The following is a 72,089-nucleotide window of genomic DNA, read 5'->3' on the forward strand; positions in this document are numbered from 1 at the left end:
CTTTTACAAAAGGGATGAATCCCTTGAACGAGGTCCCGTAACTCTTGAAGGTTGCAGAGTTATATTCCAGGGAGAGGAAGGATGTGGATGAACCTGAGCTTTCAGCAATTGAGGGGAGAGCCTAGTCTTGAGTAACGTCTACTATCCTGCCCGACGGCCTTAGCCCGAAGACTTGAGCCATATCGAGAATAGTCGGAGACATGGAACCCATGCGAAAGTAAAAAGTATTTGTGCTCGAATTCCAGAAAAGAAGAGAGGAAGCAAGCAGTTTGGGCTTGGGAATAATGGTGGTTTTTGAGAGCATTATCAACTCATAAATGCCATTATTCATCCATTTCTTCTTAAATGTTGGCTCTAGTTCATCAATCCACTGGCCCAAGCCAGATCATTCATCAATGGAAAACCTTGGCGATATGACGACCACTTAGATGATGAAATGCCTGACTTAGCCAAATAGGGATTTGGAGAAAACCAGTTATCCTTGGGCATATATCCTCTATCACTGCAGGGACCCAAGAAATCCATGCAGGACCCAACGATTGTACTCCATGTACTTCAAAGAAAAGCTCAGAAAACAAACCTGCTCGAGGGCGATGCAGGTCGTTGAGTAAACAGCGCAAGGTGGCGATACCTTCGCCAGATTCGTATGATAGGTGGATTTGGCTGAATCCTGAAGCCATTTGATGAAGTTTGGAAATGAAACGACAAGGAAGAAACGACTGAAGGGTTAGGAAGTTTTCGATTATGGAAATAAGAAGAATGCAGGAGATTCGGAAGTGATGGGATTAACCGAAGAAAAGCGGTGATTGCTGTTGAAAAGTGTGCAAATCCCGAGGATGAAAGACGTGGGTATTAATAGAGACCAATTCAATCCATATTGGCGCCTGGAATTCCAAGTCTGAATATTGATTGAAGGGGGCACTGTTTGGGTTGAAACTTAAGCTTTGGGCTTAGAAAGGAGTTGGCCCAAAAAGAGAAGGAAAATCCCGAAGCTCAGCCCAGACCTAGAAAGCAGAAAGGGCATTTCCCGACTAGGTGCAGATCATTTGCACCACTTGCTCACCTACCCAAGGGCCAAGTGGTATAGACCAGCCAGCTAATCAGCCCAAAAGTACTTTATGATGGCAGTACAAGTAAATAGCTGATGAGTCACTATCCTTCAAACTGCATTCGGGCAAGATTATTGCTACAGGAGGCCAAGCCAAGGTGGCTATAAAAGGAGAAAGAGAAGTCAGAATCAAGGACACTCAAACAAACAAACAAAAGCACAAACTCTGCTCAAAGCCAGATTTGCCTTCAAAACGAAGCTGTAGTCAGCCCAAGCCATCATCCCTTTTGGGACAAACCCTTTGTAATAGCTCTACCTATTCAACGCCTGCTGTAATATCGATTTTCTTTCTACAAACTCACCTCCCAACCCCTTTTCTAAGCTTTCAAACCTTCTGTTAACCCACAAAGATAGGAAGTTGCAAGACGATCAGCCTTGCCCGACCTTATTTGTTTTTTGTCTTTTCATTCATTAGCCTAGCAATATGTTGTATACTTCAAGTTGTATCCAAGTTATTTTTAGTCAAGGAAGAAAATATCGGTAATATCGGAAATATCGGTAGTCCGAAAACACGGAAATATCGATGGAAATATCGGGATAATATCGATATCGATAAAAATTACATGGAAACCACGGAAATTGTAAGAAAAACTTGGAAATTTTTATTAAAACTTTGCAGGATGTTTATTTAGTCAATTATCTATTAGTTTATCACAAAAAATTGGAAGGAAATGCATTGCATGATGGATTTAACATTATCAAGTTGATTATATAGCGAGCTGACAAATATTGTGAGTGTAGAAAACATGTAGTAATTAATGAAAGAAGTCTAAACACACCATAATCATTTATATATAATGAATTAGTACAATATTTTACAGCTTTATACATTGCATGGTAAGATACATGAGTGACTTAGTACCACATAGAGTTCCTATGAGGTTCAAAATTTTCACTATCTTCATCATCTCTATGTGTAGAGTGAGTGTATTGTGAAGAGTATTTATCAAATGATAAATCCCCAAAATAGTTTTGCATGTAATTGTTAACATGCCACCCATATGGATCCGAGATTGGTTGACGTTGTCCATAAGCAAAATCATTTGAAGATTGAGTCTCGGATTGTTTCCATGAGTCACTCGATTCCATCCCAACAGGAATGGGATATGAAGGGTAGGGAAATGGTTGGTTATGAGTATTACCATAGTTACTACTTCCCACTCCAACAGAGTCTGAAGTTCTAGATAACGAGTCATCTTCTTGACTTGACAAAATCCCCTTGCCTCTTTCTCTGCGAGTATAGTCCTTCCTTATGGCACCAATTCCTGGTCCTGCCCGCCTACTGCCATGGTCATCATCCTGTGTTGCATGCGTGAAGTTTGCCTCACCAGTGAAGGGGCTCATAAATCCAGGAGGTGGTCCATAATAGTTTCCATATCCACCACCACTACCTCCAGCTCCATTATGTCCTTCATCATTCCCACTTCTGGTGGTAGGTGAGTCTCCTGATCTTATACTAGAGCTATCATTAGTATCAGCACGATGTTGTGGTTATGTAGGATTGGAAGAAGGTGGAATTCCAGTGTTTCTTGGTCTTGGGCGCAAAAGTTCTTTCAAAGAGTCAGCGCTGCTAAATCCCACCTCCTCCTCTAATACTTTTTCTACATTTATCCCTTCATTACGTGCTTCTTCAGCAACTCTGGGAGCTGGGTTGCCTTCATCATCATCTAAATGAAGAGGTCTAATCCATTGAAAAAGTTGGTTACCCTCTGTATCATCATCTTCACCAACAATATCAAACACATCTAGTGGGTCACCACGGTCGACATGATCTATTTCTGCTTCCTTATCTCGAATTTGAAGCTTCATGTTGTAGTAGCAATAAACTAATTTTTCCAAGCTACTATGAGCCAACTTATTTCTTTGCTTTGTGTGTATGAGTGCAAATGTGCTCCAATTTCTTTCACAAGTAGATGAGGAAGCTGTTTGTGATAATACTTTGATTGCTAACTTTCTCACAGTTGGTGCATCGGTCCCATACATGATCCACCATTCAGCTACAATGAAAAACAATGTTGATAAGCCAAATAACTCCAACAAATTCTATTATAAACTTATAGTGAAATATGTTTATACTCACTAGGAGACATATTTGTTCGAGTAGCAACTGATGTTGGTTCTCCAAAAGTTCTTCTTGCATCTTTAAACCATGTTAGCTGAATTCAATAAATCGTGTTAGTTTAATCCAACAAAGTAATTATTATAATTTAAGTAATTGTGTACCTCATTTCCAAATTGGCCAACTGCTGGTGATGCAGGGTCTAATTTAGAGTATACATTATGTACAGCACGTATAAGGTTACCATCATCTCCAACATCGGGTCTGTATTGGTATCGGGGATTCAAATAATATGTTGTTCAAAGAAACACATACTTTAATAAGAGAAATAATACTTCTGCAACTAAAGAAATGAATTGCAAATTATGACATAATTTATACCTGCTGCATGCAAATCGTGGTATAATGTTTTATACCATAGGTTTTCAATTATCTTTATGACCCACCTTGCACCATGTTTTCTTTCCAATTCATCCTTCACTACACGCATCAACTCATATACTGCCCCCATAGTAAGATACACTTCTATGTCAACGATCCGTAAAACTTTGTAAAGAGGTTCAAACACTTGGCACACATGTTCTGATTGAGTCCAAAAAGCATGATTAAGCACTATACTTTCCACCATACGACCTGCATTTGAGCGGCTCAAATTGTGGTTGGCCCAATCGTCACTAGTGAATAGTTGCTTCAACCCTGCTTTCTTCCTAAGTAGGTTGTCTAATGCAATATAGTTGGTGGCGAATCGAGTGGTAGCTGGACGAATAATTTCTCCTTTGCAAAATTCACGCATCTTTGCCAACAACCAACCGTGATTGTAAATATAATTTGTGATCGTTCTAGCTCTTTTGACCACAGTAGCAACATTCTCTCTCTTCCCCATTGCCTCAAACATGAGTTCAATACAATGTGCTGCACATGATGTCCAAAACACATTATGATGCTTCATTAACTTTTTTCCAGCTTTGACAAATGCAGAACCGTTGTCGGTCACGACTTGGACAACATTATGCTCTCCCACCTCCATGATTACATCCCTCAATAATTTGTAAATATACTTGTAGTTCTTTATATGGTCTGAAGCATCAACAGACTTCAAAAAAATTGTCTTTCCCATGGAGTATACCATGAAGTTTATGATAGACAATCTGGTCGGGCCGGTCCATCCGTCACACATGATTGTGCAACCATTAGTTTCCCACTTTGACCTCAATTTGTTAACATACTCGCCAATGTCTTTATACTCCATATCCAAATATTTGTTTCTTATCTCATAGGGAGTGGGAGGTTGTACTCCAACACCGACCTATTAACATCCCACTACCAAATTTTTGAAATGATGTGATGATGCCTTTGCAGCAGGGACATTTTCATAGATAAAGAACTTGCTAATTAGACGCCCCATTCCCTCCTTCACATTACCTCCAGTGAAATAACTCCAAACACTCTTTTGACGTGCTTTGGATGACTTATATAAACTTGGGCTATTGGTGGTGTTGGTTGTGATTCTCTAAGACTGCCTCCCCGTCTCATTTGTGCACCACCACTTGTCCCGGAACCTTGTGCTTTATTAGGAATTTTATGAAGGTGTTCTCTTTCCCATGTTGACTGTTTGGAGGCACGTAATGCTTGTTTCAAACTGCGTCGTTCTTCAGGTCCTATGTCATCATCACATTCGTCCTCATCGTCATCATCATCACTGTCAATCGCTTGGCCATAGACTTCTCCCCGTAACCCAGCTCGAATATTTTCCATTCCCTATGTTATCTTTTCCTTCTGCTGTTTTTTATTTTTTAATAATGTGCTGATGAATACCTTCACTTATGGGGGGACATTATCGCATCGTTGGATATTTTTTGCTGGATCTAATCCACTAAGATGGTACTTAAGTCGTGTCACTCCGCCACTCTTCATTACCCGACCACAATATTTGCAAATTGTGCCATGTTTGTTTTCGTCTATTGGGTCTCCATGTTCCCAAGCTGGATCACGTTTAGTAGCTCCACTGGACATCGTAAACGTACCTACATTTATTTTTCATGAAAATTAGACAAATATTTTTTAGCCAAAAAATATAGTAGTGATGACGGTTATATAAGAGAACCTAAATAATAAAGTTATTCTACAGAAGAATTAAATACGAAGTAAAGAAAATGATTGTAAAAATTTAAGTAATTGAAAAAATAATATGGAATAATAAAACCTAATATTAATGAATAATAATCCAATTTGGTAAAAAAATAATCCTAATATAAAACATAGTGATGAATAATAATCCAATTTGATAATAATCCAATTTAATAATAATCCAATTTAATAATAATCCAATTTAATGAATAATCCAGTTTGATAATAAAAAAAAAACCTAATATTAATGAATAATAATCCAATTTGATAAAAAAATAATCCTAATATAAACCATAGTGATGAATAATAATCCAATTTGATAATAATCCAATTTAATAATAATCCAATTTAATGAATAGTCCAATTTGATAATAAGCCAATTTAATGAATAGTCCAATTTGATAATAAGCCAATTTAATGAACAATCCAATTTAATGAATAATAATCCAATTTGATAATAATCTAATTTAATGAATAATAATCCAATTTGATAATAAAAAAACCTAATATTAATGAATAATAATCCAATTTGATAATAAAACCTAATATTAATAAAATAATAAATAACATTAAACATATTAAAATTATCCTAGGGAATAATTATACAACATTACTTAATTACTTAAAAAAATTAACATGTAATTGTTAACATTACTTAATTACTTACAAAAATTAACATGCAAGTATTAATTACTTAAAAAAAATTAACATACGAGTCCACACAAATTTATTTGTTGTTGTATAAATTACAATAATATAAATATAAGTTTGTAAACTTACCTTAAATATGGAACCCTTTGTGTTCAAGCTTTGAAATGGATCTGGAATGACTTTGAAAATGGTAAGGGAAATAAAATAATAAATAACATTAAACATATTAAAATTATCCTAGGGAATAATTATACAACATTACTTAATTACTTAAAAAAATTAACATGTAATTGTTAACATTACTTAATTACTTACAAAAACTAACATGCAAGTATTAATTACTTAAAAAAATTAACATACGAGTCCACACAAATTTTTTTGTTGTTATATAAATTACAATAATATAAATATAAGTTTGTAAACTTACTTTAAATATGGAACCCTTTATGTTCAAGCTCTGGAATGGATCTGGAATGACTTTGAAAGGCGTAAGGGAAGAAGAAGAAACGAAAATGCTCTGAATGGCTCTGATACTCCACCTCTTGAAAGAATATCACAGTGGCAGCTTTGAAAGGGGTAAGGGAAGAAGAAGAAACGAAAATGCTCTGAATGGCTCTGATACTCCACCTCTTGAAAGAATATCGGCACACGGTTTTGAATGAAACCACCATCCATGGTCTGAAATTGTAAGTTATAATTGTAAAAGTGGTCTGAAATTGTCAAAATAATTGTAAAAGTTGTCGGGAATATTGAGTGAGTCATGTGTCCTCCTGACAGGAGGAACCCCACACACACACACAACGCATGCAACCACACACGCACACAACGCACGCACACAAACATCACACACGCAGACACGACCTCTGTCTCTCTCTCTCTCGATCCTTCTCGATCTTTCTTCTCCTTTCTCCCACACACACACACACAGATCTCTCGATCTCTCTTCTCCCTTCTCCCACACACACACACACACACAGATCCCTCGATCTCTCTTCTCCCTTCTCCCACACACACACCACAGCCTTCTGCTCCTCCCTCTCCTTTCTCTCTGCACCGAGACCCACATACACCTCTCATTTCTCTCTGCACCGAGACCCACATGCACCTCTCATTTCTCTCTGCACCGAGACCCACACGCACACTATGGCACCTGCTCCGGTGAGTTCCTTAAATTTCTCCGGTTAGGTAAGCTTCGGGTTTTTCTTTTTATGTTCTAGATCGAAGCTTAGATGTGAAATTGAAGTTCTATCTCGTCTTTTTGCAAGGTTTTTGGGATGAAATCGACTTGGGAATAGGCACACCCATCTCCGGTGAGGCCGTGGGTGTCGACGAACTTTCCGAACACCTCCGGCCGTTTCACAGAAAACAGACGTTATAAAAACGTTCCTCTCGTCTTCTATTTCATGTTCATACCTAGATCGAAGTCTAGGGGGTTGTTTTATAGTCGGCTGGAGCTGTAGAAGCTCCGGCGTTCGTCTTTGACTTGCACAGTTCCGAAATTTCGCGATAATATCGCGAAATTTTGACGAAAACCCTTTGGATACCACTTAAAATATCGGTTTAGGGAAAAACCGATAATATCGCGAAATTTTGACGAAAACCCTGGGATACCACTTAAAATATCGGTTTGGGGAAAAACCGATAATATTAGCGATATATCGCCGATATTATCGATATTTTCTTCCTTGTTTCTAGTAATATGGCTATTAAAAGACTCTCTCAGTGCTTGAATCCGATTTGAATATGTCTTCACAGTTCAAGCCGGATCTAAGCTCTAAGCCCTCGGGCATATAAGATTTGATCACCCTAAAAAGTCCTTGGCCTCAAGGCATAAAAAAGAACCTGATGTGGACTTAACCTATCCACGACAAGCTTTGATAAACAAGAAGTCCGAAGTTACTTGGGGCGCAAGTAATCGACCTGCCACTTAGTTTTATTTCTGTTATATTATGATGACCATATAACGTTCGAGTACGGGATGAATTCTGATGGGAAGCCTCAAGGCCTATTCAAGGCCCCACAAAGGCACCTATTTGGATTCATTCTGCTCTTTGAGCTCAGGTAATCAGAAGTATGATGGTTATAAGACCCATATAACCAACAAAAAGAACCTTATGTGTTTGAGTACTAAGTTAGTTATTTATGGGAAGCCTCAAGGCCTACACCTAAGGCCCCACAAAGGCACCTGTCAATAACTAACATAGTCTCTCGAATATATATAATTAAAACTCAAACATCCGTTCTACATCTGCCATGCTGAAGTGGTAGTGGCACGCCTGAGCAATTCAAAGTTAATCTTGATCGTGAGCCTCAAGGCCTACACCTAAGGCCTCACAAAGGCACCTTTCAAAGTTAACTCTGTCCTTCTCTTTCAGCCTTGCCCGACAAGCCCGCCAGTAAAGCAGAAGCCCGACAGAAAGCATCAACCAGCGCCAACCTCTCGGGGAGCTGTGTGCTCGTCGGCCAGGAAGCATTCCCCACGGAAATTCCCGCCACGAACAGATCCATTTGCTACCAATTATGTCTTTGGATGAGGGACAAGGTATGAAACATCGGTATGAGTGAACCGATTAAGTTCTTCTTGCATGGTAATTATTTAATCATTATCCACAACTGCTTCCTTGACATTTTTAGGTTCAAGTAAAGACACATAGCACATAAAATTGATCTCTTCGACCACTTGTCGCCTAGTCTTCATCTTGTCATCTAAAGAACAAATGATATCAGTGGACTTGTGATCCCTTTGAACTTGTTTTGCATCAGTTTGGAGTGATTGAGATGAAGTGTCTCGAACATCATTAAGAGCTGCACCAAGTGCTTCCCTTGTATGACTTGAATCATGATTAGGCCCATCATCCTCATCAATTTGCAAAACATCATCCAACTTTTTATCCTGCACACTAAAGTCATCAATCACAACATTTATGGATTCCATAACACCCTTTGTACGTGAATTGTAAACTTTATATGCCTTACTTGTCATAAAATAACCAAGGAAAATTCCAATATCACTTTGTGCATCAAATTTTTCCAATTCCTCCCTATCCTTATAGATGTAACAAGTGCTACCAAACACACGTAAGTTACTCACATTTGGTTTCTTACCTTTCCAAAGCTCATATGGTGTACATTTAGTTCCAGGCCAAAGAAAAACTCTATTGGTTGTATAGCATGTTGTGCAGATTGCCTCAGCCCAGAAATAATTAGCCATATTTGATGTGTTAATCATAACTCGTGCCATGTCTAATAACACTCTATTCTTCCTTTTAACCACCCTTTTTTTTGGGGGGGGGGGGGGGGGGGATGGGGGTGGGGAAGGGTGATAGGGGTAGAGTATTCATGCTGAATGCCATGTTTTTCACAAAAATTAGAGAATGATGCATTGTCAAATTCAGTTCCGTGGTCTATTCTTATTTTAATGACAACAACATTTTTTTTTTTTCAGTTTCAATCTTAATGCACAAAATATTGAATGATTTGAATGCTTCAGACTTATCATGCAAAAATGCAACACAGGTGTAAAAGAGAGAAATCATCGACTAAAACAAGTATGTACTTTTTACCTCCCAAACTCTTTGTCTGTACATGACCTACCAAATCCATGTGCATCAATTGCAGTGGCTGTGAAGTGGAAATGAAATTCTTTGGGTTATGTGCACTTTTGGTTAGCTTCCCAGTTTGACATGCGCAACAAATAGCTTCTTGTTTGCCTTCTAGAGATGGTCCTCGTACATATTCCTTTTTGGATATTCTTAACAAATCTCTGTAATTCATGTCCTAGCCGTTCATGCCACAAATCCAAGGGATTGTTGCTTGCCCTGAAACACACATTAACTTAATTAGCATTAGCACAATAACAATTGTTTTCAAATCTAGGTCTACACAACACTTTTTCACTAGTTTCTTTGCTAACAACACATTTAGCTGAATCACAGCTTACATTCCCAATGTCATCACACAGTTGACTAATGCTCATCAAGTTAGCAGTAAGCTTATCAACCAATAACACATTATGCAATTCAGATAGTCCAATGGTTTTGACAGTACCCCTACCCTAATCATAATCTTCCTTCACCGCATGTAAAGCAATGTTTTTGCTTTTTTTGGGTTGAGGTGGCAATCCCATTTCATAAGTCTTTAAAGCACCAACCAATTCAGAAAGCTTCAAAGTTTTTAGATTCCTTACCTTTGTGATGGCAATTTTCTTTGGTTGAAATCTATGAGGTAAGGATCTTAATACCTTTTTGACTATTTGAGACTCAGGAATTGTCTCACCAAGACTGTTACAACTATTGACAATGTCACACAGCTTTGCATAGAACTCAGGAAAGGTCTCATCTTCTTCCATCTTGATTCTCTCAAATTGTGAAGTGAACAGTTCAAGCTTTGCCTCTTTCTCTGTTTCTGTTCCTTCATATGTATCTTGCAGAATGTCCCATGCTTCCCTGGAAGTTTCACAGTTACGTATGAAAATAAATTGATCAGGAGAAACAACAGTAAATAAAACATTCAACTTTTATTATTATTAGTGAAGTGTGTGACCTCAGCAGTAGTCCAATCTTCCCTAAGTGTAGGAACAACAACTTTATTAACATCATCTACTACATCTTTGCTATCAGAAGACTTAATTTTGTTATTATTTTTAAGGGTAAATCGCCAAAATGGTCATTAAGATTTGCATAACTCATCACTTTGGTCCCTGAGATTCCAAATCGATAAAAGTTGTCCCTGAGATTGTCCACTATCCATCATTTTGGTCCTTCGGTTAAAAACTCCGTTAAGTGTCCCAGAGCTCTTGGCCAGAAGTTTGGGCAATTTTCAAAGCTTCATAACTCAATCATTTCTTAACCAAATTCGACTCATAATATATCAAAATGAAGATAGGAAAGTGTAGAATAAGATTATACCTATTTCAAAGCCCAATGGTGTTGGTATATGGTCCAGCCCATGATCAATGTTCTAGATTATTCTAGTAAGCAAGTGAGGTGGTTGGAGCATGCTAGACAATTCTAGCATACTATTAAGTTGAAGGAAGAAGCTAGAGAGTACTAGCTTCCTTGGTTGCAAATGGAAAGATCTAGAAGCTACAATTTTGTGGCTAGTATAGAATTATCTATAATAGAGGTTTGAAGAATACACTAGAAACTAGTTGGATGCCAAACCCTCACCTATAAATATGGGTGTGATGTTGTAGTGAAGTAACCAATTAAGAACCAAGTGGAAGAAGATGAATCGCAAGAGTGAGAGTGAGAGTGAGAGTGAGAGTGAGGATTCCGACCCTCTGCTCGTCTGAAATCTCCACTGAAAGTGAGGATTCCGACCCTCTGGTCTTCTGAATCTGCGAGAATTTGGATTTGATTTGGTTCTGGTTGTATTGCAGCGTTGCGTTGTTGCCTGAGCGCTGCAACATATTATAATTTTTTTTTTCAAACACTCAAGCCAAATGATGTCGTTTGGACCTGAGATTTAAAACAAATAATAAACAAATGGTGCGGCTAATGGGAGCGGGAAGGGGATCATCTCTGGATCACTTCCACCTAATCCTCCTCATCAAACAATCCAGGTCCTTGAAATTTGTTCCAACGGCTAAAAACACAGGCCCACTTTAAAAGTTATAATAACTTTAGCCGTTGGATCAAATTTCAAGGGTCCATATTGTTTGATGAGGAGGATTAGGTGAAAGGGATCTGGAGAGGATCCATTTCCATGGGAGTGGTGCCAATCAGATTGGATTATAGCCATGTAGGGACCACCTGATGAAATTCCATGGGGAAAAACTATATTGGTTTTGGCATAAACGTAAGGCTTAACACAATTTGTGTTGTGCATGATATAATTGTTACAGTCCTATTCGATTAGGAATGTGATTGTGTAAATCCTAGTATATCTTGGACTATCTCTTATATTCCTATTAGGAGTAGATTACCCATTAAATGTTGTTATCCTAAAGGGAAAGGTTTTTACCTATCTTACTACTATAAATAAAGGCACAATGGGGTGAAATAGAACACATCCATAATTACACATCTATCTCTTTCTCTCTATCTATGCCGCACCCCTCTCTCTCTCTGGCCTCCATAATTGTTCAGTAAATTATGCTTACAACACATTGGAGATGCAATTCCGGCTTTCTGCTAAGGATCTTCTACAAATTCAAAGGCTTTTATTGTTTTCTGCCAATCAGGTACGCTTAAAATAAAGGAAGATATTTGAAACAACCATGAAGCATGAAAACATTCCCCCCCCCTATGTTTATATTTTCCATCCGATATATATATATATATTGTATATGTTCATATATATATATTTGTTTCATGCATCGCACAATTAAATTTTTATGTAGAATATGTGAGTCAAAGTATCAAATTAAATTAGAAGCAAATATGGGTTTCCTAAATCCTAAGGGATTTTCGAAAAAAAAGGGAATTGAGCATGGTGCGGCACATCCACCGTACCATCACTGTGCAAATAGAAACCAGGCTTCGGCCTGGGGTCAATTTGATGGGTCTGAAGCCCTCAGCTTATTTGTACCTTGACCCATAGCCTGCTGCTTTTTCTCGAACGAACCAAGCCTCGGCTCGGGTTCCATGCAGCCCAAGCTTACATCATTCTGAAGGAAAATTTTTGTCCTAGCTAAGAACATGTGAGAACATTTGAACACATATGCAAACTAATAACACATTAAAGTAGGCATGCATTCAAAACCAATTCAAAAACCATGACTTTCAAAGCCTAGTGAATGGTGAACCACAAGACTCTTTAACAATATTAAAGAGAAGGAAGGATTTAGAGATTCATTACCCTTGAAGCTCATCCTTGTTTACATAAGGGATTCACCCAAGTGGAGGGCCTTCAAGTCACCTCCTAGCTCCTTGGATCTTCCTTGTGTTTTTCTTCCTTTTGATGCTCCTTTGCTCCTTGAGGATGTGAGGAAAGGATCTCCAAGAACATCAAAGATTTGGTGTCTCTAAGTCTCCACACCAAGGATGAGGCGTGAAGATGAAATGGATGACTTAGAGAAGAAAAGATTGCTAGCTAATTCTTCCCTAAGTGGCCGGCCTCCTTTTAGAGAAAAAGAGAGAAAGTGTTTTTCTTCTTTGCGTTAAGAAAACCCTAATGAGAAAAAGCTATAAAGTTGACTTTATACTACATCACATGTGAGTGGCAAACTTGTAATTAATTCAAGTTTGCATCCACTCACCCTTATGGCCGGCCTTATCTTTGTTATTGGGCTAATTGCCCATTTTGTTTTAGTTGTCATACAACTTAAACATAATGGGCCTTGTGGACCAAAACACTTTTGGGCCCCGAAACCCAAAATCAACTTAAAAGCCCAATGCGAACCTTTCGTAAAATTAATTAACTAATTAATTAATCTTGACCATTCTCAATTAAACCATTTAATCGCTTATCCATCTCATTTATATTTCTTCACTTTCATCCTTACTCGGTGTACGATCCATTAGGTTCCAATTAGCGAGGTAGTGGGCGATTGTTACTCTTAACGATCGATTGTGAATTGAAACAACATTTCAATTCTCCCTTTGTTGAAGATTAGTGCTTGCTAATCTTTAGGGCTTCCACAAACCATGAGTGACACCTATCAGTATGTCATGGCTACCCAAGCTAAGTAGAAGTGATTGGAGAACCTATCCAGTTACAATTACAATGCAATACGGTCCTTCTCTAATACAATACTCTTAATCACATTGTTTGAGTGATAGTTTGTTTCATGTCTACTATCCAATGTGATACTTCTTTATATGATTCAATTGAATATGATTTGGAACAAACTTCCTAAGTCATATTCATATGCTTTGGCCAAAGACTCCCGAATCATATCTTAGAGTATTCTCCCTCCACCATGGAAGGTTAGAGATCCCTTGTTGTGCATTCATATGCCTACATGACTAGATATCTTGACCCCAACAATGCCGTGGATACTCTCGATGGAATGCCTTTGACATGATCAAAGATTAAAGACCTAACCATTAGACATCTATGATGCCTCAGGTCAAAGGACTACTTTGCATATTGCAACTAACGAGTTCTTATATGACATGTATGTTCGAACTCTCTTTTGATCGTTGTTCAGTGTACTCGATTACCCTTTCCAGCACCTGACTTGAGACTAGTCATACTCACGCTTGAGTTGACATAACACATACTAACCTTAGCGGATTGTCAATGCCCAATTGGCAATCCTATGGCTAGGAATGTTTTAGGAATGAACATAAGAGAAAGGTCTTGTTAATCTAACTTACTTAGATTACTTCTCGCAGATTAAATACTTTCCTTGGATTCCCTTATTGCTTAAACACATGATACAATAAATAGTGATTAACAATAAGCTTTGCCTTTCATTAAACATATAATAGTTTAATACAATAAGTATTCCAAAAGCTATTACATCAAATGAGTGGCTTTGTGGGCATACTTCCAACACCTTCATCCAATCCAGCCCAGTTGGCTGAGTTTTCTGCCACGGCCCGTGTACTTCATGCAGCCCACATGGTTAGGCTTGGTCCTTGCAGCCCATGCGGCTGGGATTAGCTCATGCCCTCCCAGAACCCACGGCCAGCTTGCACTGGACCTCACCCGTGCTCTCCCTTCGACCCATATTTGAAACCCAGCTATGGTTGGGATTTCACCTCACCTCCGTGAATTGAAGTTCACACCTGAGGCCCTTTTTGGGCCCTACCATTTCTACTTAAGGCACCCAACATGTGCCCCTTACTCACGATACCTAGCCTAAATTTTTTTGGGGCTATACTTTCAATCCAATAATATTATTTTAATATTATTTTTCTTCTACAATCGACCCTGTATGGCCCGATTTATTGAATTAATTAAAAGTGACATGTAGTCCATTAATCTGATGATGAATCCAAAATTATTGACCTGAAGATCACTTTTGGACATTAACAATTCAATAATTTATTTTTATACTTTGAACCATTGACATACTTTCGTTGTCTCGAAACACTCACACTTAAGTTCCTGAAGCAACCCAAATCCACTACACTTAGTTGTATATTGTATTCTGTGTTCTTGCAAGAACCTTTCTTTTATGAACTAAATGTTCATAAACTAAATTGAACCTGTAGTTTCAAATTTAGTGCCTTTGAAACCCGAAGTTTTCATAAAATACACCAATGAAAACCCGACGTTTTTCATGAAAACCATGTTTTAGAACACGAACGTTCTAACTTTGATGCTTATGGATGATTCATTCCCATGGCACCAATCACGATATTGTTCCTTCCAATTTAGTGGATTGTTGAACCGTCACAAGTTCGATTTTCCTGATTTGGACATTTCTAATAAAAACCACTTTATGTGGGGTACAAGACGTGAATCTCTACTTGACTATCAAGAAGCTGAGAAACTATTGAAGCCAACAATGGCATGGAAGAGCTGAATAAGCCTCCACCATGATTTTCATTCAAAGACTTATGCTTAAAGCATTACAAATGGAAATACCTCCCGATCAAGGATTCCATGGCTCTTTGGCTCGCTCATACGAATTGTCTAATCATGAAAGACATTGCTTGAAGCACACCATGATTACGTCCATGAATGAGTACAATTTTGAAGTTTATAAATCTGATTGAATTTTGACTGGAGAATACTTTTCTCGTCATTCCTTGTTTCTAACTTGCCCCTGAAGCAACAGTGTAGATAGCAGAAGCTTACCAAGTTCTCGGATCTGATTACTACCATAAACATATGGTAGAATCAGGGTCTGCCAAGATATGGCATCATGCCCGAAGCATGATCCTTGGTACCTAAGACCTAAAACTTCAAGAATAAGGGAAAATATTCCCGCACCTTAACCTTATATAATCTATTTCTGTCTCGATGGAATAGACCATTGCTATGCACCTGTTCGTGCCCCTACTAATGTTGTTAAGGAAGTACCATTCTAGTAGTAAATACGTGAGACTAATTTTGCTCCACCAAACACTGTTGGAAGAGCAGAATTTTGACATGGATGGCCTTATTGGCCGAATCCCCTTAAGTAAACCATTTACTTTGTGAACATTTTTCCATGTTCTTGGATTCATCTTTGGTGTATGTTTTACTTATGGATAATCTTATTGATATTGTCCTCGAATATGAGTTAATTGAATCATGTTACTTATGGATAATCTTAGGAATGTGGGAAAGTTAGTTGTCTGGATGAATGCGTACTACGCACACTAACTTTACACCTAAATCACATCTCTAACAATGACTTCAGGTTTATCCAACCTGATTAAAAGCATTGGCATGCTCCTCATTGTATGAATGGTATTGAATCACCATTTAAGGGACCTTAAATTCTCCCTGACGTTGAGTTTTTAAGGATATTCGAGATGACAATGATCATAAATGAAACCACTGAAAATAGAGTGAAATATCTTTGCACCACCTCTAAAAATGAGCCTGAAGCTTTAATTTAGGGCTAACAGGCTATCCCCCAACTGGGGCATACGCCATATATGGCTGGCCTGGAGCTGAGTGATTGAGCAGTTTACTTGCTTTGGCATGACCTTTAGGGACACTTAGGTCGAACAATGAGGCTACAACGCATCTCCTTACCTGAAGTAAGGACCTTGTGCTTACACACATACTTGCCAAGCATGCTCATTAGGGAAATTGATTTTCTATATCATTCCTCGCAAAGATATGACATGACTCTCTTTTCACAGTGGATTCAAGGGAATATATATGGACTAATCCAACCAATATGCGGACCATATAAATACTTATGGTTTTGGTTGATGAATCGACAAACTGGTCACATGTTTGTCCACACACATTGTTGCTAAACCTCTTGGCCGATTAAGGGTTCACCACCCTACTTATCCCATAAGGTCTAGGAGACTTGATAATGTTGGAGAGTTTATATCGACAGTTTTCAATAAAGTATTGCATGTCGTTTTGGGTTTATAATTGAACATTGAATTCCCATGTTCACCCCTAATAGCCTTGCCTAGTGATCATAAAGCGCAATTTAAATGATCGCCCGAATTTCGGTAAACGTACCAAGTTTTCTGTTTCTGCCTAGGGCTATGCAATCTTGTACGCAACTATGTTGGTCCGCATTGAGGCCCATTGCCACCCAACCTATACGACGTTACAGTTGGTTACTGGATACGAACCTGACGATTTTCGTATTTACACATTTGGGTGTGCATTCCATGTGCCAAGTTGCACCGCTGCAACGTACCACCATGGGTCCTCAAAGAATGATGTGTATCTTTTGTAGATCATGATTCTCCTTCACACTAGCTCTCTTTAAGCCCTTGCATGCGATCTCTTTACTGCTCATTTGTAGGTTGTCACTTTAATGAGACAGTTTTCCCATCGTTAAGGGGAGATAAGAATGTCAACGTTCCTGGATAACGGCGCGAATTTGCGTGGACGTTGCCCACTATGTCTCATCTCGATCCCCATACCGTACAAGTGTGATAAGCAAGTGCGATGACTTCTAGATTTTAGAATGTTGCTCCAGACGCATTCCTCTGATCTAGCTAAAGTGACGAGATCATTTACTAGCTGCAAACATGCATGTAAAGATAGACGTACTTAACAGATGTCGAGTCAACATCCCTGAATGGTGTGCCACCCCTGTTGGACGGTTTGGACCCCCTTGTTGGACGGTTCGGTACACCGGCGGATAGCTAATCAATCTATCTTGGCTTGGAGCACGACCGATCACTCGGTTCGTAGGATTCACTTCCCTGTAAGAGGAAGACACGGCACAACAATGAATCTAAATTTGATCGTTGTCTTAAATCATTTCCATCTTATGAGATTAATCTGGATTACCCCCGAGACTTGAAGTTCTTGGTCCAGTATACTAGTTTGGATGAGAAAATGGAATTGAAATGAGATTATCATCGATGATGTTTTCACTTAAATGGTAGCTATTGACATAAATGAAAAGCGACGATATTGAACCGTATTCCATTGATTAAGTGACAACGTAGAATTGATTGGACAACTAAAGTTTCCAGGTCAAATTCCTTACTAAAGTGTGTATTGGACCTGTTATCCCTACACTGCCTAAGATAACCCTGTTGTGTTACAAGTGGGAAAGGAAGCATATTGAGATGAATGAAATGGTGCGATATGATGCAAGCCTTACGGCATAAGGTTTCTCTTAAACATCTTGTGATTGATAACAGCATTATGAAATGTGGTTAGTGTTTCTCCATGGGGATATAGATACGGAAATTTACATGTAAGTTCTCGAAGAATTACATGGATTGTTTCAAATAGTTCCAAAACCATGGAACACCCTCTTAACTTGTTTTGAGGCGTTCACTACAATCCGACGGATGTGGTATACCCGTCTAAGTGATTATTTGATCAGTCAGGGATATGAATTATGCCTTTGCGTGTTAAACTATGAAGTCTTATTCCAAATTGCTAGAGATATAGTTTATGTCGTTAACACAAATCTCACTAAGACTCCGGAAGAGCTTGAGAAAACTGCCTTGCACCTGAAGATGGAATTTGAGATGAAGGATCTTGGGAAAACTCATTTATACTTTGACCTGAAGTTCAAGTGTTGTTCTGACGATATTTTGGTCTACCAGTCGAATTACATCCCGAATGTGTTACCTTTGAGTATACCTATGATCGTCCATACGTTATATGCAAATGAGACCCTTAAAGAGGTTATGGAATCTGAAATTCCATATCTAAGTTCAACTTTGCCTTTTATTGTACGTAGCTCATTGTATTTAGACAAGACATCTCCTTCGATGTTGATCTTGGTAAAGATGCAGCACCGCGCCAACACGCATCCACTGAATTAGTATTAAAGACTACCCTGAAGGTACTACATAGGCAAATCCCAACGCATCTTAGCGGATCCAACCCCCCTGATCCTTGAAATGATGCTTGCCTTATTGTTATGCTGACGCAGGTTACTTATCAAACCCGCACAAGGCAAAGTCCCCAAATGGTTATGACTTTACCGTTAGGGATATCTTAATATCTTGGAGGTCCATGATATGACCTTAGTTGCGAAATCTTCGAATTGTTCCAAGACTCAACTCAGTTTACTACGCCACAAGTGAGACATGGTTAGGAGTTCTTGTTGAGCATATTCGAAGTACTTACTGTGTTTTCATCTATCGTTGAGTCCCAACAACAATCCATGAAGATTATGCCGCATGTATCCACCCGACCAAGCCATGATACATCAACAAAATCAACACCAAGACATATTGCGTCTACATCAGCAAAGCATCAGGAGATTGAAGTCATGCAAGCTGATCCCAGACAACCTTACCGACCTCTACATGACGTCACCGCCGAAGTCAACCTTCCAGAAGCTTGTCCGAGGAATTGGTATGCCTAACTATTCATATGCAAATGCTTGTAATTCTCATTTGGAAGTTATGTCAAACTCAAGGGGAGTATCCAGAAGTATACTCACTTGATCTTAATGTACTCTTTTTCCCTATGATTAGGAGCATTTTTCCCACTGGGTTTTTGCTACCTATCTAGGTTTTAATGAGACACCCATCTTAGGCTAATCATACCCTTGTGAGCTATTTTACTTGCGTCCAAAAGACGTATAGTTTTGACTTAATGCAACTTCTCACTTTTCTTCTTAGTCTATGGGTTTTCTCCCACCTTGGATTTTACCATAGCGAGTTTTTGTGAATTTTACTTTTTATGCATTCTTCCGTTGATTTGAGACTCGCATTCGCTCATTGTGTCGACGACTTCATCAACTATACTTGCTTCATCACTGAAGACCTGATGCGCCATTTACTTGAGTATTTACACACTCAAGGGGGAGTGTTGCGGTCCTATTAGATTAGGAAAGTGATTGTGTAAATCCTAGTATATCTTGGAATATCTCTTATATTCCTATTAGGAGTAGATTACCTATTAAATGTTGTAATCCTAAAAGGAAAGGTTTTTACCTATCATACTACTATAAATAAAGGCACAATGGGGTGAAATAGAACACACCCACAATTACACATCTCTCTCTTTCTCTCTATCTATGCCGCACCCCTCTCTCTCTGGCCTCCATAATTGTTCAATAAATTATGCTTACAACACATTATCAGCACGCTCTTGACGCTGTGCTAAAGAGAGTTTGATTTTCAATCAGGGGAATATTACGTTTTAATCATTCTTTTTATGATTAATTATTATTTTATTGAATTGATCTACATGCTATTGATTCAATTTAATTTTTTCTATGTTGAACGTGATCAATAATCATCAAAAATCAATTTTTTGAACGTCATCAATTTTTTTTTGTGTTGAATTGTTCAGTAAGTTATGCCTACAACAATAATCAATTTTTTCTTCTAATCTCATCTAAAAACAAAATAACAAGAAAATAAATATAAAAATATTATTATAAAGTCAAATAGAAATTTTCAAGATATTTTTATTTAAACTAGGAGAAAATATAAAATTTTTTATTTCATTTTTTGTTTTTCTGTGCTAAGTGGTAAAGGTTTTCAATGAATATAAGCCTTTGGAATATATATGTATTGGGAGTTTTAATGAAACACTCTCGGTATTATTCATTTTTAACGAAAAATACATTTTTACTCTAAAAAGTCACTCCTGGTACTATTCACTTACAACACATTTTTGTCATTTTGATTAAAACTCAAAGTTTTCAAGCCCTTTCAATAGTTATGGAATTTTAATGAAACACGCTTGGTACTGTTCACACGACAAGGACATTTTCATTTTCTTGTGCTAAGTGGTAAAATTTTTATAAATATAAGTATGTGTGCAACTCCGCCGTGTAAGTTTATCTTACATTGCCGGTCCCAAGCCCGGATAAAGGAGGAGGGGGAGGGCGTCAGGTAGTCGACAGCCGGCACTCCATGATCACGTCGAATCCTTATGAAAATGAATCCAGAACGAAATCGCGCTAAAGCTAGGGCGTCACCCGTAAGTGGCGCGCTGTGTGGCCTGAGCACAGTGATAAGTGAGCAAGGGTTGCTGTATCTCCATCGGCACCCGGATACAGTGTTAAATGAGCAAAGGGGCTATAGAAACTTCTTTTCGAACGACTCCACTCAAAGTTGTTTGGGAGCATATGCTCCTATCAACTTTACACGGGACACACAAAAGAAGTACTTTGATCCTATTAGACGGGGAAGGGTGAAGAAGCTAGGACAGAAGGGTAGAGCTCAAGAGAGCAAAATGCGTTTAGGAACGTGGAATATAGGAACCTTGACGGGAAAATCTATGGAAGTAGTAGAAGTTATGGTGAGGAGAAGGATAAATATTATGTGCCTACAAGAAACTAAGTGGGTTGGTCGTAAGGCAAAGGATCTAGAAAACTCAGGGTTTAAACTATGGTATTCGGGCACAAATAGAACGAGAAACGGTGTTGGCATCATCGTGGACAAGACCTTGACACAAGATGTTGTAGATGTTAAGAGGGTAGGAGATAGAATCATGGCAATCAAGATTGTAATAGGACAAGAACTTATCAATGTGATTAGTGCGTACGCACCTCAAGTAGGGTTGGATACGAGTTCGAAGGAGAAATTTTGGGAAGACCTTGGAGACTTGGTGCAAGGAATTGCTCAGACGGAGAAGTTATTTATAGGAGGAGATTTAAATGGACACGTGGGCAGGGAGACAGGCAACTATGGAGGTTTTCATGGTGGCCATGGTTTTGGGGAGAGAAACGAGGATGGGGAAGCTATCTTGGATTTTGCAATGGCATATGATCTCTTCTTAGCCAACACCTTCTTTAAGAAGAGAGAAGAACATGTGATCACCTACAAGAGTGGGTCGTCAAAAACACAAATAGATTTTCTTCTAATGAGGAAAGGGGATCGTATAACTTGTAAGGATTGCAAAGTTATACTAGGAGAGAGCGTGACTAATCAACATCGCTTGTTGGTGATGGATGTACATATCAAAAGAGTGAGAAAAAAGAACAAGACTTGGAAGTGCCCAAGGACTAGATGGTGGAATCTAAAAGAAGAAAAACAAGCCATTTTCAAAGAGAAAGTAATCACCCAGTGTGTGTGGGATAGAGAGGGGGAAGCTAACCAAATGTGGGATTCCATGGCTAGTTGTATCCGAAAAGTAGCAAAAGAGGTATTAGGAGAGTCCAAGGGCTTTGCCCCACACCAAAAGGAATCTTGGTGGTGGAATGAGGAGGTACAAGCAAAGGTGAAGGCTAAGAAGGAATGTTGTAAAGCCTTATACAAGGATAGGACCGATGAAAATGGTGAAAGGTATAGAAAAGCGAAGCAAGAGGCAAAGAAAGCTGTGAGAGAAGCTAAGTTAGCAGCTTATGACGATATGTATAAGCGACTAGATACCAAAGAAGGAGAGTTGGATATCTATAAACTAGCTAGAGCAAGGGAAAAGAAGACAAAGGACCTAAACCAAGTGAGGTGCATCAAGGATGAGGATGGAAAGGTTCTTGCTACAGAGAACGCGGTTAAAGACAGATGGAAAGGTTATTTTCATAATCTTTTCAATGAAGGACATGAAAGGAGTGCTTCTTTAGGGGAGTTGAGTAACTCAGAAGAGTGTAGAAACTACTTTTTTTATCGTAGAATCCGGAAGGAAGAAGTGGGTGTAGCTTTGAAGAAGATGAAGCATAGAAAAGCAGTAGGCCCAGACGATATACCAATCGAAGTGTGGAAAGTTTTGGGAGAGACAGGTATAACATGGCTCACTGACCTTTTCAATAGGATTTTGAAAACGAAGAAGATGCCGAATGAGTGGCGAATGAGCACTTTGGTGCCTATCTACAAGAATAAGGGCGATGTACAAAATTGCATGAACTATAGGGGAATTAAGCTAATGAGTCATACAATGAAGCTCTGGGAGAGAGTCATTGAGCATAGATTGAGGCAAGAGACACGGGTTTCGGACAACCAATTCGGGTTCATGCCAGGGCGCTCAACCATGGAGGCAATCTATCTCTTACGAAGATTGATGGAAAGATATAGAGATGGGAAAAAGGATTTACACATGGTCTTTATAGATTTGGAAAAAGCGTATGATAGGGTCCCAAGAGACATTCTTTGGAGGATTTTAGAGAAGAAAGGAGTACGAGTAGCATATATCCAAGCTATACAGGATATGTATGAAGGAGCAAAGACTGCCGTAAGAACTCATGAAGGACAAACCGAAAGCTTTCCCATAACTGTAGGATTACATCAAGGCTCATCCTTAAGTCCTTACCTTTTTGCGTTGGTAATGGATGAGTTAACAGGACATATTCAAGGTGATATTCCTTGGTGTATGTTTTTCGCAGACGATATAGTGTTGATAGATGAAACTCAGGAAGGGGTAAATGCAAAGCTTAACCTTTGGAGAGAAGTGTTGGAATCTAAAGGTCTTCGCCTAAGCCGATCAAAGACAGAATATATGGAGTGCAAGTTCAGTGCAAATGGAGGCCAAAACGAGTTAGGGGTGAGGATCGGAGATCAAGAAATACCAAAGAGCGACCGTTTTCGTTACCTAGGATCTATCTCAACCATAGAATACAAGCTGGATGGATGAAGTGGAAGAGTGCATCCGGCGTGTTGTGTGACCGCCGTATGCCACTGAAGCTCAAGGGAAAATTTTATAGGACGGCAATAAGGGCGGCGATGCTGTATGGCACAGAATGTTGGGCGGTGAAGCATCAACACGTACACAAAATGGGTGTAGCGGAGATGAGGATGCTTCGTTGGATGTGTGGGCACACGAGAAAGGATAAGATTAGGAATGAGGATATCCGGGGTAAAGTAGGAGTAGCCGAAATTGAAGGAAAGATGAGAGAAAATCGGTTACGATGGTTTGGACATGTGCAAAGAAGGTCTACTGACGCTCCGATTAGAAGATGCGACTATGGGACAGAGGTTCAGGGCCGAAGGGGCAGAGGAAGACCTAGGAAAACTTTGGAAGAGACCCTAAGAAAAGACTTAGAGTACTTGGATCTAACGGAGGACATGACACAGGACAGAACACAATGGCGTTCTAAGATTCATATAGCCGATCCCACTCAGTGACTTGGATTTTCCAAGTCTCCAACCGAGAAGTTTTCCTCACTCGGGAAATTAAGGGAACACTACCTCAACCTATATGCTCCACTCACAAAGCTTCAACATACAAGCTTCAACAAAAGAAAATTCAAAGAACTTAGCGAAGAAGGCTTTGGTGTATTTAACACAATACGTTGAAATGAAGGAAAGCTTATTTATTGATATCCCCGATAAGTTACAAATATGTACATATACTGGAGTCAAAATAAACAAACAAGAGGGAGCCTTCACAAAGGTTGCTTAGGAGAAGTCTCAGCAGTCGGTAGAGCCCCAGAAAGAGAAGGCACCGGAGGGGGATCATTCGGAGCCTCAGTACTGGACAAAACCCTAGAAGGAGGAGGCATCAGAGATTGATCATTTGGAGCTTCATTACGCGGTACAGCCCCAGAAGACGAAGGCAATAAATGCCTTTGGAACAAACCCACAAATCTCTGATGATCAAGTAAAACCTGACCATCAGATTCCTTCATCTGGTCAAGCTTCCTCTTCATGTTTGTAGCATAGTCATGTGCGAGCCGGTGCAACTGTTTATTCTCATGCTTGAGCCCTCTAATCTCCTGTTTGAGACTCATCACTTCAGCTGCCAATGATTCAACTTGGCGGGTTCGAGCAAATAGGCGTTGGGCCATATTAGACACAGAACCTGCACACTGAACACTGAGAGCCAGAGAATCCTTAACAGACAACTCATCAGACCGTTTGGAAAGTAGTCTGTTATCTTTGGGAGTGAGAAGGTTCCTGGCCACTACCGCAGCGGTCATATCATTCTTCATCACGGAATCCCCAACGGTAAGAGGACCAGTAGGGGAGACGAAGGATGGGCGCCATATGTTGTCTGGAGAAGGCGGGGCTGCCTCTTCAACAAGGTTCAAGTCAAAACGACGGTCGGAGGGGCCAGACATTTTCAAAGGTGTTGACGAGAGAAGAGGTCGGACAAATCAAGATCTTAGAAGTGCAAGAATGGAGCTTCTACTGGTGGATATTCAAGTGTGCTTTGGAACTTAATGTCAGCCCCTATAAAAATCTGCACCCGACGAAGCTTCAGAAATCGAAGAGGCGCCTGCTCAGAAATCGAAGAGGCGTTTGCTTTCTCAAAAGCTGGGCTGCTCAGAGACCACGAGGGTCGATCTCAGAAATCGAAGAGGTGTTTGCTTTCTCAAAAGCTGGGCTGCTCAAAGACCACAAAGGCCGATCTCAGAAATCGAAGAGGCTTGCTTTCTCAAAAGCTGGGCTGCTCAGAGACCACGATGGCCGATTTCAGAAATCGAAGAGGCACCTACTTTTCCAGCCTTGTCAGCACCTGTTCAATCACCCACTTCCCACACGCAACAGTAACTCATGGGTACCACAGATAACTTTGCCAAAGTTCTCTGACAAAGTTGAGACACGTGAAGCTTGCAGCTCTCACTACATCGCTCTGACCAAGAAGGGTAAAAGAATTGCGAAGAAACAACACTAACAAAGTTTAGACACATAAATTTTGAAGGTCTAGCTACCATATTATTACCCACAAGGGTAAAGGAACAGTACCACTGCTGGATAATTGGAAAGTCCCGGTGTGTCAACCTCTGTGCTTCGTGGCAAGGTAGACTAGCAAACATGCCCAACCTTTACTCACATTCGAGAAAACACTCCTAACAAGATTGCTTGCTCCAAAATCGAAGAGGCACCGCCCTCCGAATCTCGAGAGCCAGACTCTCAACATGATTACTTTCTCAAAAATCGAAGAGAGGGTAAAGGAACAGTACCACTGCTGGATAATTAGAAAGTCCCTGTGTGTCAACCTTTGTGCTTCGTGGCAAGGTAGACTAGCAAACATGCCCAACCTTTACTCACATTCAAGAAAACACTCCCAACAAGATTGCTTGCTCCAAAATCGAAGAGGCACCGCCCTCCGAATCTCGAGAGCCAGACTCCCAACATGATTACTTTCTCAAAATCGAAGATAGGGTAAAGGAACAGTACCACTGCTGGATAATTGGAAAGTCCCTGTGTGTCAACCTCTGTGCTTCGTGGCAAGGTAGACTAGCAAACATGCCCAACCTTTACTCACATTCGAGAAAACACTCCCAACAAGATTGCTTGCTCCAAAATCGAAGAGGCACGGCCCTCCGAATCTCGAGAGCCAGACTCCCAACATGATTACTTTCTCAAAAATCGAAGAGACACCGCTCTCCGAATCTCGAGAGCCAGACCCCCAGCAGGATTGCTTTCTCAAAAATCGAAGAGGCATCGTTCTCCGAATCTCGAGAGCCAGACCCCCGACAGGTCTGTAATCTTCACACGCAACATCAGCTTTCCAGATACCACAAACCACTTTTTCAAAGTGCTCTGACAGAGTTAAAACATGTGAAGCTGGCAGCTCCCACTACCGTGCTATAACCAAGCAGGGTAAAGGAATAACATTATTACTTGATGTTAGGGAGACTCCTATATATGTCGACTTCCATCCCTAACGGACAGGCAGACCTGCAAAAATGCTCAACCCTTTCTCTTATCTGAGAGGGCACTCCCAACAAAGCCTTTCGAAATATTCAGCTTTCTTTCCCCCCGATAATACCTCTCTAAACAAGCTATACTAGAGCAAGAATATCTCATATCATCAGGGTTAAAAGCAAGAGTATCCCATATCATGTTTTTTCCCTGTCTTTTCCTTTGGCCTTGTTCTTACCTGCAAGACAAGGAGAAAGAGAGCAATCAGTCAACACTTGGAATCAAGCTTCCAGCCAGGAACTGACTGCCTGGAACCCCTTACCTGATTACTTACCTGGCATTGCTCTCGAGTACTCATCTTCAACATCTTATGCTTCCAGGGAAGATACCGCATCTGCCTGAGGAACAGATAGGGCAAGTGAGAATGATACAAGGAAGCATGTGGAGACAAGCGTAACAGCACACGTGCCGATACATCCACTACTCTATCAAAAGAAAAAGTATCCCATATCAGCAGGGTCGAATGTACTCTAGATTTGATGGACTTGTTTTGACCCTCAAATTCTTCAGTCGGCCTTATACTCTGGAGGAAACCAGAAAACCCTCCAGCCCAGTTCAAGAATAAGCCTGTGGAAAGTTACTTCTTCAAAAGCAAAAGTATCCCATATCATCTCTCCTCATTTTTCTTCTCTTTATCCTTCATGCTGCCTGCAAGATAGGGAGAATGTGAACAATCAGCCGGAGCTCTGATTGCTTACCTTGTCTGTCACCTCTTTCAGCAGATCCCCCAGCTCGGCGACTTGGGGGACTCCTACTACATGGTTTGTATCTCGCTTGAGCAAGCATGAAACTACAAGTAAGCTTCAAGTGAAATTGATACATTACCTTGTGCATCTCCACCAGTTACAGATACCACCCCTGGATGGAGGAATAGTACTTCCAGAGAAGATGCCACATCTACCTATGAGACAGATAAGGCAAGTCAAGACGATACCACACTCCGGTACTTAGAAGTTTCGTGGCTACGAGATCATTCTCCCACAATATTTCCTAATGTCATTTGTACTAAATCATTCACTTGTACTCACTAAAGGAGAGCTTGAACCTATGTACTTGTGTAAACCCTTCACAATTAATGAGAACTCCTCTATTCCGTGGACGTAGCCAATCTGGGTGAACCACGTACATCTTGTGTTTGCTTTCCTATCTCTATCCATTTATATACTTATCCACACTAATGACCGGAGCAATCTAGCGAAGATCACAAAAAGTGACCGTTTTCGCTACCTAGGATCTATCTTGCAAGAGAACGGAGAATTAGATGGAGATCTCAACCATAGAATACAAGCTGGATGGATGAAGTGTAAGAGTGCATCCGGCGTGTTGTGTGACCGTCGTAGGCCACTGAAGCTCAAGGGAAAATTTTATAGGACGGCAATAAGGCCAGCGATGTTGTATGGCACAGAATGTTGGGCGGTGAAGCATCAACGTACACAAAATGGGTGTAGCGGAGATGAGGATGCTTCGTGGGATGTATGGGCACACGAGAAAGGATAAGATTGGGAATTAGGATATCCGAGGTAAAGTAGGAGTAGCCAAAATTAAAGGAAATATGAGAGAAAATCGGTTCCGGTGGTTTGGACATGTGCAAAGAAGGCCTACTGACGCTCCGGTTCGAAAATGTGACTACGGGACAGAGGTTCGGGGCCGAAGGAGTAGAGGAAGACCTAGGAAAACTTTGGAAGAGACCCTAAGAAAAGACTTGAGTACTTTGATCTAACGGAGGACATGACACAAATGAGCGCAATGGCGTTCTAGGATTCATATAGCCGACCCCACTTAGTGGGAAAAGGCTTTGTTGTTGTTGTTGTATAAGTATGTGTGCTATTAATAAAATCTTATATTTTCTATATTAGGTTAGAGTGTCAAGTTAAAGAGAAATTCTAAGTGGAATTGTTTTGTTGAAGAAATCCAGTAGAAGCTAACAATGCATTACAAGATTGTTGCGGTATCATGCCTTAAAATATATAATCAATGACTAATCATTTGTGATTTTTTACATGGGTACTATACTATGTTTGATCTTCATGGCCTTAGACTTATGATGACCTCGGATTTTCTACATAGGTACTAAACATTGTTTTCAGGGTGATGCGTGAAATTACTTGACACACAAATTAAACCCTCTTTTTGACAATTGTAGTATAGATGTAAGTAGGGTATCGTTCTAGGCCGGGGATTAGGAGGGATTGCTAATCTATTCTAAATTAATTTAAAAATATTAAATAAGACTCAAGGACACAAAATTAGGCTAAAAACTCTAATAACTCGAAACACACTTAAAATGACTCAAAACAATGAAAACAATTAAATTAAACACTAGGAACTGAAATGGACGGAAATTAAATTAAAAGACTAACAATAAAGAAAACTAACTAAATAATATAATTTAATAATGGATGGGTGTTTGGTTTTGATGAAAAGTAAATTAAACTTAATTAAATTACAGAATTGATAAAAACATAAAATTAAGGTAAAATGATAAATGACGGATTAGCTAGAGGGTTCTTCTCCACACATGACACATATGCAACCTAAATTGATTTTCAGTTGTTCTTTCAATAAGTTGTGAATTTCAATACTCCAGATTAACCGTGAACAGCACTTTTTTAATCTTCAAGTTTTCCTTAAGTTATTGAATTGGACGGGAAAACGCATACAACAATTCAAAACATTCTTCAAAAGTCCCCTACGTGAAAAGCACAATAGAGATACAATCAAAGATCATTAAACTTTGTGAAAACTATAAGCATTGACGAGACATTCGTAACTATGAAAAGCATGATACTCTTGCCAAGAATTTACTTAACGTGATTGTGACTAGCAACCTTTACTACTTGTGAAAATAAGTTCATAACGATTAGGTGAAATTCACTTATATTCTAGCATCAAATTCATGCATGTAAATTAAGCGTGCACTCTCAACCAACATACACAAATCAGTTTTTATACGAACGGATAAGTAAATTGAAATCACAACTTATGAAATCACAACCGAAGGTAATCAATTCATATTACAAATATATTCATGGTTTTGAATTAACCTCTAGCCAAAATAAAATTTAATTACACATTATTAAAACAGAAATAAAATATAGATTTAGAAAGATTTAACCGAGAGAGAGGAGAGTGATTCAGTGCCAGTCTGCCCCTCGTTTTCTGCTGCACCGCTCTGCCTATATCACGCTGCCAAGGGCCTGCTGCGCAAGGGCTTCTCTCTCTAGCTGCAAAGGCAGCTTTGCTTCTCTGTTTTCTCCCCGAGGCTCACTGCCCTCTGGGCTGCCAAGACAGCCCACTGCTGTCCTCTCTCTTCCCGTTCTCCACGTCTGCGAGCTGCCAAAGGGCAGCTCCCCCTCTACTCTCTCTCTGTCAGCTTCTTTCGTTTCTCTTCTTATTCCCATCATTTTTCTTATTTTTCTTTTCATCTTTGCCGTTCCTCACATCTTCTACAAAAGATAACATCATCATGATTTATCATTATTATTATTATTCTTTTTTTAATTTTATTTAAAAGCTGATCTACACAGACAATTTTGACGAATTTATTACATAAAATTTCACTTGTTCTATTTTTATTTTCTTTGCATAACAAATCCTAAAAGCATAAAAATAACGTAAATAGATTAAAAATATAAGGAACTAACTAAGAAAAGACGAGTGAATTTGAAGTAAAAATATATATAAATATGATCCGATCAAATACCCCCATACTTAGCTTTTGCTAGTCCTCGAGCAAAACAAAGAAAACATGAAAAAGTACTAACATGAAAAACATTAGTTTCCCCCTATGTGACCCTCATAGAAATTCATTTGAGAACACAAATCATCAAGAACCATAGCTAGCACCAAACAAGTTAATTCAAGTTCATCTTCCTTATTCAAATATTAGCTGTAATCTTTAAATCATCCTTGAAGTGTAGTGTGTGAGATAGCCATGCTAATGCACTTTCAAGTTTTTATTTTTAAAATCATCATATGCAAACTAGCGACCTTCTCACGGGATATGCACTCAATCACACATGTGTTTAGTTTTAATGTGTTTCGCTCAAAGAATCAAATGTGAAATTTCTACCATAAGCTTGCATAAAGATCTCATCTCCACAATCATAATTGCAAAACTTAAATCAAGAGGACTTTTATTGGATGTAATGAGGTTTAGGGATAGGGTTATTGAAACGAAAGAATAGGAAAACACAAGTTCCAAGCTACATTGCAAGCAATTCTTTTCTTTAGATTTATAAGAACTCAAGCTCTCCAACGATTCTTCAGACATCTCCAACCACAACCTTAAACTGAAACTTTAAAAACTTTTATTTTCTGTGTATACAATCTTTCTTTTTCTTTTTTTTTTTTTTTTCTTTTTTTCTTTTTTTTTTGAAATACAAACATGAAATACCCCCACACTTATTCTTTTGCCAAACACCTTCACAGTACTTAACAAACGTTTCTCATAAGACAATCTCGCATTGCTCGCTTGGAAAAGGGTAAGGAAAAATGTTTCAGGTATAAGGGTAGACATATCTGGTGATAAGAAATAAAAGGCTCAACAAAGACGGCTCAAATTGGCAATCTAATGATATCATTTTTCTTTGGGAAACATGGTTATTTGGGCCATAGTGGTAAACCTAATGCCTCTATCATTTCCAAGTTCATGCAATCAATGACAAACATTTCGAAAGATCGTTACGCAAGTTCTAGAGATGTATCTCACATAAGTTCATCACACATGAAAGAATAGGAGTGTATGAAAAATGCACACACTTTCAATCGGCTCAAAAACTCACATAGGATGTATATGGTCACTAAATTCACATATGAAGCTTTAAGTCATGCTTTAGTTTCACATCAACAAGGCTATGTGCATTTGGTTTTTCAAAGATGATCAAACATGTACAAAACTAATACGAGAATTAGGAATTTCACAAAACACATGTTAACTAAGTTCTTGATGATCATGGTTCAAATTTTATCCAATTATATCATTGGGTCGGGAAACTAACAAAAATCTAATTCAAAACAATAAGGAAAACAAGACAATATTTTTGGATTTTTAAATTTTCCGATTTTTTTTTTTTTTTTTTTTTTTTTTTTTTTTATAGAGAAAACAAAACTAAAAAATAAAAAGCAACAACACAGAAACAAATGAAACCAGTTCGAAGTTGAAGGTACAAAAAAATTTCAATTTGGTCATTTTTACCCTTTACCCCCATACTTAAACTGGACATTGTCCCCAATGTCAGAAAACACTATAATGCAAAAATAAATAAAATAAACAAAATAATAAAAAAAAAAACAAAATAAAGCAATTGGACTGAAAACTTCCCTAATTTGCAGTAAAATCAAGCGATGACCCCCCAAGCTAAAATTCTGCAATCAACTGCAAGGGTGGAAATAACCAAAAGTTCCTGCAAAGAAAAGAAATAATTCAGTTAAGTAACGCAAGAAAATTAATTAAAAAAAATTGCAAACGAAAAATTGAAAATTACGATAAAAGATAATGAATAAAACTAATAAGTAATCATTGGTCGTGCTTGTTGACTTTCCACAGCTTTCCTCTTGAACGGGGTGACACTTAGCTTTTTACTATTTGATGATATTGTACGGCGGAGCTTTGCTCTTTGGGAATGTTGCAGTTCTTTGAGTTCTTCAACTCAGATTCCTTCTGCTCTCGAGTTGATTGTGCAGGCTCAATTCCTTATTTGTTCTCCAAGCAGATGTGGCAGCTTCTCTTGTTCTTCATCTCAGACTCCTTCCGCTGGGATGATTGCGCAAGCTGCATTCTTCTCTGCTTGTTTCTTCTGCACAACGGGCAGGCACGAGGGAGAGGTGTTGGTCTGTTTCTTTCTTCAATCTTTCCAAGTGCCCACCTCTTGCTCTCTTTCTCCTTGTCCTTAGTTGAGGATGAATCAGCACGTTGCCTCCACATGCTTCGAGGAATCATCTTCACTTCCCTTATACGTGAGAGACGAAGCGGAAACATAAGATGATGAGTACTCGAGAGCAGGTGCTGGCTGGAAAAAGGACAGGGAGAAAGCATGATATGAGATACTCTTGCTTTCAACCTTCATGATATGAAATACTTTTGCTTTGAATGGGTTGTTCGCAAGAGTATCCCAAGGAATGAGGAACACAGAGTAACTTAGGAGGATTCTTTGGGAATGCATTTTCGGAGATGAAGAAGTGTTGAGAGGGTGTGCTGAGAGAGTGTGCTTTTGCTGTGGAAGGCGAAGGTAGAAACTTATAGGACTTGTCTTCACAACCGGAACTGTTATCTCACTTAGTGTCGGCAGCCGGTGGATGGATGAATAGTACAAATTACGCGCTTTCTGACAAAGCTGCCCGTAATTTCCGCAAAGCAGATTCCTCATTGATATCTGGAATCGGCGCTTCGAGCTCTGAGCAACGTCGATTGTAGAGGTAGCATGTGACACGTGCGGATAAATCTGGAAAAGAAGATTTGCCCGTGGGTTGAAGCCCAGCTTTTGAGAAAGCTAGCGTGTCTTTGACTGTTGAATTTCCCTCTTCGATTTCTGAATTGGTGCTTCGACAAACTGCCCGAGAATTTCGCAAAGCAATTTACGTGTGACAAGTGACGACACGTCTGGACAAATTGATCTTTTGAAATCCGGGGTTCGGCTCGTGGTTTCTGAGCAAGCCCAGCCTTTAAGAAATGAAACGCCTCTTTTGAGAAAAGAATCCGGCTTTTGAGAAAGGAGCCCCGACTCTTCGATTTGCGAGAGGACGCTTCTCTGAGGAGCGCCTCTCCGATTTCTTCTTTTTATAGAGGCGTTAATTTTGTTCCACAACACACTTGAGCACCCTCCTGTAAACACTTCCTTCTTGCACTTGTTTAATCTTGATCATTCCGACTCTCTTCTTTCTTCACCACCTCTGAAAAATGTCTGGCCCTTCCGATCGTCGTTTTGACTTGAACATTGGTGAAGAGGCAGCTCCGCCTTCACCAGACAATATATGGCGCCCATCCTTCATATCCCCTACCGGTCCTCTTACCGTGGGGGATTCGGTGATGAAAAATGACATGACTGCTGCGGTGGTGGCCCGGAATCTTGTCACCCCCAGAGATAACAGACTGCTCGCTAGGCGGTCTGATGAATTGGCGGTTAAGGAGTCTCTGGCACTTAGCGTGCAGTGCGCCGGTTCTGTATCCAACATGGCCCAACGCCTATTTGCTCGAACCCGTCACGTTGAATCGTTGGTGGCTGAAATACAGAGTCTCAAAGAGGAGATTAGAGGACTCAAGCATGAAAATAAACAATTGCACAAGCTTGCACACAACTATGCCACAACTATGAAGAGAAAGATTGACCAGATGCAGGACACCGATGGTCAAATTTTACTTGATCATCGGAGGTTTGTGGGTTTGTTCCAACCGCATCTGCCTTCGTCTTCTGGAGCGGCACCACGTAGTGAAGCTCCAACTGATCAACCTCTGCCGCCTCCTCCTTCTGTGGCCCCGCCGACTGCTGAAGCCCCGCCTACTACTGAAGCACCACCCGACCAATGAATACTATTAGTTTACATCATTGTAAAATATTTGTACTTTTTTTTTTTTTTTATGTAATTTTTTTTTTTATGTATTTTTTATTTTTTTTATTTTTTTTTAATAATTTTTTTTTTTTCATTAATTTTAAATTTTATCCTTTTTTTTTTTTTTTTTATATGTAAATTAATGTAAAGAGACTTTGGTTAACCTTCCCCCACACTTAAACTAAATAACACAAACTCACAGAAATCAACCAAATAACACAACTAACTAAACAAAACAAAATGAAAGCAGTAAAGATAAGGGTGGAAGAATGCAAAGCTGATTGGGTTAGCAATTCCAAAGTCTCCCTTCGTTGAATGCTTGGGTTGCCTCCCAAGAAGCGCTTGATTTAACGTCTTTAGCCGGACGCATCTTTCCTTTAAATTTCCCTCGGCTCCATTTGAACCTAAAATCAAAGAAAGAAAAATAAATCAAATATCAAAAGTAAAATACACAAACACCAATATAAACATAAACAAAAACAAAAATAAAGGGATTAGCAAAGTTACTAATCCCCGGCAACGGCGCCAAAATTTGATGCGTGAAATTACTTGACACACAAATTAAACCCTCTTTTTGACAATTGTAGTATAGATGTAAGTAGGGTATCGTTCTAGGCCGGGGATTAGGAGGGATTGCTAATCTATTCTAAATTAATTTAAAAATATTAAATAAGACTCAAGGACACAAAATTAGGCTAAAAACTCTAATAACTCGAAACACACTTAAAATGACTCAAAACAATGAAAACAATTAAATTAAACACTAGGAACTGAAATGGACGGAAATTAAATTAAAAGACTAACAATAAAGAAAACTAACTAAATAATATAATTTAATAATGGATGGGTGTTTGGTTTTGATGAAAAGTAAATTAAACTTAATTAAATTACAGAATTGATAAAAACATAAAATTAAGGTAAAATGATAAATGACGGATTAGCTAGAGGGTTCTTCTCCACACATGACACATATGCAACCTAAATTGATTTTCAGTTGTTCTTTCAATAAGTTGTGAATTTCAATACTCCAGATTAACCGTGAACAGCACTTTTTTAATCTTCAAGTTTTCCTTAAGTTATTGAATTGGACGGGAAAACGCATACAACAATTCAAAACATTCTTCAAAAGTCCCCTACGTGAAAAGCACAATAGAGATACAATCAAAGATCATTAAACTTTGTGAAAACTATAAGCATTGACGAGACATTCGTAACTATGAAAAGCATGATACTCTTGCCAAGAATTTACTTAACGTGATTGTGACTAGCAACCTTTACTACTTGTGAAAATAAGTTCATAACGATTAGGTGAAATTCACTTATATTCTAGCATCAAATTCATGCATGTAAATTAAGCGTGCACTCTCAACCAACATACACAAATCAGTTTTTATACGAACGGATAAGTAAATTGAAATCACAACTTATGAAATCACAACCGAAGGTAATCAATTCATATTACAAATATATTCATGGTTTTGAATTAACCTCTAGCCAAAATAAAATTTAATTACACATTATTAAAACAGAAATAAAATATAGATTTAGAAAGATTTAACCGAGAGAGAGGAGAGTGATTCAGTGCCAGTCTGCCCCTCGTTTTCTGCTGCACCGCTCTGCCTATATCACGCTGCCAAGGGCCTGCTGCGCAAGGGCTTCTCTCTCTAGCTGCAAAGGCAGCTTTGCTTCTCTGTTTTCTCCCCGAGGCTCACTGCCCTCTGGGCTGCCAAGACAGCCCACTGCTGTCCTCTCTCTTCCCGTTCTCCACGTCTGCGAGCTGCCAAAGGGCAGCTCCCCCTCTACTCTCTCTCTGTCAGCTTCTTTCGTTTCTCTTCTTATTCCCATCATTTTTCTTATTTTTCTTTTCATCTTTGCCGTTCCTCACATCTTCTACAAAAGATAACATCATCATGATTTATCATTATTATTATTATTCTTTTTTTAATTTTATTTAAAAGCTGATCTACACAGACAATTTTGACGAATTTATTACATAAAATTTCACTTGTTCTATTTTTATTTTCTTTGCATAACAAATCCTAAAAGCATAAAAATAACGTAAATAGATTAAAAATATAAGGAACTAACTAAGAAAAGACGAGTGAATTTGAAGTAAAAATATATATAAATATGATCCGATCAAATACCCCCATACTTAGCTTTTGCTAGTCCTCGAGCAAAACAAAGAAAACATGAAAAAGTACTAACATGAAAAACATTAGTTTCCCCCTATGTGACCCTCATAGAAATTCATTTGAGAACACAAATCATCAAGAACCATAGCTAGCACCAAACAAGTTAATTCAAGTTCATCTTCCTTATTCAAATATTAGCTGTAATCTTTAAATCATCCTTGAAGTGTAGTGTGTGAGATAGCCATGCTAATGCACTTTCAAGTTTTTATTTTTAAAATCATCATATGCAAACTAGCGACCTTCTCACGGGATATGCACTCAATCACACATGTGTTTAGTTTTAATGTGTTTCGCTCAAAGAATCAAATGTGAAATTTCTACCATAAGCTTGCATAAAGATCTCATCTCCACAATCATAATTGCAAAACTTAAATCAAGAGGACTTTTATTGGATGTAATGAGGTTTAGGGATAGGGTTATTGAAACGAAAGAATAGGAAAACACAAGTTCCAAGCTACATTGCAAGCAATTCTTTTCTTTAGATTTATAAGAACTCAAGCTCTCCAACGATTCTTCAGACATCTCCAACCACAACCTTAAACTGAAACTTTAAAAACTTTTATTTTCTGTGTATACAATCTTTCTTTTTCTTTTTTTTTTTTTTTTCTTTTTTTCTTTTTTTTTTGAAATACAAACATGAAATACCCCCACACTTATTCTTTTGCCAAACACCTTCACAGTACTTAACAAACGTTTCTCATAAGACAATCTCGCATTGCTCGCTTGGAAAAGGGTAAGGAAAAATGTTTCAGGTATAAGGGTAGACATATCTGGTGATAAGAAATAAAAGGCTCAACAAAGACGGCTCAAATTGGCAATCTAATGATATCATTTTTCTTTGGGAAACATGGTTATTTGGGCCATAGTGGTAAACCTAATGCCTCTATCATTTCCAAGTTCATGCAATCAATGACAAACATTTCGAAAGATCGTTACGCAAGTTCTAGAGATGTATCTCACATAAGTTCATCACACATGAAAGAATAGGAGTGTATGAAAAATGCACACACTTTCAATCGGCTCAAAAACTCACATAGGATGTATATGGTCACTAAATTCACATATGAAGCTTTAAGTCATGCTTTAGTTTCACATCAACAAGGCTATGTGCATTTGGTTTTTCAAAGATGATCAAACATGTACAAAACTAATACGAGAATTAGGAATTTCACAAAACACATGTTAACTAAGTTCTTGATGATCATGGTTCAAATTTTATCCAATTATATCATTGGGTCGGGAAACTAACAAAAATCTAATTCAAAACAATAAGGAAAACAAGACAATATTTTTGGATTTTTAAATTTTCCGATTTTTTTTTTTTTTTTTTTTTTTTTTTTTTTATAGAGAAAACAAAACTAAAAAATAAAAAGCAACAACACAGAAACAAATGAAACCAGTTCGAAGTTGAAGGTACAAAAAAATTTCAATTTGGTCATTTTTACCCTTTACCCCCATACTTAAACTGGACATTGTCCCCAATGTCAGAAAACACTATAATGCAAAAATAAATAAAATAAACAAAATAATAAAAAAAAAAACAAAATAAAGCAATTGGACTGAAAACTTCCCTAATTTGCAGTAAAATCAAGCGATGACCCCCCAAGCTAAAATTCTGCAATCAACTGCAAGGGTGGAAATAACCAAAAGTTCCTGCAAAGAAAAGAAATAATTCAGTTAAGTAACGCAAGAAAATTAATTAAAAAAAATTGCAAACGAAAAATTGAAAATTACGATAAAAGATAATGAATAAAACTAATAAGTAATCATTGGTCGTGCTTGTTGACTTTCCACAGCTTTCCTCTTGAACGGGGTGACACTTAGCTTTTTACTATTTGATGATATTGTACGGCGGAGCTTTGCTCTTTGGGAATGTTGCAGTTCTTTGAGTTCTTCAACTCAGATTCCTTCTGCTCTCGAGTTGATTGTGCAGGCTCAATTCCTTATTTGTTCTCCAAGCAGATGTGGCAGCTTCTCTTGTTCTTCATCTCAGACTCCTTCCGCTGGGATGATTGCGCAAGCTGCATTCTTCTCTGCTTGTTTCTTCTGCACAACGGGCAGGCACGAGGGAGAGGTGTTGGTCTGTTTCTTTCTTCAATCTTTCCAAGTGCCCACCTCTTGCTCTCTTTCTCCTTGTCCTTAGTTGAGGATGAATCAGCACGTTGCCTCCACATGCTTCGAGGAATCATCTTCACTTCCCTTATACGTGAGAGACGAAGCGGAAACATAAGATGATGAGTACTCGAGAGCAGGTGCTGGCTGGAAAAAGGACAGGGAGAAAGCATGATATGAGATACTCTTGCTTTCAACCTTCATGATATGAAATACTTTTGCTTTGAATGGGTTGTTCGCAAGAGTATCCCAAGGAATGAGGAACACAGAGTAACTTAGGAGGATTCTTTGGGAATGCATTTTCGGAGATGAAGAAGTGTTGAGAGGGTGTGCTGAGAGAGTGTGCTTTTGCTGTGGAAGGCGAAGGTAGAAACTTATAGGACTTGTCTTCACAACCGGAACTGTTATCTCACTTAGTGTCGGCAGCCGGTGGATGGATGAATAGTACAAATTACGCGCTTTCTGACAAAGCTGCCCGTAATTTCCGCAAAGCAGATTCCTCATTGATATCTGGAATCGGCGCTTCGAGCTCTGAGCAACGTCGATTGTAGAGGTAGCATGTGACACGTGCGGATAAATCTGGAAAAGAAGATTTGCCCGTGGGTTGAAGCCCAGCTTTTGAGAAAGCTAGCGTGTCTTTGACTGTTGAATTTCCCTCTTCGATTTCTGAATTGGTGCTTCGACAAACTGCCCGAGAATTTCGCAAAGCAATTTACGTGTGACAAGTGACGACACGTCTGGACAAATTGATCTTTTGAAATCCGGGGTTCGGCTCGTGGTTTCTGAGCAAGCCCAGCCTTTAAGAAATGAAACGCCTCTTTTGAGAAAAGAATCCGGCTTTTGAGAAAGGAGCCCCGACTCTTCGATTTGCGAGAGGACGCTTCTCTGAGGAGCGCCTCTCCGATTTCTTCTTTTTATAGAGGCGTTAATTTTGTTCCACAACACACTTGAGCACCCTCCTGAAACACTTCCTTCTTGCACTTGTTTAATCTTGATCATTCCGACTCTCTTCTTTCTTCACCACCTCTGAAAAATGTCTGGCCCTTCCGATCGTCGTTTTGACTTGAACATTGGTGAAGAGGCAGCTCCGCCTTCACCAGACAATATATGGCGCCCATCCTTCATATCCCCTACCGGTCCTCTTACCGTGGGGGATTCGGTGATGAAAAATGACATGACTGCTGCGGTGGTGGCCCGGAATCTTGTCACCCCCAGAGATAACAGACTGCTCGCTAGGCGGTCTGATGAATTGGCGGTTAAGGAGTCTCTGGCACTTAGCGTGCAGTGCGCCGGTTCTGTATCCAACATGGCCCAACGCCTATTTGCTCGAACCCGTCACGTTGAATCGTTGGTGGCTGAAATACAGAGTCTCAAAGAGGAGATTAGAGGACTCAAGCATGAAAATAAACAATTGCACAAGCTTGCACACAACTATGCCACAACTATGAAGAGAAAGATTGACCAGATGCAGGACACCGATGGTCAAATTTTACTTGATCATCGGAGGTTTGTGGGTTTGTTCCAACCGCATCTGCCTTCGTCTTCTGGAGCGGCACCACGTAGTGAAGCTCCAACTGATCAACCTCTGCCGCCTCCTCCTTCTGTGGCCCCGCCGACTGCTGAAGCCCCGCCTACTACTGAAGCACCACCCGACCAATGAATACTATTAGTTTACATCATTGTAAAATATTTGTACTTTTTTTTTTTTTTTATGTAATTTTTTTTTTATGTATTTTTTATTTTTTTTATTTTTTTTTAATAATTTTTTTTTTTCATTAATTTTAAATTTTATCCTTTTTTTTTTTTTTTTATATGTAAATTAATGTAAAGAGACTTTGGTTAACCTTCCCCCACACTTAAACTAAATAACACAAACTCACAGAAATCAACCAAATAACACAACTAACTAAACAAAACAAAATGAAAGCAGTAAAGATAAGGGTGGAAGAATGCAAAGCTGATTGGGTTAGCAATTCCAAAGTCTCCCTTCGTTGAATGCTTGGGTTGCCTCCCAAGAAGCGCTTGATTTAACGTCTTTAGCCGGACGCATCTTTCCTTTAAATTTCCCTCGGCTCCATTTGAACCTAAAATCAAAGAAAGAAAAATAAATCAAATATCAAAAGTAAAATACACAAACACCAATATAAACATAAACAAAAACAAAAATAAAGGGATTAGCAAAGTTACTAATCCCCGGCAACGGCGCCAAAATTTGATGCGTGAAATTACTTGACACACAAATTAAACCCTCTTTTTGACAATTGTAGTATAGATGTAAGTAGGGTATCGTTCTAGGCCGGGGATTAGGAGGGATTGCTAATCTATTCTAAATTAATTTAAAAATATTAAATAAGACTCAAGGACACAAAATTAGGCTAAAAACTCTAATAACTCGAAACACACTTAAAATGACTCAAAACAATGAAAACAATTAAATTAAACACTAGGAACTGAAATGGACGGAAATTAAATTAAAAGACTAACAATAAAGAAAACTAACTAAATAATATAATTTAATAATGGATGGGTGTTTGGTTTTGATGAAAAGTAAATTAAACTTAATTAAATTACAGAATTGATAAAAACATAAAATTAAGGTAAAATGATAAATGACGGATTAGCTAGAGGGTTCTTCTCCACACATGACACATATGCAACCTAAATTGATTTTCAGTTGTTCTTTCAATAAGTTGTGAATTTCAATACTCCAGATTAACCGTGAACAGCACTTTTTTAATCTTCAAGTTTTCCTTAAGTTATTGAATTGGACGGGAAAACGCATACAACAATTCAAAACATTCTTCAAAAGTCCCCTACGTGAAAAGCACAATAGAGATACAATCAAAGATCATTAAACTTTGTGAAAACTATAAGCATTGACGAGACATTCGTAACTATGAAAAGCATGATACTCTTGCCAAGAATTTACTTAACGTGATTGTGACTAGCAACCTTTACTACTTGTGAAAATAAGTTCATAACGATTAGGTGAAATTCACTTATATTCTAGCATCAAATTCATGCATGTAAATTAAGCGTGCACTCTCAACCAACATACACAAATCAGTTTTTATACGAACGGATAAGTAAATTGAAATCACAACTTATGAAATCACAACCGAAGGTAATCAATTCATATTACAAATATATTCATGGTTTTGAATTAACCTCTAGCCAAAATAAAATTTAATTACACATTATTAAAACAGAAATAAAATATAGATTTAGAAAGATTTAACCGAGAGAGAGGAGAGTGATTCAGTGCCAGTCTGCCCCTCGTTTTCTGCTGCACCGCTCTGCCTATATCACGCTGCCAAGGGCCTGCTGCGCAAGGGCTTCTCTCTCTAGCTGCAAAGGCAGCTTTGCTTCTCTGTTTTCTCCCCGAGGCTCACTGCCCTCTGGGCTGCCAAGACAGCCCACTGCTGTCCTCTCTCTTCCCGTTCTCCACGTCTGCGAGCTGCCAAAGGGCAGCTCCCCCTCTACTCTCTCTCTGTCAGCTTCTTTCGTTTCTCTTCTTATTCCCATCATTTTTCTTATTTTTCTTTTCATCTTTGCCGTTCCTCACATCTTCTACAAAAGATAACATCATCATGATTTATCATTATTATTATTATTCTTTTTTTAATTTTATTTAAAAGCTGATCTACACAGACAATTTTGACGAATTTATTACATAAAATTTCACTTGTTCTATTTTTATTTTCTTTGCATAACAAATCCTAAAAGCATAAAAATAACGTAAATAGATTAAAAATATAAGGAACTAACTAAGAAAAGACGAGTGAATTTGAAGTAAAAATATATATAAATATGATCCGATCACAGGGACATGAAACCTCAGTGGTAACAATTGTAACTTGTTTGTATTGATAAATTATGAACAACATTAATATTGTTTGCTATCCAAAAGAATTTTGTTGCCTACATTTTTTTTTAAACTTTTACACTTTTTTTCGCCCTTCCTAAAAAAAATCTTGATTTCACCACTGGTGGTAATGACAATGGTAGTGGCGAAACGTCTAGTTTTAAGCTCTTCTCGCCTTCTTCTCCAACTTTCCTCCTCCATTGACTCCACTTGGTTCCCTCCAACCTCTCTCCTCCCTTGTCGCCCTTCCTGTGCAACTCTGACCAAACCAGCACCTGACAATACTTGTGTTTTCCTTGGTGCCCTCTAATTTCCTCTCTCACTACCACCAGCCAATGCCCCTCGCTTGAATTCATGACACCTCTATTATTGTGATATCTGAATCTACTCACTACCACCAGCCAATGCCCCTCGCTTGAATTCATGACACCTCTATTATTGTGATATCTGAATCTAACATGAAAGTATAAACCATGAAGGCAAGAACATCTCACCCACCATCCACCGTGTTGTCTTTTTAATCTACCAGCATAGTTAGATTTACAAGGGTTGTTGAAGATATGACATAAGAATGGAGCCGACATGATCTGGTGCTTTTGTGAGGAAGAAGGTTAGTGTTTGGTTATGGATTGATGGAAACTGAGTGTTGGTTATCAAGTGCTCGGTTAATTTTTTTCAAGAATTTTAATTGACACATGAATTTATTTCATTGGGCCACATACAAAAGTTAGTATATCAGGTATTCTCCCGTGAGTATCCAAATATTATTCCCACAAAAATCCAAAATTAATAGAGAAATCCCTCATGGAACACCAGGACCATCTAAACAAATCTGTATAAACGCATAAGTGAACCACGCCCGCGAACGTTTTATCAATTTTTGTTTAGATGCACACGAGGACCATCTAAACAATTATTTTACTGTTTTGGGTCAAGCAACAATTGTTCAATATATCTGAGGTTTTGCCCAAGGCTTCTTTCTAAAATATTCAATCAAGTATGTGATTTGCAACCTAATAAGGAGATGATCCTTCGGAGATCCCCCATAAACAACCTTAGCCTTATTTTCCTCTATACTTAATTATTAGTTGACAATACTGTTGGAACCTAATTGGACTTTAACTTATCATCTTAAGGTCAAGTGACGTTAAACTTGAAATCAGTTGGAGTCAATAATTGATTAAACCATATCCGTTGAAAGTAGGACAATAAGGATGACATACCAGTAAGTGGATAGCCCTCACGTTGGAATTTTTTTGCATGTGATGGTTGCCAAACTGCTTTCGTGATAGGAGGAAACAGTTAGGGTTTACATCTATAAGAGGATTTGTCCCTACTCAAGAAGAATACGTTCTATTTTCTGAAAACTAGCCCTATTCTAGTGAGAACATAAGGTCCCCATTGAGTAGAAGATATTTCCTTATTCACGGTTCCATGGCTTTGTCAGGCATGCCCATCCAAGTCTACCCAATGAAGATGCCGGCCAGCGTTGTTTCTTGAGTTCTGAAATTGTCCCCCAATGTGATGGTGCTTGATCATTGCGTCATTGTCCATAACGTCAAGGCTTACCTACCCAAAGGTGAGAGTTATTTCTTTCTTTCTAACAAATGCATTTCGGTTGAATTCATAGCCAAGTTCTTGTTCAGATACATGTATGCATATTGTAATTTAGGGTTCTTGCTAATTGTAAAGTTCCAACCATGTATTAGCTCACCCTAAATTCAATTCTTTTAATTACTATTGTCGTTGATTATATTTTGATTCTAGGCACTATAATTCTTTGATTAATGTTTGTTGGTTTTCTTCTGGGTACTGTGATCATGTTTAATACTATTGTGAAAACACCAGAATCAACTTGGGCCTCTCCTTAAAAAACGGGAACCCTCTGAGAACGAGAAAGAGACTGGAATCGTAAAAGAATCAGGTACAGAAACCGTGACCGCGTCCATATCAAAAGGTCGCGTACACCCGAACGCTCCAGGCCACGCAATCGTCAGCTGCGCAAGTCAACTATCGAAGAAGAGGGGTGGTATGTTGTGATTAATTGGCTCATATAATTGAGTTGGCAACAAGTAAAGATTGAAGACCAAATTGATCGGAGTGGTAGGTGTGCAAAGTAAAAGGGTTCCAGAGGCAAGTCGAAAGTAGGAAAGAAGCAGCAACGTTAATCACATAAACACATGGAATTATGCATGTGTGACTTTGTGGATTAATAAAAGGAAAAGTCAGATAGTTGTTTTGACTAAATGGAGAGAATGAGGGAAGGCATGCCAAGTGCTTATCCTTTAATCATAAAGGAAACTAAAGCCTTGAATTTGGGAGCCAAGGCACAATAACGGCATCGTTAAAGGCATTGCGAAGTAGGAAGAAAACTCAGCAAAAGCCGAGCAACAATGGGGTTGGTCTGAAAGATTGCTTGGTTGCCTATGATATCACGAATGGCACAAGCTTGGTGGACTAATGTACATGGCTTTAATGGTTTTCTGGTTAAAGCTTTCTTTGGTTTTGATTATAATTGTTCACATTAATGCTTTTCTTGGTGAGTCTTATTCATGAATTGTTGGAGTTTCTGTGGAGCTTTCCTTTCCGTGGAATTTCAAGAAAAGCAGAGATAACATAAAGAAGGCAGAGAGAAAAAGGAATCAAACTCCAACAAGAATGATGCCAAGGCTGCAACATGTCTAACTAGACAAATAATCATGCTATTAAACCATTAAATAAATGTTTGTAGAACTTTCACCAAGGGGGTTTTAAGGAAATTTTGTTTATTAGGATGTTGCATGGACTTGTGGATCATAATCCACAATGGATAAATATGTTGGCCGGTTGGTTTTATAAATCATCATAAGGGTTTTTAATGAATTTTGAGCCAACTATATTCTTTTCCAAAGATTAGAGTATTAGTTGAAACTTGAGCTTTGATTAAAAAGGCTACATAATAAGGGTGCATATCAATATGATATGCATAAATTGCAGTTGTGTATCGTGCCCAAAGGTGTTACATTGCTGTTTCAATTGATTATTTATCAACTCTCCGGCTTTATCAGGTTTGTTCTTTGCTCTTTGTTCCAAAAACTCGCAGTTATATTGAGTTGTAATCTATTATCTATATATGTGGCTAATCCTAATTACTACCATTAAATTGACTTATGAATGTATTGAGTCGTATATATCTTCTTACAGGGCTTGGGTTGGGGATAATCATTATGCAGTTGGCTTTTGTTGTTTTAGTGGAAGCTTGGTAAAAAGGTTTAATTAGAAACCCACAAAGTTTTTTTGATACATACGGAACTTGAAAAATAATAGAAACTGGGCATTAATATTTATCTTTATGTTTAAAGAATGAAATTGAGATTGTAAAGGATTTTTTTATGTGCCCTATGGGTGCGTTTGGTACGTGGGACGGGACGGGACGGAACGGGACGAGGCGTTCCGTCCCGCGTTTGGTGCGCCAAAAATGGGTGGAACGGGCTGTTCCACGGGACAGATTTTGGGTGTTTTTGTGTTCCACCTCCCCCCCTGGAACGGGTTTGTTCCACGTTTGTGGAACACAATGTTTTACCATTTTAAGACAAATATACCCCATATCTTTTTCAAAAATTACACCTTCGTTCCGTCCCGTCCCGTCCCGTCCCGTTCCGTCCCGTCCCGTCTGCGTACCAAACGCACCCTATAGTATTGTAGAAAGAACCAATGTTAGTGCTCAGGCTGAAAAATAAAACTTGCATGGAGGGTTGATATTTTTATTCTTAATGGATTAATACATCAATGTCAAGTCTTTTACAATAATATTTTATGCAATAACCTTTACTTCATCAGGAAAAATCTCTGAGCGAGATTTCATAGTGCAGACTTCTGTACATATGTTTTTCACCAAAGTGAAAAAACTTCAGGAACTGGATTATGTAAATTATGGTTTTTAAACTCATAGCATGTCAATATTCTTTTCCAAAGAGGGGAATGTATCAATGGGTTGAGATGGGTATAACATTTTTAAGAGAATTAAGTTGACTGTTTTCTTGTCCAAAGACTTGAAATCTTGGTTGTTTTCTTAATTTATTACATGACTGTTATACAATAAGGTTACATGATCTAGTATCGAATTATGGCTGTTATGTTTCTTGCCCAAAGGTGTAACATAATCATGCATGAATGGAAATTAATATAGCGAAGCAAGTGGCGAAGTTTATAAAGGATTTCTCGGGTACACATTATTTGAGTTTTATGCTTGTAAGTCTTTTTAATTTTGAACTATGATGTTTGTTTAGAGAATGAAATTGGACTTCTTGAGTTTCTTTTGGACATTGAAATCGAAATGATATGAAATTGAAACTGTTAGGATGCATAAACTCATGATAGATGCACATAATGTTTTTGACAGATTGCGTTTCTTGTTTAAAGTTAGATGAATGACACAATTAATGGTCACCAAATGATCTGAATTTTTGAATGTTTAATATATGTATGTCTGCTATGTTTCTGCAAATTTTCGTAATTTTTTGCCATGTACTGTAATTATGGTGAATTTACCAGTAACTCATGCTTGTATAGGCAGTTATGCTAGCAGATTGGGTTGGTTTTTTAAGACGTCACTTTAGACTATTATTTTGATCTAAAATGGCTCTATATTTTTTTTTTTTTACTATGTGAAGTTAATAGGTCTAGTTTGATTTGTGTAATTTTGGTAGTAATCAAGCTTATCAGTTGATTATGATAAATTCAGAAATATATGTAACTCATTGTTAAAATTCTGTTTGACATATTAAGCAATTTGTTGTAAACATTCCTAGAATAAGTATGATTGTGTAAATCCTAGGTTAGATTTGATTCTAGTTATCCTTTCCTATTACAACTTGTATTACTTGGAGGAGAAGGAATATCTTCTCTCCCTTTACTACTATAAATAAAGGCACAATGTAGGAGGGATAACAACACACATTCCCCTACAATTCTACAAACACACATCTCTCTCCTCTCTCTCTCTGCCGCCGGCCCTAGTCTCTCTGTCAGATAAATATAGACCACAACACAATTATTTTTTTGGAACATTCTTTGAAGGAGAATTTTATTTTAGTGTTTGCCCAAGTGGGAGTTGTTTTTGTATTGTCCTAGCACATTGAAAGTGAACTAAAGTTTTAAAGCATATGTATTAAGGTTTCCTTCTATGTTGAATGTATGTGTAATATATTAGCAACTGATTGTTGAAAGAATTACGTTGAATCATGCTTTTAACAATGGCAACATGATTAAGTTGCATAAGTATATATTTGGTATGATTTTGTGTATCCATCATACATGTTGAAACGAATGCCAAGAAATGGATGAGATATCTTGTGGAGGACATATTGTGATATTCTTTCATTGAGATTGTGATTAATTTGCATGCTTAGGAAATTTTATGGTAATATGCTTATGTATAAACTGATTGACGAAGTAAAGTTGCTAGTGCATGTTTCAAAATTTTATCAAAAGTGTTGTTCTGCAATCAAGTTATGATATTGTAGATTAAGATAATTCTATATTGTTTTGCGTTATATCTTGCATATTCACCTAATGTACGCTTATGCTATAAGGATTCCTTTGGTTTATTTAAAGGATGCGTGCAATAAAGAATCATTGTGGCTAACCAGTTAGAAATTGGCTCATTCCGCTACTATGAGAAAGTCTTTTAGACATTAAGTTGTTGATATGCTAAATAAGTGGGACTGTTGTTCTCACTTGTTTCTGTTTAAGACCATTGGTTTTCAACTAATTTCGTAGTTGCATGTCATGGTTTTTCATTGAATAACTAGTTTATTTGCATATAGCAGAATTGATGCTTCACTTGAAGCATTTTGGCAACTCATTGAAGTTTGATAAAGGACCAAAGTCTCTGTTTAAAAAGCAAGGATGGGAGTGCTAGAATCATTCGATTCAACAGCTATGTCGGAGTAAACTTCTAATTTGATTTTTGTTTACTTTACAGCTTTTTTTGCAAATAAATGTGAGAAACTTGCTGATTTGGTTCTATGTATTGGTTTTCACATGAATTGTTTGTAATAAGCAAATGTTTGTCTGTTGGGGTTTGTATGCATTATGCTAACCTTTGTAGCATTGTTTGCTTATTTGAAACTTCAGGTTGTTTAATTGTTTAAGCATGAGAGATAACTAAATATGCTTTTTTAAAACTAAGCAACGATAAGGTAAGGGCTTATCCAGTGGGAGTATGATGCGAAAATTAACTTAACATACAAATTTAACCCTCTTTTGACAATTGTAGTATAAGTATAAGTAGGGATCGTTCTGGACCGGGGATTAGGAGGGCTTGCTAATAACCTCTAAACTAATTTAAAAACATAAAACTAAATTTAAAAACACTTAACAGGACTCACAAGACTCAAAGCAAACTTAAAATACTCAAAACAGCTTAAAACAACTAAATAAACTTAAACTAGACACTAGGAATGACTTTGGACGAAAATTGATTTTTACTTGAATCAAAACATTTAAAAACACAAATTAAAACAGATTTGAAACACTTTGAAACAAGAAACTAAAAAGGGGGGTTTTGATTTGGAGGAAGTTGTAACAAACAAACAAGTATGAAAAACTAGACAGATTGTAAAACAAATTTGAGAAATAAGATGATGGATGGGATAGCTAGAGGCTTTTTCTCCACACATGACATGTATGCAAACAACTCGATTTCCAGTTACTACTTCATTGAATTATGAACGACAATGCTTCAAATTAACCGTGACATCACTAGTTAACTCTCAGATTTTCCTTGTTTTATTGGATTGGATGACATCATTCGACAATCCAAAACATTCTTCTAAAGTTCCCTACATGACATCATAATAGAGATACAATAAAAGATCATTACGTTTAATGAAAATCATAAGCATTGATAAAGCACTTGCAACTATGACAGGAATTGAACTTAACGTGATCGTTTATAAGCGACCTTTACTACATGTGAATATAAGTTTGTAACGATTATGTGAAACTTCCTTATATTCTAGCAACGGATTTATGCATGCCAATTAAGTGTCGACCCTTAATTAACAAATACAAATAAGTTATCAATCAAATAGTTAAGCCAATTGCATTCACGATTCAAGAGTTCATAACTGGAATTTATCAAATTATATTGCACACATAATCATGGCTTTGAAATCACCCCTAGCCAAAAGGGGTTTAGCCACTCATATTTACAACAAAACGAAAGGAAATAAATTTAAACATTAGAAACAAAAGAAAGAAAACACCTAAACGCTCCAACGATCCAAGTTGGACAGCAAGCACGTCCAAGCACTTTCCTTCCCTTCCTTTGCTGCGGCACAAGGTGTTGGTAAGTGTTTGAATGTTTGTTTATATGGAGGAATGGATGTGAAGATGAATGGATGTGTTTGGATGAAGGTTGTATTGAATGCGGTAAAGAGTGGAGAATTGTGTAGATGATGTGTGTGTGTATTTTGGATTGATCCCCCCATGATGAAGGTGGATGAATGTATTTATAGGCTAGGGAGAGGATGTAGTGGGTGGTGGTAATGAGTGGATGTAGTGGTAGGTGAATGTGTTGGGTGGTTGAAATGAGTGGATGTAGTGGTAGGTGAATGTGTTGAGTGGTTGTAATGAGTGGATGTGTTGGGTGAAATGAGTGGATGTAGTGGTAGGTGAATGTGTTGGGTGAAATGAGTGTGCTAAAATGGTTATTTATAGGGAGAGGATGATGCACAAACTTCAAATTTCATCCATTCCTTTTGCTCCAAGCATATGCTATCCATTCCATGCCCAAAAATGCTCCAAAATGCACTTCTTTGCCACATTAACCCTTTGGACCTACAAACACACGAAAATAGCTTAAAATACTATAATAACTACAAACTAACAACATAAATGCCAAGAAACAAGCTAACTAAGTCGCATAAATATGCTCCTATTAGAGTATGAGATAAAACTCCATTTTAACTGACATGTCTTAAGCATCATACGTAAGTGGTTTCTGGTATTTTTGTTCCAGAGTGGCTGTGCTATTTTGTGCAAGTTTTTTCTGGAGTTCTTTACCTCGGACTAGTTATGGTAGATGTATGAGGGGATAAATGGGACTGAATGTTCATTGTTGACTCATGTGATCACTAAGGAATTGATTTTGGTTAAGGTGTTACTTATACAAGGATGATCAGTTTTAGTCCAAGTGGGAGAATGTTGGAAACTAATTGAACTTTAACTTATCATCTTAAGGTCAAGTGACATTAAACTTGAAATCAGTTAGAGTCAATAATTGATTAAACCATATCCCTTGAAAGTAGGATAATAAGGATGACATGCCAGTAAGTGGATAGCCCTCACGTTGGAATTTTTTTTTGGATGTGCTGGTTGCCAAACTGCTTTCGTGATAGGAGGAAACAGTTAGGGTTTACATCTATAAGAGGATTTGTCCCTACTTAAGAGGAATACGTTCTATTTTCTGAAAACTAGCCCTATTCTAGTGAGAACATAAGGTCCCCATTGAGTAAAAGATATTTCCTTATTCACGGTTCCATGGCTTTATCAGGCATGCCCATCCAAGTTTACCCAATGAAGATGCCGGCCAGCGTTGTTTCTTGAGTTCTGAAATCGTCCCCCAATGTGATGGTGCTTGATCATTGCGTCAATGTCCATAACGTCAAGGCATACTAATAGGATTTTTAACGTCTATGCAAATAGGGTTAAAATCACATGAAATAGTTGCAAGAATACAAGGATGTTGTAGTATAGATATTCATGCAAGGTCGATCTCCTCAATGACTATTTGGATAATTTATGTACAAACAATTCCTAATTAAATACTTAGAATTAAAACTTGAGAAAATAGATTTTGAAATTGGGTAATATTAAAAACGAATTTTAATAAAAAAAATAAAAAAAAACTAATACGACAAAAGAAAAATGTTTTAAATGCCAATTTATAAAAGCACTAGGGTTCCACCATCACCTAGCAATTCTATGTATTTTTAGCAATTACTTATGATCTACACATGCCACTTTGAAGGTTAGGTTTTCCTGATATATATTCTCCTCGTGATATTCAAGAAAGAACATAAATCTACCATGCATATGTCTGTGATATTCAGATCAAATATGAACATGCAAGACTCATTAAGTTTTATGAAATCCTTTTGAAGAATCATGCAACCCCTAAGAATGTGATATTCGCCTTAGATGAAATTACAATTATCAATCACAAAAAGCAATACTCAATCCTCAAGTGATATTCCGACCGAATTGCATCCAATCACTTGTCTAAACATCCTAATGGTGGCCAGTCATCAAGATAATTAGATAGTTTAAAAAATAGTGATCAATAATTCAAAATGTGCATGCAATCAATCATAAGCAATTAAATAAAAATTACATATTCATGCTAAGGCTCAAGGCTTCCCCCTAGCACGAGGAATTAGTTACGCATATTCATAGTTGAAATCATAGAAAATATTATTAAACATAAAAGGAATGAAAGCACTTAAAGTAGAAAAACTCTAAGAACCCTAGCAAAGTTCTTTGTCTCTGAAGTTGAATAATAATAATCGTCCTCGAAAAACTGTAGATGGCCAAGCAATATATTTGCTAAGCCATCCACAAACCCTAAAACATAGGTCTCTTATTCCAAATAGGAAACTAAGAAAAATAATAAAATATCTTAGAAAATAAAACCCTAATTAAACTAGGAGAATCTGCCAAATACTTGTCCAGCTACGTTTTAGCCTCAGATCTCCTCCAAATCCGGCCCAAGATAGCTTGTTTTAAAGATCAGAGTGTTCCAAACACATCTCCAGAAGGTCACGAAACCATCCGAGGTCATCTTGGGCTCCAAAAACGAAATTTAAGTCCAAAACGTCATTTTCCAACACCGCGCATCGCTGCTTTATTTTATCACCAGAAAATAACCGCTTGGTGGAAAAATGCCAAATTTTGATACGATCAAGCTAAGTGACTCACAAACATCTTCCAACTAGAATTACTCCAAAATGCGTCCATTTGACCACGTTTTGCTCCAAAGGAAGTCAAAAGTCCTATATTGAAAATACAATTCAAAGTATCAAAATTCTTCCAAAATATTAACCAAAATATACTAAGAATAGGGTAAAATATATAATATAAAATCTACTCATCACATAGCTACCCAAAGGTGAGAGTTATTTCTTTCTTTCTAACAAGTGCATTTCGGTTGAATTCATAGCCAAGTTCTTGTTCAAATACATGTATGTATATTGTAATTTAGGGTTCTTGCTAATTGTATAGTTCCAACAATTACATGTAGTTTAACAGGTAGTGTTGCATTGTATCGATCTACTAGGACCACTTAAGCATGCATGGATTAATTTGTTATTTCGATTGACTGTTTAACGTGCTATGTTGAAATCAAATTATCTAAAACCGTAGATGCTTTTTAACAAGAGAACTATATTATATATAGGTTACTAGAAATAGAAGTTACCAAACACTATGACTTACATTTTGGTTGGCAAGTTGTTTAGTAACGAGACAACTGTTTTGACAATGTACCAAATTAATTGTCACAAAAGAATTACTAAATCTCGGTTTGATAATAATTTGGTTTTTAAGTTTTACATTTTATGCTTGAGATGTGCAATTATAATACATGAGTGAAAGGGGTGATGAAAAACAATGATAGTGAGAAAGAAGGGAAGAATATAAATAAAAAAAAATGAATAGAAACAAAATTTTGCAAGTGAAAATAATTAGAATAGTTTTTGTTGAAGATAATTGGGACTTTGTATGAACTTATAAGGAGTTTGGTACTCTCTATATTGGCAATTGGTTTATGGTGGAACCTTACATTTCTTCATTGTATCAGAGTATTTTTTTTTTACGTGAGAAGCCCAGTAGGCGCACATGCTCTACGTCATTCTATTTGTGTCGTCATCGTGTTTGACTTGAAAATTTACCACGTATAAAAGGGTATGTTGAGAATGAATTTCACATCAAATTTTAAAACACTTAATCACATAAAAAATAATATTATGCTCAAAACTTGAAAGCGGCGATTCACCTCAGATATTGTAAAGGTGTGCCGATCGAATTTATCATGGTTGAGGTAGCAAGCTCCTTCCAACTTGTGACATACCAAAAATCATTACAAAATTGATTACGGGATTTACTTAATTTAGCAATAATAGAAGATAATCAAATTTAATCTGAGAATGCATTTGTCATTTGTCAGCAATTTCATCACATTACTACAAAGACAAAATCTGGAAAAAGAAATAAAAATAAAAAGTTGATGGAGGAAGGTGAGTCATGAATGAGGTCCTAAAATCTGACTCAGCCATGACCACGACTCAGAATTGCTAATGAGTGCTTGGCCCCTTCCTTTCTAGATGTTGCCATTTTCCTGTTGCCTCCCACCATACATGATGATGCCATGAAATGCATGCATGCATGATGGGTACATATATCCATGTAGATGCATGCAGTGGCTTGTGCTTATGGTGACGTGGTGGGAGGGTTTAGGGTTTTGTAGGATCGATTGGGTGGGCGCTGGGTATATTGACCAACATCAGAATTATGTAGTTTAGCCCCCGGACAAGAGGGGACCTATCGGTCCCATTCCGCGTCAGCTGCACAAAGCGGCGTGTTGGAGTTTGAATTTGCACGCCAAGAGAGTGCGGGCTAATTTGTTCCATTCGGATACGTCTCTTGCATGTTCTCAAACCCTATTTCTTAGAATTTCTTAGCACGAGAGAAGAATTTAATTGTTGACCTTGTTGTATAGATATTTGGCTGAACGGTTAGGGTTTTATAAAAGAGAATACAAATTCTCTTGTTACGTTTTGAATTTAGTACACTTATGTGCAAAATATTTAAAGAGTAAGATGTCATTCTACGAAATAGCCGGTTTAGTAGTTATCTTACATTTCACGGTAAAATCTTCTTTTGAAGTCATCTGATTAAAATATAATGCAAGAATGTAACATTTTGACTTGCTCATTCAGTGTTTGCTAAGATTTATTCACCTATAACCCGTTTCCTAATGGCCTAAGAATAGTATCAATCTAGATGATGTGGAATTTAATCTTAAGAAAGCCAAAATCTATGACTTTTGGCTCTTTGTTTTTGTTTGTTTAACCTGAACCGGTTTCCTATTAGTAGTCATCAAAAGTTTCAACCTTCAACTAAGTAGAAAACCTCTAAGACCATTAGACTTGAAAATTTAAACTTTAGTTTTCTTAATGACTCTGCATGCTCAATGAAAAGTGTGTAAAACGTTGTTTTTGTTTGTCTCGATAGATTGTTGTTATCGCAGTCATTTGGCTGAAACTTTTGAATACCTCAGTGCAGCCGGCATTGCCATTGTCTTATTATATGTACACAAACAAGGTAATGAAGAAAGTCCAAACGTGAGATATACATACATATATATATATATATATGTATATATATGTTTATAAAACAATTTACAAAGAAGATTGTTTATACCATATTTAGGGCCTCGTATTTAGATCTCGTACAAATACTCAGGGGACTTAAATGTAATTATGGGATAAAGGAAGGGGCAAATATGTAATAAGTGAGGAGTCCTTATTCTATAAAAGGACCCCTCACCCTCACAATTGGAGAGAGCTCACTCTCACTCTCGGAGGCCAATTCATAGGCCTGAGATCCCCTCTCTCACCCTCAAAAACTCTCAGAAGCTCTCACCCTCTCCCTCTCTATTCCCTCAAATAAATACATAATCAGTGTGGACGTAGCCCAAACATTGGGGTGAACCACGATAAAATCCTTGTGTTCTTTGTGTTCTTCGTGTTCTTGAGCGTTTGTGCAGATTCACGGTCGGATTTACGTTGTTCCAAGACCACTCCGATTTTGTGCATCAACATTTGGCGCCGTCTGTGGGAATCGATACAAAAAACTATGTCGGTTCTTTTTCATTTTTTTTCACCTCTGCCGTGATTCTGCAGAAACACTAAACCAAAATCTCAGCCCATCTCTCTCTCTCTAGAAACCCAGAAATGGCCCAAAAATCCATTTCCAAAACCACATTCAAAAACAAGTTTTAGAAACAGCCCATTGGGCATGCCAAGACACACTCTCTCATTCTCTCTCATCACTCCAGTAGAGTCGAGACAAGACGAAGAAGACCAGAAAAATTCACCTCTCTCGTCTTGCCTATCCAATCTCAAAACCCTTTCTTTCTGCACAAAGAGCGACGCTCGACCTCATGGACCTGCTCCGACCCAATCTATCCCGGGTACGGATCCTGGAACCCACCAACCGCATCTACAAGCACCGCCTGATCTCTTCCGACGACTCCATCTCCGGCAAGAAAGGCACTGGTTCTGCCAAATCTAGCAAGGCAGATTCAGGGAATCAAATCTCTCATCTCTGTCTTGTCTCTCTACCTTGATCAATGACGTGATGGAGCTCAAGGCTTGGATTGGTTAAATGATGGAGGAACTCAACGTCGGCCTCTGCAATAGGAGCTCGGCAGTGACAGGATCCCGACCTGGTAACTTGTACAGACACCCAGCGCACGACTCAGGCGGGTCGACCAGGTCAGAGAACCTCGCCAGGTCCGACTGCCTGGATTGATACGGGGCTCCGGCAAGAAAAGCAACACGAAAGGGCGGCGAAATCTAACGACTCGATTGATACAGGACGGGTCAACTCAGAAGGAACTCGGAAGAAGATCAGGCTGGGGTAGGCGAGGGTTTGGCGCTGCCAAGTGTGGGAACGACGGCAGGCTGGGACGAAAAATTACGTTTTGTTCTCTAAGGTTGGCGCTGCTGCGTTTATTTCTGTTAAAGAGAATGAGGAGGACGAGGCCGGCGAAGCTTTGTATTCCGGTGGTGTCCCCGGGATTTGGGTCTGCTCCGCCGACGCCGTCGACGACAGGTTGGAGAGAGGTGATGGAGGATCGCTACTCAGCTAGTCTTAATCTTGAAGGTGATCCCAAACAGCTTTGTGCGGAATTGTGAGAGATCAAACAATTTCATTTCCCAATTTCTCCCAGAAAGTTCACTTTTCTGATCTTTCCAAGAAAGATCGGATTTCAAATTTTCAAAATTCATAGGAACTGTTGAAAGCCGGGAGGATCACATCACCGACTTGAACGGCTGAGAGTCAGAGAAGAAGCAGTAAAACTTTCGATACTTGACGCTACTCGGCTCCAGATCGAATAAGCTCTACTGGATTTTTCCCCTTTTTTGTGATCTGCTACCTTCTCAGTAGCCAAACGCTGGGAAATTAGCTGCTGCCATTTTTGTAGTGTTTGAAGTTCTCAGATATTTCTGGATCGTCAACCCCGACTCCGACGATGAGGACCACCGTGATTCCAGATATTTCTGCACTGCTTCTCTGCCCATCTTCAGCCCAATTCTTGGTCTGACGGTTCTCTGCTCATCCCCCGACTCTCCTCGGCCGACTCTGACTCCAAGTCATCCGCATCAGAGGGCGTGGTCATCGAGGAACCCTGGGCGTTTCGTTCCCCGAGCAAGATCGCGAGTTTCTCTTCTTCCGAAATGAACGACACTAGTCCTCTTGTCGTAGATGTGCAGCGCACGACGCCTACCACTCTTACGACGCCGTTTTATTCGTTGCCGGAAACGTACTTGTCACCGGGGATCGAAAATTTTGCGAGCCCTTTGAGCCAGGCGCAGAGGGATGAGAGGGATGATAGCTCTATAGCTGCTCATAGCATATCCGGGAGGTTCCCTTCGGTCTCTTTGTTCAAGGAGTATAAGAATGCAGCTATGGCGATTCTAGAGAAAACAGATTACACTATGATTTATGGGCATCATTTCATCAAAAAGTCAGGGTGGTAAGTTCTCGGATGGACGGGGCGCATGCGACCGGCGTGAGAAGAGATTCAATAAACCAGCAGAGAAAAGGAAAAAGGAGAAATGATGGCTATTGCTGCTAGTGGCCTTAAAAGCTGCTTTTTGACTTTCCAGAAGATGCTGTAAAGACAAGTCTATGCCTCCGCCATTTGCAATCTGCCAAAGTAAAGCAAAGTAAAGAGCACTTCACTTTACTTTTGTCTGCCATCTGCAAAGGCTAATGCACCTGGACCTCAGCAAGAGCAAGAGAATAATAAATGCAGCGCAAGGAAAAGAGAAAGAAAAGGGAAAGTAAAAGCAAAGCAAAGTAAAAGAGCAAAGCAGAAAGCATGGCTACCCTTTCAACATGAGATTTGCGGTGGAAAAGAGCAAAACAGAAAATATGGCTACCCACTGAGATAATTACAAAAGTATAAAAGAAAAGAGAAAAACAAAAGTAAGGAATAAACATTCTACCAGAATGATGTAATTTATTATCTTTCGGAGACATATGTATAAACCCCATCCGAGGGTAATATGTATAAACCCCATCAGAGGGTAAAAAAAAAAAAAAAAAAAAAAAAAAAAAAAAGAACAACAACGACAAGCCCAAAATAAATGGGTTGGACTGGAATGTTGTGGAGGGCGAAGGCCCATAAGCCCAAAATCGCTCCAACCAGGCGATCAAAAGTACGCCCAGTATTCCAAATTATACATGAGCATTACTCATGTCATTCATACATAAACATTTATGAACATCACTCATGACAATCATACATAAACACTCATGACCATCATTCATGTCAAACATTCATGAGCATCACTCATGTTAACATTCACGAGCATCACTCATGACAACATTCATGAGCATCACTCATGTCAATCAACATAAACATTCATGAGCATCACTCATGTCAATCAACTTCAAAAGCTTCATTTACAGAGCTCTAGCTTCAAAGACTTCATTTACAGAGCTCTAGCTTCAAAGACTTCATTAGCAGAGCTCTAGCTTCAAAAGCTTCATTTATAAAAGCTCCAGTTTCGAAAGCTTCATTTACAGAGCTCTAGCTTCAAAGCTTCACTTGCAAAGCTTCACCTACAAAGCTTCAGTGCAGGGTATACAAATACCGCCTCCGAACAACCACCACTTCGGCCCATACATGGATTCAATTTGAAGTCTCCAGCCAACAGACTCTATTGACCGAAGACTTGGGGGACTACATTATGTACCATATATTGGGCCTCAACTGGGCCTCATAAAAAATACTTCGGAGACTCTAGCCCATCACTTATGTATTGAGGAGCGAGCCCTTATTCTATAAAAGGGACTCCTTCACTTTTAGAGAGCACTCATGAAAAATACTTGGGGGACTCTAGCCCATCACTTATGTATTGAGGAGTGAGCCCTTATCCTATAAAAGGGACTCCTTCACCTTCAACACCACAAGCCGAGCCAACCAAGGCAACACAAGCTACAAGCAAAGCGGCCTCACAACATGTGCTACTTCTAGTTGAACATCATTTCAGATTGGGTACCGCCTCATATCGAGCATCAGTTCTAGACGACATCTAGTTACTTCGGCCCACACATGGACTGAATTTCAAGTCTCCAGCCAAAAGACTCTCTTGACTGAAGACTTGGGGGACTACTGTTTATACCATATTTAGGGCCTCGTATTTAGATCTCGTACAAATACTCAGGGGACTTAAATGTAATTATGGGATAAAGGAAGGGGCAAATATGTAATAAGTGAGGAGTCCTTATTCTATAAAAGGACCCCTCACCCTCACAATTGGAGGGAGCTCACTCTCACTCTCGGAGGCCAATTCATAGGCCTGAGATCCCCTCTCTCACCCTCAAAAACTCTCAGAAGCTCTCACCCTCTCCCTCTCTATTCCCTCAAATAAATACATAATCAGTGTGGACGTAGCCCAAACATTGGGGTGAACCACGATAAAATCCTTGTGTTCTTTGTGTTCTTCGTGTTCTTGAGCGTTTGTGCAGATTCACGGTCGGATTTACGTTGTTCCAAGACCACTCCGATTTTGTGCATCAACAAAGATAAAGTTTGTTTGATTTTTGTGTACATCATCACTGTAGAACCCTAACATGGGGAGACACCAACGTGCGCATACTTCAACTGTTTTTGACTTTTGAATTCTATACTGCTTTTGTTTTCTCTTCTTCTTATCTAATTCTTATCTAATGATAAAGGAAGATAATAGTTTTTATTTTTTATTTTTTTATCTTTCTGTAAAATAATAACCAGTTCCATTTACTCGATGATAACTTGGACCAAACGACAAGGTCTACATCAAATTACCAAACTCTACAGAGCAGATAAAAAATAAATAAATAAAAGATCAAACACACTTTTAACGACATAACTATGCCTTACATTTTCTTTTAACTATTTATGACAGAAAGTAATAGTTAATAGTTGTGAGATAAAGTTCGAGCCACTGTTGAATTTCATTACAGTGTTGTATTTAGGATTGTGGCTTTTTATCTTTTGTCTTCTGTTTTGGGTTTAGGGTTTCAGATGGCTACTTTTAACAACATTCTCTTCATAAAAAGGAAAAAGAGAGAAAAAAAGAAAAAAAAAGAAAAAGGAAACAAGACATCTACCAACCCAGATTTAATTGGTAACTATTTAATTACCAACTTTGTCTTTACAAAAAGGAAAAGAGAAAAAAAAACGAAAAAAAAAAGTCAACCAAAATTCAAAAGAAAATGTAACATATGTTATGAGGGTATATAGGAACACTAGCATGCTTAATGCTTTCAGCCTTATATAAAAGTCAACCAAAATTCGAAGTAGGCTACTTCCTTGCATGCATTGAATATATGACATAAAAATCGTGCCAGATTAATCATTTTCTGTAATAAAACTCGTGACGACCTCTAAATGCATCTAATGAGAGAAGCTAAGTTCGGGGAGCCAAAGTTGGTTTTAGCTTCCCATTTGCACCTTCCGGATAGAAAAATAGGATGTCAATTAAAGGTATTTTGCTCAATCTGACTAAGAATTAAGGCCGCAACTCAAATAGGGCACACACGTCCATCAAATAAATAGTCGAAGGCCATAAGCAATCAAATAATGGCCTCACGCTTGTTACAAGCTGAAGGAATGGCAGCTCGGAGATTAGCAAAGGTTCAATGAAACTGAATAATAATGTTGTTCGCGTTAGGAATTTCCGTCGGGGATGTTTCCTGGCCGACGAGCACACAGCTCCCCTGGAGGTTGGCGCCGGTTGAGGGCTGCTATCTGGCTTCTGCTTCGCTGTCGGGCGTTGTCGGGCAAGTCTAGTCGGGCAAGTCTCGTCGGGCAAGACTCTTTGGGCTAGGCTCGTCGGGCAAGGCTGAAAGAGAAGGACAGCGTTAACTTTTGAGAGGTGCCTTTGTGGGGCCTTAGGTGTAGGCCTTGAGGCTCACAATCAAGGTTAACATTTAGGTGCTCAGGCGTGCCACTGCTATCTTTAGCATGGCAGATGTAAAATGGATGTCGTGTTTTAGTTGCATATATGTATGTATCCAAGAAACCGTGTTAGTTATAACAGGTGCCTTTGTGGGGCCTTAGGTGTAGGCATTGAGGTTTCCCATCAATAACTAAACCGGTGCTCGAACACATCATGTTTGTTCTCGTGATTGCCGGAGTTTTCTAACTATTATACTTCTGATTACCTGAGTCCAAGAAGTAGAATGAACCCAAATAGGTGCCTTTGTGGGACCTTAGGTGTAGGCCTTGAGGCTTCCCATCAGAGTTCATTCTTATACTTAGACTCTTTAGATCGCAGAACGGAATGAATCCAAATGGATGCCTTTGTGGGGCCTTAGGTGTAAGCCTTGAGGCTTTCCATCAGAATCCATTCCATGCTCAAGCGTTCTATGGTAATCGTAATATAATAGAAAGAAAACTAGAGGGTAGGTCGATTACTTGCGCCCCAAGTAACTTCGGACTTCTCGTTTATCAAGGACTGTCGTGGATGGGTTAAGTCCACATAAGGTTCTTTTTTATGCCTTGAGGCCAAGGACTTTTAACTGATCAGATTTACATGCCCGAGGGCTTAGGACTTGGATCTGGTTTGAACACTGAAGATATATTCAAATCGGATTCAAGTACTGAGAAAGCCTTTTAATAGTCATATTGCTAGAAATAACTTGCATATAACTGGAAGTATACAACATATTGACAAGACAAAAACAAAGCAAAGAAGGTCGGGCAAGGTTAACCTTATCGGGTAAGGTTGCTCGTCTTGCAGGTTCCTATCTTTGTAGTTTTGTCAAAGGTCTGAAAGCCCAGAGGGATAGAGAGAGAGAGAGATTACAAAAAATGAATCGATACTACAGCAAGGTTGAACAAGGTAGCAGAGCTATTACAAAGGGTTGAAGAGAGGGTTATCCCGAGAGGGATGAAGGCTTGTCCCGAAAGGGATGAAGGCTGACTACAGCTTTGTTTTGAAGGCAAATCTGGCTTTGAGCAGAGTTTGTGCTTGCATTTGTTTGTTTGATTGAGTGTCCTTATTCCTGGTTTTTCTTTCTTCTTATATAGACAACTCGGCTTGGTCTTCTGTAGCAGCAGCCTTGCCCGAATGTGGAGTGAGGACGATGACTCATCAACTATTTTACATATGATGCCACCGTAAAGTGCTTTATGGGCTGTGTAGCTGATCAGTCCACACCACTTGGCCTTTGGGTAGGTAAGCAAGTGGTCTTCAAGTGCTGCACTAAGTCAGAAAAGACCATTTCTGCCTTCTGGGCTTTGACTGGGTTCTGGCTATCTTTCCCTTTGGGTCTCCTTTCGGGCCAGCTCTTTCCTTGAGCCCAAAGTTCAAGTTTTGATCCAAACAGTGCCCCCTTCAATTAATATTTAGCCTGGAATTCCAGGCGCCAATATTGATTGAAAAAGGCTCTTTATAAAACCCACGAACCCCTTGCGGTTGAACTCCTCAATCCCCTGTGTTTACAGCAAGAAATCCTTCTAAGGTTTCGCCCTCGTCATCTTCCTCGGTATTCCCTTCTCGAACTTCCTCAAATGACTGCGGAATCTAGCCAAACCCAACCCTCTTACGAATCTGGCGAAGGAATCGCCACTCTGCATCGTCTACTCAATGGGCTGCATCGCCCTCGGGCAGGTCTGCATTCCGAGCTTTTCTTTGAGGTGCATGGGGTACAATCATTGGGTCCCGCCTGGATTTCTCGGGTCCCTTCAGTGGTGGAAAGCAACATGCCTAGAGATAACTGGTTTTCCCCAAATCCCTACTCGACTAGGTCGGGCATCTCTTCCTCCAAATGGTTATCAGGCTTTCCTCTAATGAACGATCCTGCCTGGGCTCAATGGATTGATGATTTAGAGCCTTTTTTTTAAGAGGAAATGGATGAATAATGGTATTTATGAGTTAATCATGCTTTCGAAGACCTCTATTATTCCCAAGCCCGAACTGCTTGTTTCTGCCCTCCTTTTCTGGAATTCGGGCACGAATACTTTTGACTTCCGTATGGGCCCCATGTCTCCCACCATTCTTGACATGGCTCAGGTTTTCGGTTTAAGGCCCTCGGGCAGGATAGTAGACGTTACTCAAGACTGGGTTCCATCCTCTACCACTGGAAGCTCAAGTTCATCTGCTACCTTCCTCTCTTTGAACTATAACTCTGCAACTTTCAAGAGTTATGGGACCTCCTTCAAAGGATTCATCCCCTTCGTAAAGGAGAATTTTGGGGTGGGCTCACCTCGGGTTGATAAAGATCAGGAGCACATGTATTTCCTCTTATACTAGCTCAATAAGCACATCTTTCCCAACAAATCTAAAGGGGTAAGGGTTGAATGGATCCCCTTAGTAGAAGCTCTTCACAACTTTGATGACGTAGCTACAGGTCTATTCCTCCTTTCCCATCTTTATCATCTTCTTTTCGAAATGACTCAAGGCGAGCCATTTGAGACCAACTTGAATGGACCTATATGGATGATACAAACTTGGCTTCAATGGTACTTTCCGGAATTTCGGGCTGCTAATCTGGAGTTCCCGGAGCGTGTGGCCCCTGCCCGAATCCTGGCTGAAGTTGTCCCTATAGATCATTCCACCTTTGCCTGCTTCTATTTCTTCAGAGTTTGTAGGACTCGATCAGATTTAGAATGGGGTGCGTCGGTCTTAAGAAGATATCCTTGGTTTTCTGACCAAGTCTTTCAAGATACCCCTGGCGAGGATACTACCCCCTTTTGCAGGGAGAAATTTATTAGTTGCATTCAACCGAGAAACCTGGCCTGGGGAGTTCGGGGCAATAGATATGACCGAGGCTTGGAAGTGTACCATCCTAACTTCTGCAGCAGGCAGTTAGGATTTAGACAGGCCATTCCTGTCCCGTTCTTCGACTCTGTCCATTGTGGCACTTCATTCCGGTTACCAACTCCATCTGAAGTGACATTTCGAGCTGCCCGACGCAGTCTTGACGTAATGAGTCAAGCGGCCCGAAAGTCCATCATTCTCAATTTTGAGTGCACCTCGCTCTTCTCTTCTTGGTGGGAAGACAAATGGACTAAGAAGTATGGAGGAGATTTGAAAGAGACTCACGATCGCCTTTTCAACCAACTTTCACTTAAGTCATACCCTGGCTCGGGCGATCTTGAAAATTGGAAGGAGATGATCTAAGAGAAGAATTGGTCACTTCTGATAGGTATTTCTCTTTCAATCTGATTTTGCTTCCTTTCTGGAGTCCCTCTTTCCTTACTTTTGCTGAATTCTGCAGCTCCAGTGGATGTTGAATCGGAAGTCATTGAATCCGATGATGACTCTGCTGATGCTGCAATTCTTCATGGAGCTGCCGCAGAGGCTGGGAGACGAGAAGCTGGGGAGGGTGCAGATGTTTCAAAATCCTTTGGGGATTCAGGAGCTGAAGAAACACCCGAGGTACTTATTAAAGCACCTAAGCGAAAGAAAGCGGCTGTGATTAAGACTTCAGATCCTGATCCAGTACCTCTACCCAAAACCACACGACCAACTCTTACTAGAAAAAGTAAAAGAGCAAGAACTACCGCTCATCCTAAGTCATCAGCCCCATCTGCTCCAGTTCCTGAGGCAGGCAGAAAGAAGTAACAATCCTCAAGTGAGTTTCTGTTTTTCTTCATCAAACTGTTACCTTTCTCCTTTATCTAATTGTCTCCTTTACCGGCGAACATGACCCCTAGCATCTAAAAGACCAATCCTTGCTTCTAAAGAGGAACCACTGAGAGCTGCAATGCTCAAAAAGGCCGAAGAACTGCAAAATACTGCCCTTAGAGAACTTGAGGTATGATTTATATATTTTTCTTTAGGCCTCTTCTTGCTCTCATATAACTCCAAATCTGATTATTTGACTCAGGCCGCAAGAAAGGAAAAGCTCTCTCCGCCCGAAGCCTCTCCACAATTTGCCCGAGAGACAAGCCTATCTCCTTCCCAGGTCGACCCTTCAAATGTGCTTTCTCTTCTCTTCTAATTCTTGGATAACTTTCCAATTTCTGGACCTAATGTCTGAATATTTTTAGGCTGGAGCATCTGCTTCCTTGCCTTGTTATGGCCTTCCTCTGAGGTCTATGACTTCTTCTACTGCTCTGGACGCAACCCCTTCTTCTCAATTCGATCCATCTACAGGAGTTATGTTGCACTTCGTGGATGAGGACAGTAACTTGGTGAGTTACATATTCCATATTGAACTTCTGTACATTGCTTTCCAACTAACTTTTACTCACGTTCGCTACAGCCTTCTCCGGTATATGAGCCACCTCCTACAATAGTGGTTTCAGATAATGAACCCATAGTCCCTGAGATCCCTATAGCCCCAGAGGTAGCAATTTCGCGGGTATTCGCTTGCCCGACAGTTGATAAACCTCTTTCTCCTCCTCAAGACCAAACTCAGGTATGGGAGTATTTTCTTTTTGTTCTTTCTCTTATGCTCTATTTACTGACAATTACTGCTATCTCTGGGTACCTCTAGGGCACTGGTACAGGTTCAGGTGCAGCTCATCACTCTCCTGCTGGTGGTGAGGAATTTTCCCTCCAACCAGGAATTAGTCCTCTTCCTGGTGAAACCCCGGGGCTGAGTCAGGTACATTTCATCTCTCCAAATCCTCTTTTGCCTCAAACTGTATTTAAATTGCCTTGACCTGGTCTTTTGGCTTTCTGCAGCAAGCTCCAAGAGAAACTTCCCCTCCCCATTTGGTCCGTAAATCAAAGCGCTCCCATCCTCACTCATCCTCTGGAGGTACTGTGATTCCTCCTTCTGGAATTGAGCAGATCGAGCAGGCAGAAATTGCCCCCTCAATGGGCATTCCTCCATTAGAGAAAGCTGCAGTGCAGGATCCTCCTCCTTCCGCATCTCCAAACCCTGCTAAGATGCCCAGACTTTTTGAAGCACTTGGACGGCTTGAGACACGGTTGAAATCTTCAAAACATTCTTCAGCCACCCCCATTTCTTCAGGGCAACAACGAGTCCTTCAGGAATGGGCAAAGAAGGATTTCACCGCTTCATTCAGCCTCAAGGCTCTTTGTGATTTTGAAAAGATCATAACTGAGTCTTTCAAAGCCGGTCGGCTATCAAAACCTCAACATGATTCTTTTCTATCTTTCTTTGAGAACCTGAAAGCCCTTAGGGAACAATACCAGAGAGCGGATAGACAGGCTAATCGGGCAAAATGCTTCATGGAGAAAGAATCAAGCACCTCTGCCCAAGTTGATCGGTTGATGGAAGAAAGCTTGCAGACAAAAGAAAGGGTCAGAGTTGTTACTTCTAAAATCCAACAGCTGGAGGAGCAATTGGTTGCTCTTAAAACAGAACAAGCAACTCTTCTAGATACCCTTGAAAATCAAATTGAGGGAGTGGAGAAGTCAAATTCGGAGCTAGAGCGTGCCCGGTCTCAACTTGTAAATAACCATACTGTTTTGGCCGAACCCAGTAGGATATTTTCCATTATGAAAACATATCATTCTCGAATAATCACCCTATGTGAAGATGTAAATTTTTTAGAATAGGATGATTTGTAACTCTTTTCTTATTGGAATGAATATGTAATTTGCTTCCTGCTCTGCTCTTTGGTACTGTTTTGAATTGACTTTGGGCAGCTCTTTGCCCCCCTTATTTACTTTCTTCTTCTTCCCCTGGTAACACCGATCTTAGGACTTGATCTTGGTCCCTTGATCCCCTTCATGGCACTTTATTCATGCAGAGGTGTTGGGACAACCTGGGCCCTTTCCTTTCCCTGCAGTACCAACTGGTGACCCTGGCTCTTGTAAAATGAGGTTGATCATATTGATAGGTGCCTCAGGGAAAGGGTTAATATCTACCATCATACTGGCTTGGGGCGAGTCGAGTAACAGATTCCCCTTCACTATAAGATCTTGTATCCAATCTTTAAACTGGACACAATTAACTATGGAATGGTTGAAGGTATAGTGCACATTACAATACTTTTTCCCCCTGAGTTCTTCCGGCTTGGGCATTTTTTTGGCATTGTCGGGCAAGATTACTCTTACCCGTACCAGTTCTTCGTAGATCTCAGGTGCCTTGGATAGATCGAATGAATAACTCTGGTACTTGGGTGGTTTTATGGGGACAAAACCACCATCGTTCATTACAACCTTCTGATCCTTGACAGGTTGGACTAGCCCATTTACCGTCAATGGCTTGAAAGGTGTGGTCATCTCAGCGGCACACACGTCCATGTCCTCTTCATCACGGCCACCCTCATGCTCTGGCCTGGTTTCTCCCACTTCCACACGATGAATTGCAGCCTTATTTTTTGTAGAAATAAGGAACTTTGGAAGTGTGCTTCACTTGTTGCTCTTCTTGCAACAGCCTCTCATACTTCGTGGCAGCAATTACCAATTCTTGCAGCTCATTAAACTGTGCATCATAAAATCTTTTCCTCAAAGGTAATTTCAAAGCCTTTTGAGCAATCGATACGAGCTGCGCTTGGTTGACGGGAAATTGGCATCTCATCCTTGTTCTCCTGAACCTCATCATGAAGTCCTCAGTAGACTCATGATCGTATTGTTTGACTTCAACAAGGTCATTGATAGTCAATTCTGGTTCTATTCTGTAGAACTGTTCATGGAAAGCCATCTCCATTTGCCCCCAGTTGGCAATAGAGTTAGGGGGCAATAGAGAGTACCACTGAGATGCTAACCCTGCCAATGAATTCCCAAACAACCTCAATTTGTAATTTGGGTTGTCCTCATATGCCACACAATGATTGGAGAATTTGAAAATATGGTCCCTGGAGGACACGCTGCTGTCTTCACCCGTGAATGTTGGGAATGTGGGCATCTTGAAGTTGAGAGGAAATGGATTTAGCTTGTCAATATATTCAGGATAAGGTTTTTGGTAGGTGATCCTGAACACTGGGCGAGCTCGCGGTTGAGCATTTTGAGCAACCGTCATTCTCAACTCAGCTAATTCCTCCCTCAGCTGTTGAGTAGCTAGAATATCATTATGCCCGAGGAGAGCAGATTCGATTTTTGGGCTCCGGTCGTTGCCCGCACTTGCTTCCCTCCTTGGTTCGGGCTTCCTCCAACTAGTTCCTCCACCTTTATTCACCAACGGGGGTGGCCTATAAAGTGAGGGTTTATCTGAAGTAGTGGAGCCCTCATTTCCGCTAGTCTCTCCCATCATAGTTGGCATTCCGTACCTCGTTCTCTCTTGCTCACTTGGCTTCCTATTATTGAATGATAATAATGGGAAGCTGGGAAGCTCCTTCTCCAGAACTGGCTCCATCACCGGTTGACTCCCTTCAGGAACTACCTTTTTCTTTCCCCTATCTTTTTCTTCTTCTAATAGTGGGAATAAGGGAATGATTGGTTCATTTCTCGTAACAACTTGGCTCATCCCACTTCCCTGAGCCCCTTTTGGAGTAGAGAACTCCAAATCAAGTCTTCTCTGTAGATTCCCTGTTAGTGTACAGAGCCTACTCACTTCTCCCTTGGTTTCCAAGGAGATTTTCTCCATGCTTTTTAGCACTTGGATCATCGTAGCCTGTAGTTCTTCATTAGTTCCCTTTCCTTCCGATCTCTTAGATGCGGTTGGGCTTTCTGGGACCACCTGTCCTGATGGGGAGGAAGGGTTTTCTGATTGATCTGCCATTTGTAGAAGACCTTCCTTTGGATTCTTTTTGCCAAGTTGATGGCTTTTCTTTTTGGACATGCAAGATTAAGAAGTTTGAAATCCCACCGGGCGTGCCAAAACTATGTTCACGTCAGGAATTTCCGTCGGGGATGTTTCCTGGCCGACGAGCACACAGCTCCCCTGGAGGTTGGCGCCGGTTGAGGGCTGCTATCGGGCTTCTGCTTCGCTGTCGGGCGTTGTCGGGCAAGTCTAGTCGGGCAAGTCTCGTCGGGCAAGACTCTTCGGGATAGGCTCGTCGGGCAAAGCTGAAAGAGAAGGACAGCGTTAACTTTTGAGAGGTGCCTTTGTGGGGCCTTAGGTGTAGGTCTTGAGGCTCACAATCAAGGTTAACATTTAGGTGCTCAGGCGTGCCACTGCCATCTTTAGCATGGCAAATGTAAAATGGATGTCGCGTTTTAGTTGCATATATGTATGTATCCAAGAAACCGTGTTAGTTATAACAGGTGCCTTTGTGGGGCCTTAGGTGTAGGCCTTGAGGTTTCCCATCAATAACTAAACCGGTGCTCGAACACATCATGTTTGTTCTCGTGATTGCCGGAGTTTTCTAACTATTATACTTCTTATTACCTGAGTCCAAGAAGTAGAATGAACCCAAATAGGTGCCTTTGTGGGGCCTTAGGTGTAGGCCTTGAGGCTTCCCATCAGAGTTCATTCTTATACTTAGACTCTTTAGATCGCAGAACGGAATGAATCCAAATGCATGCCTTTGTGGGGCCTTAGGTGTAGGCCTTGAGGCTTTCCATCAGAATCCATTTCATGCTCAAGCGTTCTATGGTAATCGTAATATAATAAAAAGAAAACTAGAGGGTAGGTCGATTACTTGCGCCCCAAGTAACTTCGGACTTCTCGTTTATCAAGGACTGTCGTGGATGGGTTAAGTCCACATAAGGTTCTTTTTTATTCCTTGAGGCCAAGGACTTTTAACTGATCAGATTTACATGCCCGAGGGCTTAGGACTTGGATCTGGTTTGAACACTGAAGATATATTCAAATCGGATTCAAGTACTGAGAAAGCCTTTTAATAGTCATATTGCTAGAAATAACTTGCATATAACTGGAAGTATACAACATATTGACAAGACAAAAACAAAGCAAAGAAGGTCGGGCAAGGTTAAACCTTATCGGGTAAGGTTGCTCGTCTTGCAGGTTCCTATCTTTGTAGTTTTGTCAAAGGTCTGAAAGCCCAGAGGGATAGAGAGAGAGAGATTACAAAAAATGAATCGATACTACAGCAAGGTTGAACAAGGTAGCAGAGCTATTACAAAGGGTTGAAGAGAGGGTTATCCCGAGAGGGATGAAGGCTTGTCCCGAAAGGGATGAAGGCTGACTACAGCTTTGTTTTGAAGGCAAATCTGGCTTTGAGCAGAGTTTGTGCTTGCATTTGTTTGTTTGATTGAGTGTCCTTATTCCTGATTTTTCTTTCTTCTTATATAGACAACTCGGCTTGGTCTTCTGTAGCACCAGCCTTGCCCGAATGTGGTGTGAAGACGATGACTCATCAACTATTTTACATATGATGCCACCGTAAAGTGCTTTATGGGCTGTGTAGCTGATCAGTCCACACCACTTGGCCTTTGGGTAGGTAAGCAAGTGGTCTTCAAGAGCTGCACTAAGTCAGAAAAGACCCTTTCTGCCTTCTGGGTTTTGACTGGGTTCTGGCTATCTTTCCCTTTGGGCCTCCTTTCGGGCGAGCTCTTTCCTTGAGTCCAAAGTTCAAGTTTTGATCCAAACAAATGTAATGGGCTAATAGTATACGTTTACTTATTTGAAATAAGAGAAGTCAAGAAAAAGAAAGGGCTAGGAATCTTGTTTTGCATAATGTGAAATAGTTGTGGTTATGCGCTATCCACCTATTATCTCATATTACGAAAATGAGATCACTTTTTGGAAGATCTTTGTTTAATGTATTGAAATAAGTTAAATATAAATTTGAAACTACGCAATTTGGATTCAAAAACAATATTGAAATACAAATACAAGTAGATGGTGATATGTGAAAAAAGTTGAGGTTCCAACATAAAAACAATTGATAATATGGGGAGTGGCCCAACTTACTTGTCAGTCCATGAAAGGCCCCTTCTCCCATCAACGTGAGATTTATTCTTAATACCGTCCCCTCAAGTGTGGTGAATTTTCAAGCTAAATATGTGAACAATACAAACAGGGTGACGTGGAGCATGTGGGACAATCTGCTCTGATACCATAAAAAAGTTGATGTTCCACCATAAAACCAATCACTAAGAGTAGCTAACTTACTTATGAGTTCATGCAAGATCCCTCCTCCCATCAATGTGGAATTCATTCTCAATAATATAAACTTAATTTAATTTTAAACCAAAATATATGACCTTGGGCGTGTGCTTTTTATTGTTCAACCTTCAAATTCTTTGTTCAATTAGTCGTCGTTTAAAGTTTCAAATTTCAACTAATTAAATAGACAACATCTAGACATTAATAACAATAAGACTTGAAATTAGTTTTTCGTATGACTTTGTAGGCCTCATGAGACCCTTATGCCATAGCTTGCTTGATGAAAAGTGAAAGAGAAACATCGTTTTGTTTGTTTTAATTAAGCAGCCATTGTTTCACCTGATGAATTGTTTGAAACCTTTGAATTCTTCAATTCTATATTACTGAACTGAATAGACAAACGACTTACGCTGCAGCAGCCGGCATGAGAATTGTCTTATTATATATGAAAATAAGTTAAAAAGTGCAAACATGAGATATGCCAAAAACAAGTTACACGCACAAGCCAGGTAGCTTATTTTTCAGTATAAGGTGTATTAATTATGTGAGAAGCCAAAAAATAAATAAAAAAGGGTAAATTACATTTTGCACCTTTAAGTTTGGGTGCAATTACAACCTCATACAATATTTTTAAAACATTTTAATTACATACATTTACTTCTATTTTATTTCAATATCGTACAACCGTTAAAAAAATCTATTAAGTTAGCAGTTAAATGATGATGTGGCTAGCAAACTTGTATAAAAATATTTAATTAATAAAAAGATCACTACTTTTCTTTTGTATAATTAAAAACATAAAAAATAGAAAGAAAAAAAAAGAAGACAATTTGAACGAAAAGTTTACAGTACTATTCACTTTATAGAAAAACCATATTTTTACACTAAAAAATCAATCATGGTACTATTCACTTTACCTTTTATTTTGTCATTTTTGTTACAACTCAAAGTTTCTAAGCTATTTTAATTAGAGTTTTCATAAAAAATACCCTAAATCTTCCACTGCCACCGCCATTTCCACCCAAACTTGCTACAAATGCAGAGCCCAATCTTCCTCTCCGATGGCCTCCACAGCTGTCACTATCAAGGCCAACCGCAGCAGCCAATCTTCCTTTCTTTTTAAAACCTAGCAGAAAAGTTACCACACTTTTTCCCAAATTTAACTATTGCAATTAAGCTTTCCCACAGAGTCACGAAGCCCTCAATCGAATGCGGAGAGCCACCTCCGTGTCCGTCACCGATGCCAATCGTCTTTCGCTCCGTGTCCGTCACTGATGCCAAATTTAACTATTTTGTCATTTTTGGTAGGGAATTTTAACGAAAAGCACCCGGTACTGTTCACTTTAACGAAAAACCACATTTTTACACTAAAAAGTCATTCCTGGTACTATTCACTTTACCTTTTATTTTGTCCTTATCATTAAAACTCAAAGTTTTCAAGCCCTTTTCATTAGTTTTCCTTTTTTGGTATTGTTATGCTTTGAAAAAAAAAAAATTATGTTGTGCTGTAAGAATAAGCAGCTATGAAATAAAGCAGCAGAGTGTTTGATAAACTTTTTTTGTAAAAGGGTTTATGAAAAAAAACAGTATTATAGTGTTTGGTAAACTTTTATGTAAAACAGCTGTGACTGTGTGAAATGACAAAAAATGGTATAATACTAGATGTGCCATTAATTTAATT

At 39.0% G+C, this 72,089-nt stretch overlaps 2 protein-coding genes and 2 long non-coding RNA genes across 6 annotated transcripts; 2 read left to right on the forward strand and 2 right to left on the reverse strand.

The window, feature by feature from the left end:
- Positions 1–2,044: 2,044 nt before the first annotated feature.
- Positions 2,045–3,415, reverse strand: LOC126618409 (uncharacterized). Its single transcript, XM_050286466.1, has 3 exons — positions 3,332–3,415; positions 3,189–3,264; positions 2,045–3,105 (listed from the first exon to the last, which is right to left on the reverse strand). Exons 2-3 carry the CDS (start codon positions 3,196–3,198, stop codon positions 2,600–2,602), a joined length of 516 nt encoding a protein of 171 aa, XP_050142423.1. The 5' UTR covers positions 3,199–3,264; positions 3,332–3,415; the 3' UTR covers positions 2,045–2,599.
- Positions 3,416–30,813: 27,398 nt separating this feature from the next.
- LOC126617702 (uncharacterized) lies at positions 30,814–38,384 on the reverse strand. Its single transcript, XR_007621490.1, has 2 exons — positions 37,678–38,384; positions 30,814–31,693 (listed from the first exon to the last, which is right to left on the reverse strand). It is a non-coding gene; the product is annotated as an uncharacterized LOC126617702 (long non-coding RNA).
- Positions 38,385–43,516: 5,132 nt separating this feature from the next.
- Positions 43,517–46,317, forward strand: LOC126617957 (uncharacterized). The gene is made up of 3 exons (XR_007621600.1): positions 43,517–43,781; positions 44,051–45,586; positions 45,879–46,317. It is a non-coding gene; the product is annotated as an uncharacterized LOC126617957 (long non-coding RNA).
- Positions 46,318–64,228: 17,911 nt separating this feature from the next.
- LOC126617813 (uncharacterized) lies at positions 64,229–66,060 on the forward strand. Of its 3 annotated transcripts, XM_050285870.1 has the most exons (6): positions 64,229–64,291; positions 64,364–64,456; positions 64,527–64,670; positions 64,742–64,897; positions 64,976–65,086; positions 65,167–66,060. In XM_050285870.1, the coding sequence occupies exons 1-6, from the start codon at positions 64,241–64,243 to the stop codon at positions 66,007–66,009; spliced, it is 1,398 nt and encodes a 465-aa protein (XP_050141827.1). In that variant the 5' UTR covers positions 64,229–64,240; the 3' UTR covers positions 66,010–66,060. The 3 variants fall into 3 exon arrangements, with proteins under 3 accessions (XP_050141827.1, XP_050141829.1, XP_050141828.1); XM_050285872.1 differs by having other exon boundaries at positions 64,230–64,456; positions 64,633–64,670; XM_050285871.1 differs by having other exon boundaries at positions 64,230–64,441.
- Positions 66,061–72,089: the final 6,029 nt, after the last annotated feature.

The sequence above is a fragment of the Malus sylvestris genome, chromosome 4 (assembly GCF_916048215.2).
Source record: "Malus sylvestris chromosome 4, drMalSylv7.2, whole genome shotgun sequence".
Classification (NCBI taxonomy): Eukaryota; Viridiplantae; Streptophyta; class Magnoliopsida; order Rosales; family Rosaceae; genus Malus; species Malus sylvestris.

Coding starts and splice junctions, on each gene's coding strand:
- LOC126617813 (XM_050285870.1), top strand. CDS start 64,241: ATGCTCAAAAAGGCCGAAGAACTGCAAAATACTGCCCTTAGAGAACTT. Junction 64,671..64,741: donor TGGATGAGGACAGTAACTTG/GTGAGTTACATA, acceptor CGTTCGCTACAG/CCTTCTCCGGTATATGAGCC. Junction 64,898..64,975: donor CTCCTCAAGACCAAACTCAG/GTATGGGAGTAT, acceptor GGGTACCTCTAG/GGCACTGGTACAGGTTCAGG.